At 42.1% G+C, this 71598-nt stretch overlaps 2 protein-coding genes across 5 annotated transcripts; one reads left to right on the forward strand and one right to left on the reverse strand.

The window, feature by feature from the left end:
* Positions 1-11383: 11383 nt before the first annotated feature.
* On the reverse strand, positions 11384-57183 carry POLR3A (RNA polymerase III subunit A). Of its 2 annotated transcripts, XM_090278278.1 has the most exons (32): positions 57008-57183; positions 54147-54282; positions 53738-53875; positions 53123-53294; positions 52706-52860; positions 48884-49123; positions 48599-48761; positions 48277-48413; positions 45094-45197; positions 44543-44684; positions 41518-41658; positions 38122-38191; positions 37579-37706; positions 37297-37435; positions 35762-35926; positions 33255-33427; positions 31824-31935; positions 30435-30553; positions 28625-28762; positions 26678-26848; positions 25566-25679; positions 24654-24689; positions 19954-20040; positions 19777-19859; positions 19077-19247; positions 17936-18029; positions 17651-17743; positions 16419-16583; positions 15744-15908; positions 15370-15501; positions 13912-14044; positions 11384-11908 (listed from the first exon to the last, which is right to left on the reverse strand). In XM_090278278.1, exons 1-32 carry the CDS (start codon positions 57049-57051, stop codon positions 11760-11762), a joined length of 4209 nt encoding a protein of 1402 aa, XP_090134404.1. In that variant the 5' UTR covers positions 57052-57183; the 3' UTR covers positions 11384-11759. The 2 variants fall into 2 exon arrangements, with proteins under 2 accessions (XP_090134404.1, XP_090134405.1); XM_090278279.1 differs by lacking the exon at positions 24654-24689.
* Positions 57184-61350: 4167 nt separating this feature from the next.
* On the forward strand, positions 61351-67631 carry RPS24 (ribosomal protein S24). 3 transcript variants are annotated; one of them, XM_090278282.1, is made up of 7 exons: positions 61351-61417; positions 62927-62992; positions 63288-63497; positions 64608-64718; positions 65347-65364; positions 67157-67178; positions 67548-67631. In XM_090278282.1, exons 1-5 carry the CDS (start codon positions 61415-61417, stop codon positions 65350-65352), a joined length of 396 nt encoding a protein of 131 aa, XP_090134408.1. In that variant the 5' UTR covers positions 61351-61414; the 3' UTR covers positions 65353-65364; positions 67157-67178; positions 67548-67631. The 3 variants fall into 3 exon arrangements, with proteins under 3 accessions (XP_090134408.1, XP_090134406.1, XP_090134407.1); XM_090278280.1 differs by lacking the exon at positions 61351-61417 and having other exon boundaries at positions 62911-62992; XM_090278281.1 differs by lacking the exons at positions 61351-61417; positions 65347-65364 and having other exon boundaries at positions 62911-62992.
* Positions 67632-71598: the final 3967 nt, after the last annotated feature.

Genomic DNA, 71598 nt, shown 5'->3' on the forward strand with positions numbered 1-71598 from the left:
GGAGGCAGTTGTCAGGGCGCGTTGCCCTTGGTTCTAGCGCTGAGAGGGGCCCTCTCTGGGCAAAGGTGGAATTAAGCCTTTGGGGAAGTGGTGTCAGGACAAGCAGTCAGGCTTGTGCAGCATTTGAATAGCTCCTGCAGCAAGTTGGACACCCTTCATACAATTGTGAGCTCAGGAGGAAGGGCAGCTGCGAGGAAGCTGCTGCAAAGTGACTGCAGGTATTCAAACCAGAAGTGCTGGGATCCAAGGCCTTCACTGCCTGACGCCAAATGCTGAAAGGAAATTTAAGATTTAATTCAGCCCTGGCTCGTGTGGTTCAGTGGATTGAGCGCCAGCCTGCAAATGAAAGGGTTGCCGGTTTGATTCCCAATCAGGGCACGTGCCTGGGTTATGAGCCAGGCAACCACATATTGACATCTCTCTCCCTCTCTTTCTCTCTCTCTAAAAATAAATATATAAAATCATTAAAAAAAAGACTTAATCCAGTCCTTCATTTATTTTACACACACACACATATATCTCCTCACTCAAGAACATTTTTTCATTGCTTTACAGAAAGAGGGAGAGAGAGGAACCTTTATGTGAGAGAGAAGCATCAATCAGTTGCTTTCCTCATGGACCCAGACGGGGGATTGAACCTGCAACCTTTTGGTTATGGGTTGATGCTCCAACCAACTAAGAAACATCAGCCAGGACTCAACCAATATTTTCATTTTTAAAAAATATTTTACTTATTTTTAGAGAGAAGGGAAGGAAGGGAGAGAAGAAACATTCATGTACATTGATTGGTTGCCTCTTGTACACCGACTGGGTACCTGGCCTGCAACCCAGGCATGTGCCCTGACTGGGAATTGAACCTGTTACCCTGGTTCACAGGCCAGCACTCAATCCACTGAGCCACACCAGCCGGGGTCAACCAATATTTTTAAAGCACTACTACCTGTCAGGTACTGAGCTAAGCAATGAGGATACAGCAGTGAATGAAACAAAAATACCTCTCCTCATAGAGCTTCATTACTACTGGGGAGATATAAGGTTGGTGCAAAAATGATGTCTGATTTTGAGGTCTATTTTAAAAATGAAAAAGCCCATGATTATGAAAATATTCATTAACATAACCTCCTCTGCTTTCTAGAACCTCACTCCATCTGTCAACTAGCTTATAAATGCCACGCTTGTAGAAATCTTTAGGTTTTGAAGCAAAATATGAATCCAACTCATTTTCAACCTCTTCTCTTGATATCAACCTAAGACCATCAAAATGGTTCTGTAGCCCCCGAAACAAGTGATAATCAGAAGGAGCAAGGTCAGGAGAATATGGAGGATGAAGCAATATTTCCCAACCAAGCTCTTTCAGTAAGTTTTTGGTGAATCGAGCTGTGTAAGGACAAGCATTATCGTGATAGAAGATGACACCCTTTCTGTTGACTAAGGAGGGTCACTTTTGGTTCAAAGCTGCTTTCAAACGACGAAGTTGTTCACAGTAAAGATTAGCAGTAATTGTCTGATTGTTGTCTAATGGACAATTCCTTCCATATCCCACCATACACTCAACATGATCTTCTTTGGATGAAGTCCTCCTCTTGGTTGCTGAACTCTTCTTACTCCTTGGCTGATCCACAATCGGCAGCGTTTAACGTTATAGTAAAGGATCCACTTCTCATCACCTGTAAGAAGCCTACCTAAAAACGGGGCCTGAAGGTGTCGTGAAAGCAATGATTCACAACAAGCAACACGCTGTTGCATTCTCTGGAGACAGTTCGTGTGGGACCCATTTTCCAACTACTGAAATCTTTCCGATCCTTTTCATTTGGCGTAGCACGGTTGGATGGACTATGTTAAATTGTTCTGCAAGTTCCCTAGAGGTAATGGTGACAACAGCTTCCAACACTTCTGAATCAAGTTATTTTGGACAAGACCCTCTTTTGGCTCATTTTTCAAACTGAAATCCCCACTTTGGAAATGGGGAAACGACCTCCTGCCAACTTCTTTCAGTCACTGCATCGTCCCCATAAGCGCTCTGAATAGACTTTGCTGCTGTACTTGCATTGGCACCTTTATGTAACTCAGAGTAAAATATTTCTAATGTGGTCTTTAGATGGGACGAACATGGGTGCAAATATTGTGGACGATTATGAACAATACTTCGATAATCTGAAAAAATAAGGTATAAATTAGTCACTGTGACATCAAAAAATATGAGGCACAAATTTAATAAATACTATCTAAAACTTTCTCTTAAAAAGTCAGACATTACTTTTGCACCAACCTTAGCACAATAAATAATAAAATGTATAGGCCAGATGGTGGTTTAAGTGTTAGGGAAGGAGCTAGGGACTACAGGGATAAGCTATTGTACACAGTGTCACAGGCGCTCCCTGAAAGGGAGGCACGTGAGCCTTGAGAGGGGAGAACTCTGTCAGTATGCTGCTTCTTCATGAGTTCTGGCAACAGCTAAGCAATTTTCAGGCTTCCAGCTTCCTGGATGCCTCACAAGACACACTGAAAGCAGACAGGCATGGCTGAGTTTAGTCTCTCTTTTACAGACTGGAAAACTGACAGCAGAGGAAGGGAGGCAGCATGCTGGTGGCAACATGGCTAATGGCAGAGCTTCAGGATAATGACCAGAATTTGCATCTTGGATAGCTTAGCCCAGGACCACTTCTGCCAGATCAAAGGAGTAATCACCAAGTCTGCAAATTCATACCTACCTTGAGCACTGTGTTATAGAAGGATGAATAAATCACTTGCGTTGTACAACTAGAAGACTGGTGTGGTGTCTGGGTGGGTGGGGGGTCGGGGAATCTGGTTTGTTTTATTTCTAATGTCAACCTCAGATGGTTATGATACGCTCCCCTGACTTAGATATGAGGAATTGGTCATGCTCATTCTTTGGTGGTGGTACAGATCTAATGGTATGACTCCTCTAACCCCTGGCTTCTCTGGGAGACAATACAACTTCCAGGAAACGGAGACTGGAAGAACAGGTTCAAGGCACACAGTGTATACAGTGGACACTGCCAAAAAGCTTCCTAAGAAGGCAGTGAGACTCAAGGCTCGCTCTGCCTTTTCTGAGTGTGGATCACCTACCTTCAAATAGGTGTTGGACTTAGGACCAGGTTAATAGGCAATAGGAAATGATTTCTGGACAGTTTAAGCCGCAAGAGGTTTATACTGGAAAGTTCCTTGGACATTGAGTGGATGAACTGAATGTCCAGCTTCAGGAAGCACAGGCGGCCATGGACACCCTGGGGCCTGGGCTCAGCTCAGACATCAGTTTAGTTTCTGGAGGGGATGTGACTGGTCTCCTGTTAGTGGCCCTTGGCCTTTGAAGGGTCCAGGCTCTCTCCTCTTCCACTGGGGCTTCCTGTGCACCAGTCCCCCTGCCTGGAACACATCCTTCCCCTTGCCCTTCTCATCCTTCAGGTATAAGTGTCAATATCACCTCCTCACAGAAGCCTTTTTCAGACTATCCAATCAAAGTAGGTCCCCGCATTCCTCTTTCACTGTAGCTGTCTCTTCCTTAGCTGTTAGCAGTTTGTAACTACATATCTGTTTGCTCTCTCTTGCACTAACCTGTGCTTTCCAGTCTGAATACAATACCACTAGTCACATGTGGCTATTGAGCACTTGAATCTTGACATGTGCTGTTAATGTACAACATATAATGGATTATGAAAATTTAGTATGTAGAGTGTGAAATAGCTCATTCATAATTTTTTAAAAAGATTTTATTTTTAGAGAGGGGGAAAGTGAGGGAGAGAGGGAGAGAAACATCAATGTGTGGTTGCCTCTTGCATGCCCCCAACTGGGGACCCAAGCCCACAACCTAGGCATGTGCCCTAACTGGGAATCAAACGAGCAACCCTTTGGTTTGAAGGCCGGCACTCAATCCACTGAGCCAGGGCCATGATTTCTGTATAACTCACATGTTGAAATATTTTGGATACGTTGAGTTAAATAGCCGCCGGCAGCCGTCCGTCTCAAGAGACGATGCTGTAGCTTCTTAAGAGTCTATCTGCACCGCCGAGAATGGTTGTGCAGTCCGACTCGGGAGTGACACGGTATCTGTCTCCTCCCGTGTTGAATCGACATCTTGCGATGACGCTGGAGTGTCCTCTCCAGTGGAGCTGAAGCTACAGAGCCTGGGCAGGGTGATATGGAGGGTCTGCTGTTGCCCATGCAGCAGACCCCCCCTCTCTTCACAGCTGAAGGGTCCAAGGGAAAGACGGAGTCAATACAGCTTGGCTTCAGGTGCGCCGCAGGAGTTGCCGGTGTTGACTACAACGTCAAACCGCCTTAGGGACTCCGGCTCCGGATTTTCTGTCGGGGTTTACTCCCTTAGCCTTTCCCCTGAAGAGGTATGCCGCAAGGCAGCGGAGGTTTTTTGGAATCAGTTTTCCTTCTCTGATGTGCCCTGACTGGAAGATCGAACCAGCGACACTTAGCTCGCAGGCCGACGCTCAATCCACTGAGCCAAACCAGACAGGGTGTGAGTTAAATAAAACATGTGAAAATTAAGTTCACCAGTTTTTTTTCTTTTTTAATCCTCAACTGAGGACATTTTTCCATTACTTTGAGAGACAGAGGGAGAGAAAGAGAGAGAGAGGCAGAGACGTTGAAGTGAGAAACATGGATTGGCTGCTTTCCCACATGAAACCTGATGCGGAATTGAACTCACACCCTTTGGTCTACAGGCCGATGCTCCAACCAACTGAGCCACACCAGCCATGGCTCACCAGTTTTTTTAATGAGGGCACTAGAAAATCCAAATTACATATGTGGCTTGTATTGTATTTATGTTTGACAGTGTTGTGACTAGATTAATTCTACAAGGAAAGGGTCATAGAAACTGTTTATCACTTTACACCTAGCAACTGGTATTGAGGCCAGAACACAGTAGGTGGGCAATAAATAGTGTAATTTATTGAATAAGTTTGACAGTTATATTTTCCATCAGCCCAAATATGTTTTGAACAGTCTACTAAGGGAATATGATCTAATTTAAAAGTCAGTTTACTAAAAACCCAATGCAGGCATAAAATCTGCAAGAAACAGAAACAAAGGGAGAGTGAATGGGGTCAGGGTCTCAGTCTCTTTCTTCTGAAGAGGAAGGTTTCTTTGTCCTAAAAAGTGCTGATACACCTGAGGCTGAGACACAATTGTTTCCCACTTCTTATTCTTCTTTTTCTTTGATAACAGAAGCCCCTACTATTAGTTAAGCACATGGCTGCCCAGAACGCAGATATTTTTTAGCTTCCCTTGGAGCTAGGTTTGGTTAGTTTTGGCTGAGGGAATGTAAACAGGAATGTTAAGTAACTTTTGGAAAAGATATCAAAACTTATGGCTTTCTTTCCCTCTTTCTTTCGGTTGGAATGCCTGTGGCTCCATCAGCCACCTTGGACCATGAGGACTGAGGACTGGGCCATATCTTAGGGATAAGGAACGGTGAGGCTGAGAGGGACCTGGTACCTGACAGCTTTGTAAAACTGCTGCATTGGCCCTGGAATGCCCCATATTGGCTTTATGCCAGAAAGAAAAATCTTAGGTATTTAAGACTGTGTTAAGGTAATTTTTTTGTCATTTTATTGTAACAATATTCTTCCCCCTGAATATCCGGTGTCTACTTACTTTATAGTTATATAACTGGAAGGGATCACTCAACTACTTTCCGAACAGAACACTCAAGGACTTGCCAGAACAAAGTCAGCTCTGAAATAACTTGATGTCTTTATCAAGATTGATTAAAAAAAAAAAAAAAAATTGTTGCTCTGACCAGTGTGGCTCAGTTAGTGGAATGTCATCCCATAACTGAAAGGATGTGGGTTTGATTCCAGGTCAGGACACATGCCTAGGTTGAGGATTCCATCTCTGGTTGGGGCATGTATGGAAAGCAACCAATCAATGTTTCCCTGTCTCTGTCCTTTCTTTTCTCTCTAAAATCAATAAACATTTAAAAAAAAATTTTTTTAAAAAGGCATTATCCTCACAAGATACAAAATTAAAGGTATAATGGAACACAGTAAAAAAATAAGTCACCTCCACCTGTATCCTTTAGTTATCTGGCTTCTATCCCCAGAGGCAACCATTATTACCAATTTTTAAATATATTCTTTGCTGATGACTTTTAAATGGCAACTTTCCTTTATTTTTTAAAAATTTATTTTATTTTTGATTTTAGAGGGAAGGAAGGAAGACAGAAAGGGGAAGAAACATCAATGTGAGTGAGAAACATCGACTGGCTGCCTTCTAAACCGTCACCTCAGGCATGCCCCCACGAGGAATCAAACCAGTAACCTTTCGGTTTGTAGGACAATGCCCAACCAGCCGAGCCACCAGAGTGGCCACTTTTCCTTCTAAGAGAAAAAACATGTTAAGTCCCACTTCATATGAGAGCCTGCTATGTAATAAACCTATGTAAATAAATATATCAAGATCTGTATCTCTCAGTAAAAAAATTGGAGTCGTTTTGATCATACTATCCATAATTCTTAATTTGAGATCACATCCAAGCTCTTGGTTACATGACTGTCAGGTGTCAGTCCCCTTCCCTAGTGTTCTTCCTATGTGGTATTGAAACACTCAATCTACTGATGGAGCAGAAGCGGGCCAGCAGTTAGGTCTAGGGAGACCATAAAGGGCAGCTCCACCTGGGTGAATTAAAAACGGTTACACGACTGGGTTTTAGTTGTGAATCACCAGACCATGTTTTTCAGTAAAACCAGTGATAGTCATACTTAATGAGTAGATACTCTGTGCCGGGCATTGCACTAAGACCTTATATGCACCTTATATGTTGAAACTTCACAATGACTCTGAGTTAAGTACCACTAAAAAGCATTCTTACCTTATCAATGAGACAAAGAGAAGTTAAGTTCAAGGTCATCGGATAGAAAGTAGAAATCGGGATTTGAGTTCTAATAGTCTGATCATAGAACCTTCATAAAACCCAGGATTTAAAAAATTTTTTATTGATTGATTTGAGAGGCTGTGGGGGGGGTGGTGCAGGGTGGGGAGGAAGAGAGAGAGTGTGAATTTATTGTTCCACTCATTGATGCTATCATTGGTTGATTTTCTTGTGCCCTGACTGGGAATGGGAACTGCAGCCTTGGTGTACTGGGACAATGCTTTAACCAACAGAGCTACCCGGCCAGGCAGAACCCAGGCTTTTAGCTACAAGATGACTGAAGCCAGATGAGTAAGTCCCATATGTGCAAGGACCTTCCCTAAGGGCCTAGCACACTGATGGGTACAGAGCAGTTTAACAAATATTCATGGGCTTAAATATCCACTTACTAACACTGCAAATATGTCAGGGTTGGGGAGAGGATGGTAGCTTGCTTTTCCAGTGACTGCAGGCTGTCCCCTGATCAGGACACACCATCTAGCACCCAGACCCAAGAGCAGGAGGCCAAACTGGGGGCTTGACGGGTGCTGAAGGGAAAGTTGGAACCTGGTAGGCAGTATCTTTCTTTGTCCCAGTGAGGGCTGATGTGCTGGGTCTGTCCGCAGGAATGGGCCCTAGATTGTGACGGACACATTTTTTACCAAGTTTGATGCAGAACCTTTTTCCTTCACCTCTCTTGCTGAACTATTTTAAAATGCGTTATTATCAAATTTACCTGTTTTACTGCTGTACTTCTAAAACCTAGAACAGTGCCTTGGACATAATAGGCCCTTATTATTATTATTTTTTAATTTACTATTTTAGCCATTTTAAAAAAGATTTTATTTATTTATAGAGAGAGGGAAAGGGAGGAAGAGGGAGAGAAACATCAATGTTTGAGAGAAACATCAAATGGTTGCCTCTCACATGCACGCCCCCAACCGGGGACCTGGCCCACAACCCATGCATGTGCCCTGACTGGCACTGAACCAGAGACCTTTTGGTTTTTGGGACGACACCCAACCCACTGACCCACACCAGCTAGGGCAGCAGGCCTTTATCTGTTGAATGAACAGTTAAGCTAGACACCTGATCCCAGCCAGGTGGCACCTCCAGTACATAGACTTGGGAGACATTGCCTCGTCTCACACTGGGTTTGAATCAGTTACACCACAGGGGTGGGGCTGGGTACTTACTGTTGACCTTTAGCACCTGAGAGTGGACTTGCTGCAGGGAACATTATTATAGGAGTTAGAACCCACATGAATCCCAATCATTTTGTTTCACAACCTACAGCAGAGATTTTCAAACTCTGTCATCTCATCGCACACACAAGCTAATTACTAAAATTCTGTCACACCAAAAATATATTTTGCCTATCTAACAAAAAAAAGTATATTTTTGATTCACTCACACCAGATGGCTATTGTTATGTTGGACAATCTAAGGGAAAAGAAGTCAATGCCCCTGACTAAAGAGTCAGGTATTACATGTTTTAAAAATTATTGCAGGACACACATTGAAAATCGCTGACCTACAGGGATGAATTGCTACAATTTTATGTATAGCCAGTTTTTCCTCTTCAGTTTTGGTAGAAAAAACAGAATTCTGCCAAGACAGCAAAAATTTAAGAAAACTCATCATACAGTGTCAGTTCCATCAGACATGAATCAGTGTGAATACACATGGATTAAACTCTGAAATAGAAACACACCATAATTTAACTGACAGACACTGAGACTCCAGAATGTTTCTCCTACTTTAAAAGTGCTGAACAAAGCAGGGGGTTGTAACTGAGTCAATAGCTATTTTAATCCTTTTATACAAAAGATACAAAAAAGGAAAAGGACTAGACAGATTACTAGTCAGAAATATGTATGTTAATGGATGAGACAGAATTTAAATGTTTTTCTTACTTCTTCCAAACAGGCCCAGAGTAAAATCCTAACCTACTGAGCTCACTCTTGAGACTATATTGCTATTTGGTCTTAAAGCTCTGTGCTGGCTTCCTATAAGCCCGAATGCCAAGGTCAGAGCAAATGATCACAGTAGGGAAAATTTTACCACCCACTGATGGCAGCATAGTGGGGAGTCAACACTGCAGATGCTAGTGGTCCCAGCAAGAACCAGCACATACAGAACACATCACTTCTCACTGGGTGGTGAGCTCCCTCACATAACCCTTCTGTTGTGAGACACATGCTGACCTAAACCCAGGCCCCGGTTTGTACCTTTTGCAATCATGCCTCACAGGGACTCATCAGCACGCAGAGAGTACTCCCTCGGGCAGGACGAGGCTCCTGGTGATTCGCCTTTATTACTCACAGAAGCACATGACTGCCACAATCTTCCTCCCCCATTTCAAGGTGTCACCCAGAGGAAAGTGGGCGCTGGTGTTCCCTCCCACTACCCAAGTCCATCCTCCCTGGCTCTAGCATGTATTGCCAGTAGTTCTGGATCCAATCAGGCCCAAGGACTCCTTCCCAGGCAAGTTTTCAGGAATGCAGCTTTGCAGCTCTGTGGTTCTTTGCAGGTTGTGAGAAGCTCTGTCTACGGTGAGGTCCCCAGTGGCAACCCTGAGCAAGTGTGTTAACACACTTATTCCTTTGTCTTGAACCACGCTAGCTCAATTCAAAGATACAGGGGACTGAACATGAAAAAAATGACATTTTTTTCACATCACTGATACCCTATGGGAAGTTCATAGGTCAATCTCCTGGGTGTAGGCGGACCACAGGGCCAAACTACAAATTATAACAGAATTTTAAACCTGAATCTTGGCCAAAAATAACTCAGGTCAATAATTCCTAATTCAGAACAACATCAGTATGGGGGAGACGGCATCCATTCTAACACAGACCCAAGAACCAACGGTTGTACTAAGTACTTTAGCAGCATTAACTCAGAACATTGGAAATCAACTAGGGAATGCCCAAAGAATACAAGTAAAAACTCATAAAATATCACTTCAATTCTTTGAGCAGCCCCTACTTTTTCTTTGACTACATCCATCTCTTTAATTACCCAAACCATCTTCTGGCTCAAAAACAAACTCCCATCTCTTTGGTTTGGATTATTTCTTCCAGCGGCCTTATACCATGAGATAAATTGGCGGGGTTGTTTTAGGAGTAGACTGGCTCCACAAGTGTATGGGGCCAGAATTAGTGTCAAAACCTTACTTTTTCTGCATTATCACCTCACTCCCAATGGGGTCCTGCAAGGCCCACTGGGGCGGAAGAAGAGTCAGGACAGTGGGACCAAGCTCCACAGGATGATCTCCAGAGGGACAGGAGGTGCAGCCAACACCATTTCTTCTCTGTGGTCCTGGGCCAGTCTTAAGGGGCCAATTCAGCACAAAGAAAGAGCTGTCTCCAGGGGCAACCCCCTTCTGCTCTTTAGAAGACAAGCTATGTATATTTCTTTACTATGTTGCAGAAATTCCCCTCAGAAGCCTTGAAGAACCCACCAGCGAAGGTGCAGTCACTGGCAGAAGCCTGAGCAGACTAAATGAGGGTCTCTTTTTATTTTTTTTAAATAATTTTATTTATTTTTAGAGACAGGGGAAGAGAGGGAGAAAGAGAGAGAAACATTGATCGGTCGCCTCTCACATGCCCCCAGTGGGGGACCTGGCCTGCAATCCAGGCGTGTGCCCTGACCGGGAATCAAACTGGTGGGTGACCTTTTGGTTTGCGGGATGAACCCCAAGCTACTGAGCTGTAACAGTCAGGACTAAACGCAGGTCTTTCTGGGATACCCTTCTGGTTTTCTCCTCACAGCTGGACACATGCTTTCTATTGTCACCATAGATCTCCTCTTCAAGGAGCCCGCTGTTGCCAACTGGGGCATGTCCCCAGCTCCAGCTGACATCCACCCACGTGGGCCTTCTCCATTCCTGTATGGGTGAACTGTTCACCCCTTACAGCTGGCAGCTGCTGCCACTCCCCCTCGGGCACTTTTTAGGCCACCAGCTGTGCACCTCCCTGGTGTGCAAACAGGCAGTTACTTCAGGAGGGGTGTGCTTGGCACCCAGGTAGTGAAGGCAGCCAGTACCCGACCCCACTCATCATCTCTATGTATACTGACAGTCCCCACCTCAGCAGGCCCCAAAGGCCGCAAAGGCTTCTACAGGCCATGAACAATGAGCTTGACACCGTCATAACATAGTGACAGGTAATGGCACAACCTCTGGGACTGGAGGCAGACGAAAACGAAAGGGTGGCCAGGGCACCTGTGAAAGGCATTTCGGAGCAGCGTGGGCCTCACGATAGTCTCAGCTCAATTACAATACCAGACCGTCTCATTTGCTTAACCAGTTTTTCCAGTGACGCTTTAATGCTGGCTTTCTTCGTTTCATAAGTAAAACCAAATAACAAAAAACTCTAAAATTTTCAAACTGAGCAAATAAATAAGAGTAACAATATTTACACGGGCACCTCACATTGAGATTCCAGTGTGACTGCTGAACAGAAAACCTAGGATTGTGCTCTGGCCCTGGGCTGAGCCTTCGTCCCTGGGCAGGTGTGAGACGGCCCTGGGAGCCGAAAGGCAGACAAGTGAGGTGGGAATGAGTGAAGACACCTGGTGGGTCCTCCTTATAAGTCAGGGAGGAGGATGGGCAGGAGGCATGGAGCTGTTTATCGGTTAGGTTTCAAACAAATGACAGAGAAAACTCAGCTGTCCTTACCAAGCAATGTGGTCAGGTTACTGGGTGAGCTGCTCCTGGGGGCTCAGGTGACCTTCTCTGACTGCTGGCATGGTGCGGATATCAGGGCCTCTGTCCCAGGGAGCACAAAGCTGAGGCAGCTGTTGGTCTCAAGCCCCCTTCCAGATAGGACAAAGAGCCAAGGTCAGGAATGGGCCCTTCTTCCCTGGACTATGTGACAAGGGGGATGTGGAATTCGTTTGTGTCGAAGATCAGGGGCCTCCTGGGAGGGCTTGGGTCTCTGTCAGCCTTGTGAAGCAGCTTGAAGAGCCCGGTTCCAATGTTCATGGGGATCCCCATGATGATGCATTCAGACACCCCTGAAACCAACCAGAAAAAAGATTAGAGCTTCTCAGCACATGCATGTGTTGTCAGGGTAGAAAGACTACAGACTTAGGAGCCAGAAAGTGGGATTTGAGTCCCAGCTTCATACTACACATAACTGGTTGAACTTAGGATGGTTGCTTTACTCCTCATCCATGACGGGGAGATGACTGCGAGGCACAGGTCGGGCACTGTGCTTCTAGATGGTGGAGAGAACTCTTTACACTTGGGGAAAGGGTAGTGCCCTCTCACAGCCCTGCTGCTACCTGGAGGCCTACGGATCAGCGGTTCTCTCCGTCTGAGCCAAAGACCCTTTGCATTAAATGCAGCCAGCAAGGCTAGTGAATGATGATCAGGGAATCCCAAGTTTGCCACCCGGTGTCTCCTAACTTAGGGCCTAGAAGAAAAGCAAACAGGATATGATCAGGTGACGATCCCCTCGGAAACAGCATCAGGTACGTGTTCGCTATGCTCAGGAGCCAGGGCTGGGCCAGGTTTAATGGCATCCTGAGCCTTGGGAGATCCAGAGTCCTAACTGGAAACATTTAGAAGACAGGACTCCTTGCAGAGCGACAGAAATAAGGAGGTGGTGCAGATTCTTTCCCAAGCTTCATTTCAGCTTTCTAAGATCCAAATGCTGGGCCCTGCATCAGGCTTCTGGCTCTAAAATAAGCAAATGTGTGCCTACTACATTCTGGGCTTTGTGCTATTGGGAAACCAGAGAGGCAAACAACCAAACTAAAACCAACAGATAGTGAGGACTGGCAGAATGTTACAATGTGTAAAGGACCAGGAGGAGGGGGGCGATTTCAAAGTGGGGGGTGGGGGGTGGCCACACCAGGCACCTAAAGGGATTGGCAGTGGAGGGGCAGTGGGCAGGGCCACAGGAGGGCAGCAGGGCTGCAGCACAGGCCCAGGGCCCTATGTCCTGGTGGCAAGGCTGGGGTGCTGGGTCTTAGCGCCCTTGTGAAGCAGACTTGCTCTTACTTTCATCTTGGCTTTGGCCTTCTCCTGCCCCAAGCTCTGCTCCCTTTTCTTTCCTTCCATCCTTTATTATCTTAAAGAATTATTTCTCTTTCCCTTCACCTGCAACTTATACCCCTTTTGAAAGGCATTTATCTTAAGACATATACTGACTGGGGCCCCAGTAAACCATCAACCTGCTTGGCAAATCCACACAGGAGTAGGAGGCGAGATGGGAAATGGGCACTAGGAAGCAGAGGTCTGGAGGGAGGGGCAGCAGCCAGGCTTGGACACCCTGCATGGGCTAACAGGTTTGTGACTTTGGGAGGCTACTAATCCTCCTATGCCCCAGCCCCTCATGAGCCCCCACTCAAGTCTGCAGGGACTTGGCACGAGAAAGGCTGGAGTAAAGCAGGTTCCTGTGAAGGACTCAAGGAAGAGCCAGGTGAGCAGCAGGCAGCTTTGTGACAGTTCCTGCTTACACTCCCTCTCTCCCAGGCCCCCGGTGAGATGCACTATGTTGTTGGGGGATAAGGGCAGCCCAGAGCGAGGTTCTGCAGTCAGGCATGATGGGAAGCAAGTTGGTTTCTTTGTTCTTCTCAGGTGTGAGAGGGTTTAATATCTATACCTCACAGAGGTGCTAAGATATGGGCATTTAAGGTATCTGGCACTGGGGCTGCCCTTCCCAGCCATTAGGACAACAGACACATGGTACTGCCCCTCTCCTGCCAGCTCTGGTGTCATACAGACTGCAAAAGTTCCTACATGTCCAAGGTCAATCTTTTTCTTCTTGGACCAAAAACTGATTGTACTAACAGAGAAGCCTTCTAATAATAGATGAGGGGATGCAGGATGCTCCTGTCAAGCTTTGGAAATAAAAGATTGACTGGTTCTAATTCCATGATCAGTAACTTTATTTTTGAAAAAAGGAAAGCCCTGCCTATTCAGTTTGTTCACTTCCCAAAAAGGCCCAGCCAATGTCTAAGTTACAAACAACCAAGGTGCCTGGTTATGCTCTTAGAAACACCAAACCTACCACACACGGAGTCCTTCTGCCCAAAGTAGGCAGCGTCAAAGAGGTGGTCAGCTGTCTTCTCAAAGGAGGCCAGCATCAGTACACTCTCCTTCATCTTGGCCAGGCCAAACCTAGTAATGCCCAGGACTTCACCCTGTGTTAAGGGATAAACGTGTCTGAGTGGTAACTCATGCCACTTATGAAAGCTCAAAACCAAACCACATCCATGGTATCCCCTCAACAGAATAAGCAAAAATCAGGCAAATACAGTAGTTGTTCAAGTCACAACCTCAGGTTTGCACAGCATCCAAACAGCTGTCTGCCCCACCTGTGTCTCATTGAGGTCATCAGTCATGGACGGCATGGATCCTTACACTCACAAGCAGGTGCCGGTGGAACAAAGAATTAAGAACTGAGAATGAGAGTTAAGCGTCTAACTTTAGAAAAAAAAGAGAGTACTTCTGAAGATGTTTATTATGGCTTAAAGAGCTCAAAATTCAACTTAAAAATCTCAAAGCAGGGATGGAGTTAAGTAAATTTAGGTGTTTCTGCTCAAAGGAGTACGGGGGCCATTATTAAAAAAGTATACTTAAAAACTATGCAACAACATGCAAAATACAATGTTAAATAAAAAAGGATAAAAAACTGGTGTCCATGCCCTGGCTGATGTGGCTCAGTGGACTGAGCACCGGCCTATGAACCAAAGGGTCACCGGTTCAATTCCCAGTCAGGGCACATGCCTGGGTTGCGGGCCAGGTCCCCAGTTGGAGGTGCATGACAGGCAACCACGCATTGTTGTTTCTCTTGTCTCTCCCTCTCTTTTTCCCTCCTTCCTCTGTCTCTAAAAATAAATAAATAAATTCTTTAAAATAAAAATACTGGTGTCCACTATTCACTGCAACCACAGTAACATAATATATGCATGTAGAATAGGACTGAAAGGAAGACTTAAAAAATGACAGCCTTACTTAGGTGGTAGGAATGGGCCACTTCTCCCACCTAGTTTCTGAACATTCTGCAATACAGGACAGGTCTGAATGGGAAGCGTCATGGAAACCTGTCGTCATGTAGCATCGCTAGAGAAAAGACACTTTTTGGGAAAGAAAAAAATGTAACCAACCAACCTCAGTTCCCGCCCCAAGGTCATGTTAAACTTATTCTTTTCCTGGAAATGGCTACAGAAGTGGTGTGATGAATACCTTCAATAGGGAATAAACACCTCAGTCTGCCAGGAAATTCTTGTCCTTTCGTCAATGGCTAGCTTTGCTTTAGGACAAAACTTCTAATAAGAACAAAAACCATGCTCCACCTCAGATCATGAGGTAGCAATGTTTGTATTAGAATTTTACCAGAACAGCCAGCCTGACCACCATGCTTTGGTTTTGGAGGGATAATGCCATCTTATTTTCTCTCAATGTATTCTCCATGTCTTAGAAGCTCAATAACTTCCTTCTCCTGAGATTGGTCCCTTCCACAAACCTTGTAGGTCATCAGGTCAGAGAGCAGCATCACATGCCGCCTGTCGATGCTCATGCCGTGGTTGACCATCGTGTACTGGATCTCGTTGATGATAGTGGTCCGAGCAGCTTCAATGCCCAGAGTTTTCTCCACCTATGGAGAGCCAGTATGAGTGGAAGCAGCCACTCCTGGAGTGCTACCAACTTCTCTCTACGTCCTCCTCAGCCCTACAGGTTCACGGCAAGCCCCACACCCTTTCCCAGTAATAGATGTTTCGCTGCAGACCCAGAGCCAACAGCAAGGACTCAGGAGTGTGCCAGGAAACAGCTGAGGGTCTGGAGGGGGCACCAAGGGAGACAGGATGACTGTAAGGGACCCCTTGGTGTGAGTAGTACCTCATACGTGTTATTGGAGGTGGTTCGGGTGCCTTTCACACCGTGGGTGGCCATGACTGCCCGCAGGTTATCACCCTCCACCAGGAGCTTGTACTTCTCCTTCCCGCTCTGCTCATCGATGTGGATGACAGCTCTAGATACCTCTGGGATGCCCTGCACCACCACCTGGACTCAGAGACATGGAAGGCTTGAGACCCTGCAGTGCCTATGGCCCCCACCAACCTGGCAGCCTCAGAAACCCCAGCAGCAGTGAGAATGGGGAACATCGAGCCCTGGGTTTGTTAGCTGGATCATCCCTGTTTCTCAGTGGTGAGCATCAGTAACATGCCAAACCCAGAAGTGCCTATGTACCATTCTGGGAATTAGAGAGAAAAACAGAAGTTCAGGGAACAATGTCCTTTTGGACTATCAGTTTTATGAGAAAACAGAAAGAAATCTAACAGACAGTTGGCATGACAGTGCTAAGAAGGAAAAAAAAAAAAAAAAAACCAGACTGATTCCTTAGGAATGTGGCAAAGAAGATATAAAGAAATGGGGTGCCAGTCTCAGTCTCAGTAGTGGCAGAGTCCTTTGCTGGCACCTCAATATTCCCGTCAGAGGTAAATGTGGTCTCTCCCTTTACAAATCTCCTGGCATTCGGCTGGGTAGGGCCCTGGAAGGTGACTGTCGTCTCACCTTGGGGAGATCCTCTTTCAGGAACTGAAGCACATAGTACATGGAACTCTTGCTGTTCTCTCGGGGGGTGACACACACCACAGCCTCGCCATGAACAGCCACATCACCCGGCTTCACACGGAGCTTGGATGTGCAGATAGAATACCGCACCGTCTCGGCGTTCACCTGCAAGATGCCCAGGTGTGGGCCACATGCCCAGGACATTACTGACAAGGGTTTGGAGCCTTTGATTCTAGTGTTTCTCAGCCTTTTTCCATCATTGTACCTCTAAAAAGCCTTTTCGGGCATTTTTTCCCCATTCTCTCTCCCCAACATAAAATTTTAATACCAGATATATACTGTGTCTTTGTGTGCTGTATGTATATTTGTGCTTTATTCATAAAAAGAGGTTTTTATAGCCTCCACCCTCACCCCACTGAAAAGGCATGCTCAGGTCACGGCTGCATGCAGGCGCTCCAGGGGCGTTTCAGGGAGGCTGGAGGTTAGTGGCCAGGCTGATCTAAAAGCACCAGTGAAGCCTCCCCTTTCCCGGCTTCACTACGACTGTTACATTCCTTAGTGCTGCCCCACTCTTCTGGGAAAAGGGCCACAAGGAAGGTGGCCAGAGCCAGGCTAGAGAAATCCCCAACCTGGAGAACTGGCCACTCAATTTGGGCCATCTTTCCACTGGACAACACATGAACTTGTTACTTGAGAGAATGGCATAGGGAATGTGCGAAGACTAGTATAGATTTCAACTACTTGAAAGAGAAAAGTGCCAGGAAGTTACTCAGTTTGCACCCTGAGAAAGGCTAATAATCTTTCAACTGTTACCTCTATGAAACTGCCAATATAACCAAGGCTAACCCATCCAAAAACATGTACCAAGCTAGCCAGGCACTGTGCTGGTGCTGGGGGCCACAGATGTGTAAGACAGACAGTTCTATGGTCCCTAAACACTGGGAAGATGAACAAGGAGACCGATTATTGTAACACTTTGTCACAGTGAATTGGTATTGTGGTCTGCACAAAATTTCAACTAATTTCCTATGTGTCTTTAGAAGGCAATGTCTGTGTCAGAGGCAGGTTTAGAAAGACAGAATGTGAAGACACAGCAGACTCCCACAGAACGACCAAAGGAAAGCCTCTGTAATGCTTCTTGGGTCTTGCTTCGCTCCTGCCCTAGTTTAGTAGCATCTAGCTTGGGACTAAGAGAGGACGGCTTCCTCTACACATTTAATTATGTGACTCACTTCCAGTCTCAGAAGTCTAATCCGTTCCAGGGAGAGCTTGACGAGAATAAAGCAATCATCAGGAAGAAACACTTCTTCGATATACTCTGAAATCTGTAGTGTCAGAAGATCAGAATGTTAATCAGTCACCTTTCCCTTTCCTAAGAGCATTCACCATCCGCTCTTTTTTTAAGGACCTAGAGCAGGGTGAACAAACTAACTGGTTTATCCACTGCAACTGGTTTTCTACTTCGTTGCAACACTGCCGATCTAGTTTGCTGGGCAGTAAGAAGGATTTCTCCTTACCTCTCCCAAGAGGGTTTTCTCAATTCTCCCTTTCACAAGGCGAGCATAATCCGCATCGTCATCCTTGTCTAGCTGTGCTGTGATGATTGGAGTGCTATAAGAAATAAAGGAGAAATAATTACAGCACAAGGAGTAAGCCTGCTTGAAGACAGCTGCTTTGTTAAACCCGAGTACCACTGAGAATCCTGATGTTAAAAGCACCTGTAACTTACTGAGTATTCACTGTGTGTCACGCATGCTCCTTCAGACAGTCTCATTTACATTTACTATTTTTGGATCACAGGAGGCAAACCACTCTACCAGTGAATGCAATGACTTTCAGAAAATTCCTTCTGACCAAGTAAACCTACCTCTTCCTCTTTGGTCCTAATAGGTAGTTAATTTCGTTCCCTTCCCTGAATAAACTGGTCCTTTGTGTATTAACGGCTTCCTCCATCCCTTTCTCCCACTCACATTACCTGCTCTCCAGGACACCTCCAGCTTCCCCAACAACTACTTTTCAGCGTCCACCCTCACTGTCCTGGATGGGTCCCCTGAACACTCACTCCTGGAAGAGATCTGACCAGCCCAGAGGAGGCAGGCAGAGCTCCTGCCACCCTGGAGATTAGTTGCTGTTCTAGAGCCAAGTGCAGTTCTTTCATTTAATGCTGTTTGCTATTTCTGTAGATTCAGATCATAGGTGAATCATCATTTTGTCATCAAATGCACTGTAATATAATTCTATCTTTTCTAGTCTCAGATCACCTGCAGATCCTATCATGAAATCATGCAGGAGTCACAGAATATGGCCACAGTCCAATTGGTAGACATGGTAGTCAGGTGAGGTCAGGCTGGGAGTATGACATAATAAAAGTCTGAAATGTACAGTGATACACTGCAATCATTTTCCAGTAGCTTTTCTTTAAAATGTTTCTCTTTCATGTGACCTGTGGCCATTAAAAACCACTTTTTCAATTTTGAGTGTATCTAGTTTCAAGTTACTTTTTGAGTGGGTTTTTAAAAAACTAAAATATGATTAATACAAGCATGCCACTGGAGTTTGAGATACTGCCCATTTAAATAGCACATCGGACAAGAGGATCACCATTTCTCAGAAAACATGACAAGCAGTATGGGAACAGAGGGGACGAAGGCAGGGCACCTGATGGCCTTGGAAGCGTTGATGATCTCTTTGATCCGGGGCACACCCAGGGTGATGTTCATAGATGCCACGCCTGCAAAGTGAAAAGTCTTCAGGGTCATCTGGGTGCCTGGTTCACCAATGCTCTGGGCGCAGAGTGCGCCTACTGCAGAACCTGGCTCCATCTGTGCCCTGGAAGGAAAAGACATGAATGAAAAGTCTAGCAAAACTGCTAGGGAGAGGCTTCTGGTTATCTCCTTTCAATGGCAAAAATGTAGATGCCTTTAGGGTCAGGAAGGAATTGGGATTGAGCCAGGCTGTGCTTGTGATCAGGGAAAACCTGTCACAGATCACTAACAGGTGCAGACAGGGAGACATGATGCTCAGAGGGGTCCGATAATAAAAGTGAACACTGTGTGGCTACTTGTGGTCAATGTGCAATGCCTGGGTCCAAATACCTACTGTCCCAAGAAGATATAAGGTGGAGTCAGTAGGCAGCACCTGCCAAATATATAGGTAGTTTCTCTGGGGGGAGAAAACACTTGGAAATTTCTCTGCATTATTTCCACATCTTGGAGCATCCAGTCTATCTACCCACTGGAATCCCTCGGTAAGATGTGAGAGAAGCTGCTCAAATACTGGCAGTCAATAAATGGTGCTGGTGCAGAATTTATGGGATCCATGTGACTGCCTCGCAGTCTAAGACAATTAGCATCCATACCTCATGTACTTGTCCCTACAGGTCTCCAGGAACTTTTCTATTTGGGTCGGGGTGATCCGGTCCAACTGGTATAGCACGCGGGGCTAGAAGAACAAACCAAGTCCAGAGTTAGGGTTGGCAGCACCTGAAAACACCTTGGTGTCACGTCCCTCCCACCTGTCAGGGAAAGCCGCTCACCTCTGTTGTGCCATTGTCGTTGATGCCATACTTATCTCTGGTTTTCTTGATCTTCTCAGAAACCCCCTTAATGAATTTTTTTATTTCCTGAAAGATTACACAGCAAACATCAGTTGTGTATTTCTCAGTAATTCTGACGGCATGATGTGTTTTATAAATTTCTGTAATATGAGGAGCCCATCATATGTTAGTGATAGCTAAATATATACTATAAGGGATGTACTATGGATTAAGTTCCTATTACAAAATGTTTTTCTAAGGAATACACAAAATTGTCCACAGCCTGGACACACCACTCATGGGTTGAGGGGTGTCTAAGGCCTTTTTACTCCAATAAGGCTTCAACAATGGCACGTTCCAGCGACTCTCCTGGTCCTGCTATGTTGCCCTTTTGCAGCACCAGGATTAGCCTTTGTATTTGCCACCTTCTCTTCTGCTCTCCTAGCACACCACACTGCCTGCATTCACACAGCTCAAACAGGGAGAAGTGTACCATTTATACTTTTAGTCTCTATTAAGTTTTGAATCTCCTCTGAAGTCATTATGATCAGTTTAAATACTTACAAGCTAAAGCATAGCTTTGCAGACATTGCATACATTTTGAACACGTTTTGAGCTTGCCTTCGCTGCAAAGGAAATACTCCCAAATTCAGCTTCTCACTCTGTCTCTCACCTCTGCATCACTCCCTCAGTCTCACACTCCCTTCCCACACACAATAGAACTTTGGAAGGATTCCTGCAAACCACTCTAAAAGCCAGAAATGAAACATTAGTATATTTGTTATTCCTGCTGTATTTAAGAACAGTACTCTTAAAAAAAAAAAAAAGAGCTACAACAAAAATGGAAAGAACAGTACTCTAAGCCCCAGAATGGCAACTAAATGGAGCAAGGAAGGTGAGAAGCACATCCTGTGGAGGGTACACAGGGCAGGGCTAGAGACTATGGATTTAACTCAAAGTTTTATGGCAAGAGCTCCAAGGGAAAAAACCTGTCTGTTTACAAATGATAGTGTGTCTGTAAAATAAACCTAGCCTCATGGTCCTTCCTAGAACCAGAATCAGCCAGCACCTCTTCTTGGGGAGTGCTTCTGAAGGGGGTATGGTGTACTTTAATGAGCTACCCTCATCAAAGTCCTGCTCTCGGGGGGAGGCGGGAGAAGGTCTCACTTGAGGCACAACAGGACTGAATTTGTAAAAAATTTTTAATTACTGATTTGAGAGAAAGAAGAGAAACTGATTTGTTGTTCCACTTATTCATGCATTTATTGGTTCCTTCTTGTATGTGCCCTGACTGGTGACTGAACCTGCAACCTTGGCGTATCAGGATGATGCTCCAACTAACTGAGCTACCCATCCAGGGAAAGAATGACTTTTAGAGTACTTCTCATATGAGCTGATGGCACACACAGTGCAGTAGCAGCGGTCCTTTAGAAGTCACTGAAATGCAGTCCTGGGAACAGAAATTCTTTGCTGTTTTGATCCAGGGGCTTTTGAGAATATGGGGAGAATGGACAGACTGCATTTCTCTTCAGCAGCCCTCTGGGAAATACAGTTTCCCTCAATGACTGGATAAATGATGGTGAGTGAGCATGAATGGCACTCTGGCCAACAGTAGGCGTCCGGCTGCATGGACTGACCAATGAGTGAGCTGGCCCAAGGATGGACTGCATATTGTGGCTACAAAGCCTTGAGATCTTGTTCCTGGATTCTGAGGTTGGCTGAGAGGTCCCCGAGGAGATCAGCAACACCTGCCACAAGTCTCCTCACTTAATATCACATAGCTAAAAACACCTAGTGTTGTCTGAAACAAATGTTTTAAAATGCAGAGGAGGAAGAAGCGTGGCCAGGTGCACACTGCTGGTTCACCTCACTCACTAATTTGAGCCTAGGGTGGGATGGGGCCTTGGCTTTACCTCTGTAGAGGTGCTGGGGGTATCCAGGTAAGAGGGAGGGTGTAGAAACCTTTGGTGAATGGAGACCCTGATAAAGGCTGGCAGCAGCTGCCCTCACACCCTCCTCAGCCTACCTGGCCAGCTGTCCCCAAACTGTTCCTAATATCCAGTGTGCCGAGATAATCCTCGGGGTTGGAGTCTGTGAATTCGTCTAATCTTTGTGGGATGGCAGTGTGGGGGCAGGGGGCATCCTAGAGTCCAGGACACTTTTTGAAGAGCCATATGGGCTGGCAGTCAGTCTCAGTCTGGAAATGAAATAGCCCTTTGGAGTTACTTGCACATTCCCCAGGTCAAGGAGTAGCTGCCCCTGTCCCTGTGACCTGAAGGTATCAGTGTGAGGTGAACAGGTTTCCTAAAATCTACTTTGCAGCACCCATGAACAGTCTGGCTAAACGATCCCAAAGGGCATTAAATGACTACTCTGTCTCCAACCTCATTAAAATGAAGCTGCTGGGTATCTAATATGCAAAGCTTGCACAATATTGTTTCCTTTTTTTCCACTTATATAAAGTACCTTACTGACCACCACCACCAACAAAAAAAATACTGTAGAAGAATGTCTTGATGTGTGCTGTGCTCATTCCAAGGCAATGCATTAGGAATTTTACTCTTACTGTAGCTAGTGGAGCAACTTTAATGTTCTTAGTAACAGATGCTTTTCCAAAAAGAAGAAAAAATCACACTTTACTGGGAGCTGAAATTTATATCTATCTTATCCAGCCTGTTTGATTTTATTCTGGGTATTGGTATTGATGTTTATTTTCCCTTGGAAGCAGGTAAGGAGAAATGGGTATATAACAGAAAACAGCATATGATGCTTTGTTTGAGCCGGACTTTCTCTATGACGGTAAGATGGCTGGGAGGGGGCAGTTGGCAGAGGTTGAACTTTGCTACTGTCTTGCTTCCCTTGATTAAATGGAGCTTAGCAGAAAAGACTGAACCAGGAGACCATTTTCACAAAAATAAACCCTGTAAGGTACCTATAGTGAGCATAACACTTACTAACCCAGTTCTATCCTAACATTGCAAAAATAAATCTCTTTAGCCTCCCATAGACTACCTAGCAATTTGTTACCTCCCCTTCTGAAAGTAAAACCAGTCCATGGCTCATGGGCCCTTCTCTGTTAGCTACTGTACAGCTCCGCGAGCCCTCCCTCTGCGGTAGCATGGCATCACCCCCAGCCCTCCAGAGCAGAGGACACCGAGGGGCCAAAGGCAGTCAGGGGCGTGGCCAAGGCGACAGGCCTCTCCATGGAGTCAGATGCTTTCTCCAAAGTCTGCTCTTGGGGCAGAGGTTTCTGCAATGTCATCTTGGCTCACTGCAAATTTCAGTCTATATCCTGGGAGCCCAGGTGACCAAGAGGCTATCTGTGGAGTCCATCACACCTTGGTTATCCCTTGTTCACGAACACAGCCTTTTCATGGCCAAGTTGCTGTCTTCTCATTGAGAAAGTGTGGAGATACATTCAGCCATAGTTGTACATACAAAGGACTTTTATTAATTTGCAAGAACTTGAAAATTCTCAAGACTTTTCTAAAAGAGAAACTCCCTAGGCTTACTCACTAATTACAAGTTTGGGACTGCATTTTCAGATACAGCCAGTTATTGAAAACCAGAGAAGGAAATTAGAGCTGGAGAGGGCAGTGGAGCAATCTCTCCTGGAGTGACTCTGACTAACAGTGGGAATATTCAAAGGCAGTAATGCCCTCTGCCACTTTATTTTTTCTATATGTTACTCAGTGTAAAGAGACTCTTTCATATTGCTCATTTCCTCCCCCAGCCTACTTGTCTAGATGTCGTTGTATCCTTTTGGGCAAGCTCCTGAAAGCCCTCTTGGCTCAGATGATGCCATTTGATCGCCAGGTGTTAAAGGCTGCCCCACCTGTTGGCTCAGGGAAACCGGAATGGGAGCCTACAGCAGAGCAAACCCAGGGGATTTTCATCTGTGAGGAGCTTTGCACGTATAGGAGCAGAGAGGACACACCTAAAGCCATCCCCCAGCTAAGGCACTAGAAATGAGATCTTTCAGCTGCCGCCCACAGGGTCCCACTTCCAGTGGCTTTGCTGAAATGACTTTCCTTACACAAAAATTAAATATTCTTGAGATTAAAATAAAGAACAACTCATTTTGCAGAAATAAAAACTGAAATAGACTTCAAAGAATTCAACTGCATCAATCCATGCATACTACAGGGAACTAACAACATGGCAAACGGCAGGCAATTAATCACACGATTAACCAGCAGTTAAATTCTCACACTCACGCCACAGCAGTCTGTAAGCACAGGCATCCCCTCTGGCAGGACCAGGGCTCAACATGCCACTTAGGAGCTGCCTCCGCTGCCTCAGCTCTGGCATGGACTAGAGCCAGAGAACATTTCTGAGGCTCAGGCATATCAGTCTGGCCTGCGGATTTTGAACCCTCTTGGCAAAACTAAGTTCATCAGATTGTGAGCTTAGTGAAGGGCAAGGACATGTTTAGTCATCTTTGTGTCCCCAGGATCTGCACAGTGTGTAACATAGTGACGGCTGAACGAGTGCTTGCTGACTAAATAAACACTGCAGGTCAGAAGGTCACCCGTTAAACCTTGTCAAAGGCAAGAAAGGCACCAGTCCAAAGCGATGAACAGGGAAGCTGTCTGCCAGCACTGGGATGCAAATCTGTTGTCTCCGGTGCAGGCAAAGAGCTGGGACACTGCTAGAGTTCACTCCTTTATGCTCAGCAGTCAGCATGCTAAGTGCATTACCTCGTTATATTTCTCATAGCCTGTCTCAGTTAAGGTCTTCAAGGATAAACAGAGAAATAAATAAGTATATTAAGCAGAAAAACAAAATCACAATTCTAATTTCTTAAAAAAAAAAAATCTGTGGGGAAAAAAATCAAACAAAGGCAACTAGCCTAGCCACACTCTTGTTGATTTTAAACACAGTAAATTCTGTAAGATTCTCTTTTTCACCTTTCACCTCAACATATGAAAGGAAGTAAAGAGCTTCCTTAACTAAAAGCATTCTTAAAAGTTTCACTTTGTGGTTTTTATTTTTGATATACTAAAAGGGATTCAGTACTGCTGATTTTTTGCTGCATTTGAATCACAAGTCAGTACATAAAGAAAACCACATTTCTGTATCCCTTTGCTTTTGATAATAACCACAATTATAAGTAGGAAGGAGCTGTGTGAGCAGGTCAGTGGCATTAAAAAAACAAAACAAAACAAACAAAACCTTAAGGGGACATCAAGATAACAGCTCCCTGGAAGGAAAAGGAAGGCAGACTCCATGGATTTCTGATCCATACCATAGTAGGAGAAAGAGCAATTTAAAATAAAAGGTACTGAAACAATACCACTACTAATAAAAATTATTGGGATTCAGAATGACAAAGGGAAGAGCTGGTCTACAGGACAAGAAAGTGATTGTAGGGTGTTGATAGGGGTTGGGTTAAAAAAAAAAAAAAACCAATTCTCTAGCCAAAGCATTTTTCTTCTAATACAAAAGCACTTGTGTAAAAGCCATAAACTAAGAAAGACGTAAGATAAATTCTTCATGTTGGCTAGTTAATTTCCTACATAAACCCCCCAGCTCATAAAATTCACCTACTGGCACTTGGCAAACAATTTCGTGACAGCCAAGTCAGGTGTTACCAGCACTGTGAAGCTTACCTGCAGGAAGCTGTCCTGGCAGCAGAGGAACTCATTCTTCTTCATGATGGACTCAGTGGTTAGGATCAGTTCATTTTTACTGAGAGCAGGCTCGCTCTGACATGGGAAGACTGCCTCAAGTATTAAAAGGAAATGGTGGGATGTGTGAGGGCAATGGAGAAGGGGACAATATTAAATGTAAGAATTTATAAAAAACAGAACAACTATACTCAGAGGGATCTTCTAGCAACCTGCGGAGTTTTTTCACCCTCAAAACAAATTTTAGACTCTACCTTTAATATGAAGGTAAAACAGGGTAAACTGATACTACACCTTACACAAAAGACTTCTGGGCTAGTCAGTGGATACTGCTGCATTACTCCCTAAACTTTGCCCCAACCCAGATTTGCATTAAAAATACAAATTGTTGGTGGGAGGGGGATATAAGGGGACTAAACGGTAATGGGGTTGGGGGGAACCACAATAAAAGTTAAATTAAAAAAATACAAATTGTTGTTTTTAAAAAACCCCAATATTTTAAGAGTGAAACTATGCCTCCACCCTCAAGCTCACAGAATTTCCTCAGAGTTTTAATGGCGACATATCATCCTAATGCAGAGGCAGACCATTATGTATCTGAGCTCTCCTACACTGATGGTTTGCCTCTACTATAAACAATGCTGGGAAAACATTCTTGGTGCATTTAGATCATTTCTGTAGGAGTAGATTCCCATAGGTAGAACTATATATGGGGTCAAAAGGCACCCACATTTAAATTCAGATCAGTACTGTTGAACTACCTTCTAAAAAGGTTGTTCTCAATTATATCCCCAGTTAAAATATGTGAAATGTGCCTGCTTTTCAACACCCATGACTTCTAACACTGGCCACTATTACAACAGAAACCAAAGGCCTCTTCTGTTGGCATCTGAGTACTAGATTTTGAAACTGAGAAAACAGCTTTCATTTAATATTTGGGAAAATCATGCAGAGTAACACAAAAATAAAAATACCAAGCCAGTAGTTGGGTAGATATGACTGAGCATTAACTGTGTGTGATTTTCCGAAGAGTACCTCCATTCTAAAGAAATGTCCTCGAAAACACTCTAACCCGATATAATACTAAATCTTACTTTGATGTTGTCCAGAACTCTTTTAAACTCCAAGGGTTCATCTTTTCCTTCCATAGCAGCAGGATCTAAGCCATCTCCCCCGTAAATGAACTGTATAATATCACCCGTAGAGCTTCGGACTGTCAAATCATACTGTGAGCAAAGATCTTCAAGGGACTTGACAAGCCTTCTCTAAAGGGAAAGAAATAGAGGACACAAAGCTCACCTGCTTTGGGAAGACTAGTCACACGTGCAGAGTATGAGATCTGCAATTCTAAGTTTCAAGGTTACTGGCCATTAATCAGATAAAAACATTTTATAAGGAATTCCTTAAAAAAAAGATTCCCTTGACCCCAAGAACAAGGCCAAGAGTGCCTCACTAGCTTGTCCAGTGGGATTTAGAATATGCCCCAATCTTCAGCACTTTAGTGTTTTTTAGAATACATGCAATTTAAACCCCATCAACCCCAAAGGAATATGCAAACACTGTTTTCCTAGCCTGCTTTGCCTTCCCTCTCTTTCTCCCTAAGGTATAAATTAATGCAATAGCTTTGCACTTCTAAACACAACTTAATCTAGGACCCCTGTGGACTTCAATATGAATTACAGAGGATCAGGTGCAGACCCTCTTCTGGGACAGAGGGGAAAGAAGAGAGAACAGGGAAGGCATTGTGCTTGAACCAGCAGGCAGCAGCCATTTCTCAAATCTGCTTAGGGAAAACCTTCCACCAGCAGAACACACTCCAGCCATCAATGCGACAGTGGCTCAGTGAATTAAAAAGAAAGCTTCCAGGCAACTTCAAAACAAAAATCCCTCATGCCAGAACTAATTTGTTCTACGTTAACACATTGCTCTGGGAAAGTCACACTCTACTCTAAAAGATAAAGACAAAAATAAAGTCAAAAGGCATTCTGGCAACAGTGGTAAAAGCATTTCAGTCTGTTGGGCTTTTGACAAAAGCAGCACACTCCAAAACTGAAGGGCAATTTCCCATCAGAAGACGATTAAAAGGGAGGTATCAGTAATGACACATGAGGTGCAAAAGAGGTTAGAGAAATAGGTGTCTTTTGACCTGAGTCCATTTTCACCTTCATCAGCCTTGTTTGTTCTGGCCCACTTATTTTCATCTCTGAATTATCAATCCTGGTTTCCCAGTTTGCAAAGGATCATGCTTCTCAAACTGGGATCTACAATGGGGAGAATGGGGACACAAAACTACAGCAAGTTCATGGCCTAGCAAGTTACAGTGTTAACTTTCCTCAGTGTTGTAACTAGATAAAAACATTAACATTAAAAAAGAAACATATTATGGAGCACACAGAGTAGAACTAAAAACTAGACTGAAAAAGATATCCTTTGCTTGTGGTTTTATAGAAGAACAAAGCAGGAATGTGTTTCCACTCCTCTGCCTTTGGGGGTACCTTTGTGGCATTCTGAGAAGCACAGTCATAGGAAACCCTCTAGTTTAGCCCTGTCTGCCTGAGCCTATTATCCTAGAACTCTACACCCAGTGGAAAGCCTTCCCTCATGTGGGCGGCACCAGAATAGGTTCTTGGAGTCAATGAGTGATACTAATAATGAATTACATAAATAGTGGCAAAGTGAGAAGCAGAGTCCTCTCAATAAATAGGAGGTATATACTGTCACGCCCGTTATCATGCAATACAAAACAGGCTCAGCGGGGTTCAATGCTGTGTGCACCTCCAGTCCACGTGTTCCTCTAACAGAGCTTTGGTATGTGTGATTCTGGCCTGTTCTTGATCATTCGAGGTACTTAAGACTTGGAACATCAACACTATCCTTTTTTATTTCTTTCTAGGGCACCTATGTTTCTTTGTTTTTCCTTTTAAATACCAAGAGAGGATAAATTTTAGCTCATGCACAAAATATGTAAACACTAAGCAGTTAAAATCCACATGCGGCCCTGTCCTACTCTGTTGCTAATGGCCTACATTCCTTTAAATTACCTGCATGTATCCTGTTTCAGCTGTCTTTACAGCTGTGTCGACTAGACCTTCCCGGCCAGCCATTGTGTGGAAGAAAAACTCGGTTGGTGTCAAACCAGAATAAAAGCTATTAGCCACAAAACCTTTGGCAGCTGGAAGCTAGAGAGAGGCAGAAAAAAAAGAAAAGTCAAGCAACAAAAAGAAGTTCATGGTTCACCATTCTAAAACCCATTCATATCAGAAAATGCCACACTTTCAAGCTATAAATACCTGGCCAATGCACTTTCACGAAGTGGCAGGCTTTAGATACCCTCTCCTAAAAGAGAAATAATTTGTCCCAACCCAGCCTCACTAAAGACAAGGAGGGTGAGGCCCAGCCAGAGCTGGTGCTGGTGCCAGTTGCAGACAAGTGGCTCAGGAGAGGGAAACCAAAGCCCGGGTTGCGATCAATAGAGCAGGCAGGCAGTCAAGGCCCCCAGAGGGCATTCCCTGCCCGTGGCAGCCTGCCCAACTCCTGGGAAATGACTCCCCTACAAACAGCCTTCCTGTTGGCCAGGTCTGCCCACCTCCAAAAACACAGCCCTGTGCTGCTAATGTTTAGGGGGTTTTGTTGTAGGGTGCTAAAAATGTTCTAAAATTAGATTATGGCAATGATTATCCAACTATTCGAATACACTAAGTCACTGAATGGGTACACTTTGAACGGGTGACTATGACATATAAAATTTATTTTAATAACACTGTAAAAAAATACATATATATGTAAGACACCACGTGAAACAGTCAAATGGCCTTTGATCTGGATAGGTGTATGTTTCTTAGCTGACAATCTAGATGAACAGACCAGCATACTTTCTTATCTTGTTTAAGGGGCAGCTGCTATATTCATAGTCATTTCTAGGCAAGCACAGGTTTCCTTAAGTCTAATATGACACTGGTCCAGGGACTAAGAAGTCTGGATGCCCCTGACCTCTCCTCCAAATGAGTCAGGCTGCCTTACAACTGTGAGCCTGACAAGCACAGGCAGGTACCATTGCCATGATCACTTATCTGCCTGACCTCTAGTGAATTCTGATCTTGGGCAGAGGACCTGAATTGGTCCTGGGGGCTACCTGATACAGAGACTATCCGTATCTCAGTACCTACCTCTCTGGGAGGGGATGAACAGAAACACTGCACTTCCATGGAATAGGAGCAGCTGGGACATTTGTGCCTTAATGTGAACAACAGCTGACTCCAAAGCCAGAATTTACTGAGTGACCAAATCTACCTTTAAGTTCCTTAAATACAGATTTAATACTTGCCTGCCCCTGAATCCCATAACAACCTTGGCACAGGTCTGTCTCCTTCTTTTTACACTAGCTCCCAAACCACAAAAGTTAATAGAATTCAGTAGTCATTTATAAGCTGAGTTTGAGAATTCCAGAAAGAAGGGCCTGAAATTTCCTGGTCAGTTTACTGTGGTTTCCACATCACTATTTTCAAATCCTTATACTTTTATGTAAGTGCTTCCTGAAACAAGCATACTGATTGAACATATATATAAGGTAAGTACTTGCTTGATTACTTAAGTTGGATGGGAAACTGAAATCTTCCTCCTCAGAAAGAAAATATACAAGGGGGCATTGTCCAAGTTTTATAGCTGAGTTTAACAAGGCTCCTTATACACGACTCAGTTTGGACTGAAAAGGGAATAACGACCCTGAGCAGTACCCGCCCTTATACAGCATCTCCCGGAGTCACTTGGTTGGCAGCCACAGAGCTTCCATTACTCTCTTCTGCACTGCTGATGGTTGCTCTTCGAAGTTCTGCCTGATCCACGACCGCTTACCTTTGAGTGTTTTTCAAAGTGAGGCAAGGACCTGTTTTCAAAGCCGTCTGGCACTCGGGAGCCACTGATGGCTTGCTGTCCCACACAGGCAATCATCTGCGATATGTTAATGAAGGAACCTAGGGAAGGTCAGGAAGGTAACATTTATTTACTGAAATAACATTAATTGAAGTGCAGGCAGATCTGTGGGATAAAACAGGACCATAACAAGCAGAGCCCTTACCCTTGGTAAGTTCATAATCTAGGGTAGAGCTATCAGTAACAAAAGAAAGGCAGAGCAAGCCAGCACTTCAGGGCTGAAGGAAAGACTTCTAGGTGCACCTTCAAGAAGCAACCAGGTTAGATGACTGGAGGACCTTATGATTGAGAAATAAAAAGATGGGGTGGGGGTGGGGTGTGGAATTCCAAAATGGGTGGAAGCATGGGAAGTAAAGACATAGGAATGGGAAAGTGTGGGGTATGGACCAGGAACAAAAGTAGAATACTGGGGTGAAAGGCAGCAAAGGTAAGAGGTTGGACTTTGTCTGTAAAACATGTACAGAAATAGGAGAAGCATGGAGGTTTTGAATTTGAGCATGGTATCATGAAACCTAATGCTTTAAGGTAAATATGAAATTAAAGCATTTTGCCTTATCACTAAATACTGTATATTATTTTAAAAAGCCCTAGCTTTTAAAAAATGTTGTTTTGTATCTGCGATGATGTGGTAAAAACAATAAATGTGTCATTATAAAAAATAAAGTTGATTTAAAGTTGCTCAAAACACCCTGAAACTCAGAAATCCACACACATTACCAGTAAATTCCTCTAGAAGAGTTAAACTTCCCAAAATGCAAATAGTTCTTTTTCTATATATAGCTGATCCTTGAATAATGTGAGGGTGGGGCACTGGTTGCCTATACAGTCAAAAATCCACATGTAACTTAAGCCAGCTTCCACATACCTGGATTCCCAACTGTGGACCAAAACTACAGATGATTAAAAAAAAACACATTATATAAGTGAACCCATGCCAGTTTAAAACTGTGTTGGTCAAGGTCAATTGTAAATGATTTAAAAAGATACGCTTTAGCCTTGGATGGTGTGGCTCAGTGGATTGAGCACCGGCCTATAAACCAAGGGATCACTGGTTCGATTCCCAGTCAGGGCACATGCCTGGGATGCGGGCCAGGTCCCCGGTTGGGGGTGCGCGAGAGGCAACCACACAGTGATGTTTCTCTCCCTTCCCCTCTCTAAAAATAAATAAAGTTTAGAAAATAAATTTTAAAAAAGATACACTTTTATAAACAAAAGGTCTATTTGAATTCAGGATCGTTACATTTTCCAGAACAAAGCCAGCCAGCCCATATGGAGAAGACAATGCAGGCAGCAGTCAGAGAGCACGCTCACCTTTGGAACCACACAGAGCCATGGTCAGGGGGCTGTTGCTCTTGTCCAGCTCCCGGAGGCAGGCACTGCCGGCATGATCACGGATCACCGACAGCTCCTTCAGGATCAAAGCCTGGTGGGAGAAACGGAGGTGTGTAGTGGAATCACCCTCACTGGCTCTGCTGATCACAAATGTACAATCTGACATTTAAAGAAATTTGAAAAAATTTTAAAAAGATGTCAGATTTCCAAAAGGTAGAGGTTTTAGAGCCTTAGAAAATCAGGATGCCCTATGTATACAAACAAGGTTCCAAAATCAGTGTGTAAGGTAAAAATAATTAGTAACAAAACCTGGAGCAATCCTTTAGATAGCAATGAAGTAAATAGAATGCACATGGCTTTGTGTACAGCAACCTCACCCATACAACAAAATACCTGCATCTATATTACTATTTATACATACACACCTAAATAAATGTATAAAGTGTAAGATAATACTTGTACTATTTATAAAATTTGTTTAGTTTCTCTTGCCAAGAACACATCTGAATTCCCACACGATAATTGTGTGATGAGGAGACTACAGGAATATTTTAGTCCACAAGCTCATCCAGGTTGTCATTCCTCAACTCACAATTTAGGATGCTAAATCACTTAGGAGTTATGGTTCCATTAAAAATGAGTGCTGCTGAGGCCTCAAGTAATTTTCTAGGTGAGAAACATCCATTTCTTTCCCTCTCTCTAACACTTAAATGAGATTGAGACTGAGCTAATAAGGGTGAATACCTTGCACAACTCTTTTTAAAAAATTCACTTCATCAGAAAATTTCTTACTGCTTAAAGAGCCTTTCTTCCATACTTAGGCAAGTTCAAGCCCTGAGCCCAGGCAGAAGGGAGCCAGGCAAACCTGGTGTAGTTAAGACTGCTGACCTCGGCTGCTTCAGCGAAAATGTAGGGCTTTCAAAGGAGGGTGGTGACTCTGATCCTGACACGTGCCGGTCCTGTTGTCAGCTAACCTAGTTTCAAATATGAGGGGTGGGACAGCAATCTGGTATATGACCCTTGACACGAATTTTCCATCTTCTATATTCAAGGCTTTTTCAAAGACCATTTATTTAAACAGCTGCAGTGCTAACCTCTAATGGAAGGATGTCAGAAATAGAAAGGGCAGAAGCATGAAGTATCGGCTCCAGAAGGGGCCCAAGCGCATGTTGGAACTAGAGCAGCCCCATGTGGCCAAATGAACAGACAGGGCTGTGTTTTCACCACCTAAAATGTGGTGAAAGGAATGTAATAGGGATCTGATTGAAGACCTTCCCCTCATTAAACAAATGAGAACACAGACAAGCAGCACCAGGCCACTGCCTTTCTTTACCACTCCCCTCTGCTACCTTCTCTTCATCCTATGAGCATGAAGTAGTTGAACTGACCGAACCAAAGAGCCACACTCACCTCCAGAGTCTCCTCAGCAGTGCAACCAGGCTGCTGCTGCAGCTTGCCTGTGTTTAGGGCTTCAATGTACTCATCACATTTTTTGTAGCCAGCATTCAGCAACTCATACTTGGCCTTGAGTAGCCCTTGACCAGGTGTGACATCACCAATCCCAATTGAGAATCCACGGTTTGCTGTAGAATAGTTGGCAGGTAAAGCGGGAAGATAGAGTCATGGATGTCAGTCAACCTACTATGTGGGAACAACTTTATAACTTCAGAGAATCTGCCATAATTCAATTAAATTAAAATGTAGCCCTGGCCTGGTAGCTCAGCTGGATAGATGTCATCTCAATGCACCAAGGTTGTGGGTTCAATCCTGGTCTGGGCACATACAAGAATCAACAAATGATTACATGGATGGGTAGAACAACAAATCGATGTTTCTCTCTCAAAAACAAACAAACAAACAAAAATAAACTTACTTTATCAGTCCCTAAGGAGTTACACAATCATGACTAAGATGCACTAACTCCTCTCAGAGACCTTACAACTTAGTGTGGAGCATGTTGATATCTCAACTAACTATAATATAAAGCAGACTGCAATACCAGAGAGGAACTGAGAAAGCCAGCCATGGAAAGTGAGCCATCAAACTTCTGGTTCTAAGACAGCATCACAGGGGCCAAGATTCTGCCCTACACTCCCAAGTCCTGGTTTCTCTTTTCAGAAATCATTCCAAAACACAGAGAATAAGAAACAAATGTAAACTCCACCTTGATGGAAGTATGCAACATCAATAATATGAACTCAAATATATGTAGAAAGTGAGCAGATGAAAGGTGGGAAATATGATGCCTAAAAGTTGCTATGGAATTGAGGACCAATGGAAAGGCTCAGAAACTAGATCACCAGGTTCTGCAGATGCTAGAGATAGTGTATGTGCTGGAAACAGAGAAACCCAGTGTAAAGTCTGCATAAAATACAGGTCCAGGCCCTTACCCCTGTAGGAGATGAGAGCTTACTACCTCAAAAATGGAAGTAGAGAGACTATGGATTGGGGGAGTAGGTGAAGACAGATGGGGATGACTGAAAATCAGGCACTGAGGGAAAGCCTTCTTATTCCATGACTAAGATTCCTTAGCTTCTTTCCCCGTCCAGCTCCCAGAATCCTGGCAGCCAGATCTCTACCCTTGGGAAGGAGGTTGAGGCTGAAAGATGTCTGTGGAGGAGAACATTGCTAATAGGGGTATTAGGTAGGTCCTCACTCAAAAAGCTGGTTTCAAGCTCAATTAAGAAACCCAGAGGTCCATTAGCCAATCAGCTATTTCCAATCAGTGTTTTAGTGCCTTACTCATAATATATGAATAACAGTCAGGGAACAAGATTATTTGAGGAAAAGTCTTTACCATGAAAGACAGAAGACAACAAACACACAGAAAAAAAGAAACTAGAAGACTATTCAGGAAGCAAGTAAAATAAAACTGAGTAATATTCTCTCAGAGTGACAGAAAAGATGTATCTGGGGAGCAAGAACAAGAAGCCTTAAAAAAAAGGAAAAGGAAGAAATGAAGTACCCATGGACAAGAACGGTAGGTAGAAATTAAATATATAATATTAAAAAAAAAAAAAAAAAAAAAAAGCACAGGGAAAAGAAGATAATCAGAATCAATCCTGGAGCTCTAGTAGGCAATTAACGGAAATTCCAAAACAAAAGAACAAAGGAAATGAAGAAGAGAAAATTATCAGAAAAATTACAAAAGAAAATTTCCAGAACTGAAAGACACATAGTTGCAGATTAAGAGTTTACAGTGTGCTCAGCACAATGAATGATAAAACACTCATGTCAAAGACGTACCACTGTGAACTTTCAGAATGCCAAAAACAAAGAGGATTCTTAAAGCTTCCAGAATAAAAAGACAATTCAAATACAAAAACTTGGGAATTAGAATGGAAATACACTTTAATAACAACCCTGAAAGCTAGACTAGAGCAGAGCAATAACTTCAGAATTCTGAGGGAAAATAATTTTCAATTGAAAACTTTACTTCCAGCCAAATAATCAAGTGTAAGAGTAGACTAAAGATGTTTCTGAGCAGCAAAAATTGCTTGACCCATGGTATGCTCAAAACAAGAGCAAAAAGAAATAGAACAGTGCAGAATAATAGGAAATACTAAGCACCTGGTAGGGCTGAACCATGCAAGGCCTGAAGGGCTAGTTAGAGTGCATAAGAGCCTTGGAAGCAGTCCACTAAAGGCCCTTCATGGAACACAACCCTATCTGGTAGGCAACAGGGAGCCACTAGAGATTTTGAGAAGAGATTGAAAAGCATATTCAAATCTGCAGCCAAATCAATCAGTATCACATTAATTTCATGAAGAAAAGCATAAATGTTTAGCTTGGAATAGTACCCTTTTCTGTGTGTGTGTATGTGAGTGAGATGGGAGGAGGAGCATGAAATAACAGCAGAAGAAATCCCTAAAACCCCAACAAACAGAGCAATAAGACAGGGATGCTGAGGTACTCACAGAGGTAGACAGGAGCCAGCCTGGCGAGCCGTGACATGGCATCAGCAGCTTCATTTTGCCCCCAGTCTCGCAGCAAAATGTAGAAAATATTGTTCTTAGATCCTGATCCCAGTGTTCCTTTGTCCATGCTACCACTCATCAACTCACTGTTCTGGATAGTGACGTCTGGAAGGATAATAATGATTATACATTTAAGCAAACAATATGCTTTGCCTCATTCTAAAAAGAATTTGAGGTAGCTGAGAAAACTTGTTCCCATATTGAAAATTAAAGCAAAAAGAAGTTCTCCTTCAATTTTTCTTTGGCGGGGGGTGGCGGGCAGAGGGGGGAATCTAGCGGCTTTAGAAAAGCACGAAAGGCCCAGTTAGTTACCTTACAGTCCTAACTCCGAAATGGACTAGTTGACCCTCTTTCCCTTCATCTGTGAACTGTTACTAACAATATCAGGCACTTGCCATCTTTATGTCATGGGGATATTTTGGGCATCAGTGAAATCATGTACAGCGAAGTGCTTTGTAACCGAAGTGTAAAGCCCTATGTTATTCACCTAACATATTGAAAACTAACAGTGGCACCATCATGAAGGGACTATTCAACAAAAAAAATGAAATTCTTATCTAGAAAGAAACAAAACACAATTTAAAACCACAAACCAAAATATTGAAAACAACCAGGCAGTATATTTTCAAAGGAATGGTTATAAACTTGAGAAAAATCAATGCTCTTTAAACATTTCATCTTCATAGCAAGATAGCAGAAACCCTGGCCTTCAGAGAGACTCTATATTTTAGTTCTTTAGTACAGAGTCCTAGAGAGCCACTTCTTGTCACAACGCCTTGCTAGCAAAGCCCATTCTTGTTCGCAGTCTGGGATGAACTAAGGAGCTCAGGCCAGTAAGTCAATGCTGGCTCAATGGCCTTGGTCTGTGGAACATACTTTGGGTTGAATTAGCCTAGATGACTCAGTTGGCTTGCACCTAAATACTGTTACACCTGATCTTCATGTTGTCAGAAAATTCACTGACCAGGTGAGGTAGGTAAAAACAATTAAGTCTTTTTTGTTATACTTTTTAGTCATACTTTTAGTCAATGAACACATTTTTGGACATAAAATAATAAATTATATGGTTTAAGTAATGAGACCCTTGATAATGGGAAAAAAATAATCCAAAAAACAAAAAAGGCAGAATAAAGGAAATTGCATTAAGTGACAGAAATTAAACCAATGTCACCCCAATAAATTTAATTAAAAAAAAAACAAAACGAAAACCACACACACAATGAAAATAAAGACAGAAACTAGTCACTTAAGACACATGTGAAGTCTAATCATTAGATCACTTGTCTACAGGATCTCTACCCTTGAGAGAAATGGAAAATCACATTTGAGATTAGAAACACCAGCTACATTTCCCTGAAGAACGAACATCCTGCCTAAGGCCTTAGAGAAACACCAAATTTGCTCTCTAGGTGAATGTAAGTTATTGGTCACTTGCTTTTCTGACCCTCTTCCCTTTTCCTGTTGCTTTAACTCACAGGAATCATTGACACAGAGATCTTCTCCTTTGCCACAGTACTGCTTGCCCTTGGTTCGAAGGTTGGCCCTCACCGGGCTGTCATCACTAGGTCTGAGGATGACACTGAAGATCTGCTTTCCCGTCCACAGGGTGACAGGCTGAAAGAGGGAAGGAAGCCAGAACATTAACCGGCCAAGCCTGGTCTCAACCACTTTTCACACTAATAAGGCAAGACTACATCCATATGGGCATTTGGGGATGGATGGAAGGACGGACACACACACACAGTTCCTGCACAAACCTTTAATATCGTAGGAGGTGGGAGGCGAACTTTAATTTTCTCATCCTTACCAACCAATATTGAAGCAATGATTTGGCAAGCCTTGGCTCGGTCAAAGAAAGTGTCCTTAAGAGTGAGGAGATAGGCACCTAAAAGTGTTAAAAAAAACACACACACAAAAGGAACAAAACTGTGAGGAAATCATATTTCAATTTTAAAATAAATATGCACGGTTACTAAAAAAGTGACAAAACATATAACTGCTTATTGGCTCTCTTCTCCAACTAGAATCTAAGCTCCACAAGTAGAAGGACTTTAATTTACTGCTATATCCCCAGTGCTGAAAAAGAGGTCTGGTCTACTGTAGTTCAATAACGCTTGTTGATTCAGAGAATAATCAACCAATACAAAAACATCTCAAGTAGGTTCAGTTAAAACTTAGTAAACAAACAACAGAATTGAATACAGGCAATTAAATAGCTTTTCAAGTTTTCACATAAAACCACGGTGATTGAGAATCACTGTGTTCCACAGTCTCCTTTCAAGTGAATTTCACAAACCCACCTGTTAGAAAATCTTGAATAGCAGCAATTAGTGGTTCTCCATTCCTTGGCGTTACAAGATTTGCTTTAGTCTGAAGGAGAAATGAATACAGTAAGTCATTCTTGGAGGTATGATGCACTCCAAAGATCTGCACAGCAAGGCTGAGAAATGGAAACCAAAGGCCTTAATCTCAGCTTTAGACTAATTTCCAGTTCCTTTATTTGTCGAGGGGAGAGAAGAAATACCAGCAAGAAAAACCCCAGAGGTTCTTACCAGCATTAAATAAAATACTGAGTGAAGTTGTTTTGGATTCCTGTGAAGAACTCTACCACCCAAAACTTTACTGTTATTAATAAATGCACTTCTCAAAAAAAAAAATTCACTTCTATGAATGAACAGTGTTGTTATCTTTGAAGTTAAATCAATTCTACAATTCTCCACGATGATAGCAGAACCGTTCAATTTCTCTTAAGACATTAAGTTCTAACAACAAACAATTCAACAACAGAATTTAACTAAAATTTAGTAAGTGCCACACTGGGCAGAAAAGGATGCTCGCTGTTCAACGCAAGGTTGTGTGTGTTGCAGTGCATCTGCTCAGCTCTTGATGTGAAGGTGCTCACGTGCACCTGTGGGCATTCTGGGTCGCCTCATGCAGAGCAAAAGGCCTTCCAAGGACAGACCTGTTTCTGCCTTCTTCTGAACCACTACCCAGAGCAGTGACCCTTCTACTGGGCAGGAGACAGCTGTTCACTTCTGGGTCAGAGCATTTCTCTGGGGTGGGAACAGAGTGTGTGAGACTGAGATGTGCATATTTTTGAAAAGTTTTCTGGGCAATCTGGGCTACATTCAAGCTAGAGTCCACCCTGGTGCACTGAGACAGGACTGCTGAATTGGTGCAGTACATACTTTTCTCACATAAAATTGACGTTTGTCTAGACAATAACTATGGATTCTCCCAACCCATCATCCTCGAGGTCTATGTTTTATTGTTTTCATTTTTAACCAATGAAATATATTGTTATAACAAAATGGATGTATGATAGCAAATTCAATGGCAAAGTCTACCTGGCTGTAGGCTTATAGTTATCATCACTGGTAACACTCTAAACATTAATTTTTAATTACAGAAATAATATATATCCATTACAGAAGAAAATCTAAAAATATAGACCATAAAAAAACCAAAACCCTCAATGTGTTGAACTGCCAAGCAAAAAGTACTGTTTTAAGGTATTGCTATATAACCCTTCCAACTTTTTGCTGTAAACCTTTTTACAAACATATAAACATCTATTTACCAAACAACTATGTATACAACTATGTCATCATTTTTAAGAGCCACAAAGGATTTCATTGCATGGCTGTGACATAATTAACTATACTGATTTCTTATCGGTGGACACTGCCTATGTTCTATTATTGTAAATTTGCAACTCTGATTATTTCCACTGGAGAGCTTACTAGAAATGAGTGCATCCTTTGATTATAGGAGTGCAGAACAAGAACTCACTCATGGTCATCCATCCTCCATCAACCACCCACCCACCAACTATCCTATCCTGTCTTACCATCTGCCAGTTCCCAACACAGCACTCATCACCACTGCTATAGCTATGGAAGCTTCAGAGAAAGCAGGCGAGATCTCGTTTCTCCAAGTGTGATGTCCCACAGGACCTTTGCACCTCCTGTTCTTCTGCCTGAATTTTTTCTTTCGCTAACAATCCCACTACTCATTCTCTCACTTCTTTCAGAACTTGGCTCAAACGTTACCTTTCTAGTGGTCCTCCCAGACTATAAAACGTAAAAAAGAACCCCTTTCATTCTCTTTCTTCCTTATCCTGCTTGAATCTTTTCTGCCGAGCACTTATAACCACCTAACATGTATTTTATATTTGTTTATTCTCCATCTCTCCCCACTTGAATAGAAATAAAATCAAGAATCTGACTTTCTTATTCACTGCTATGTTCCTTGAAGAGTGCTTGGCACACAGTAGCACTCAATAAGCATCAACTAAGTTTAAAAGGCCAAGGAGTATAAAGGAATAATTCAAAAGAAGATTCTAAATGCACAAAGATGGCCCTTGAGGGATTAATTCTCTAAGTAAAACAAGAAAAACACCTTAAATTTTCAACAACAGAAGGTAGATGAATCTTAATGTGCTAACTTGGTGAAATACTACAAAGCTGTTATAATAAATCATGAAGACTCTACAGCAAATGGAGTATTTATAATATGTTAAGCAGAAGAAAAAGGAAAACGAAGGCTATTTAAACCATGACAACAGCCATCTAAATTTATGGATAAGGAACAAACTAATTAAAGAGGTGGAGATAAAGAAAGCTGTAATGTATGGAAACTTTACCTTATTTAAGTAACTTCCATTATTATGCTAGAATGTTTGAATAAATAAGAATCAATGTTTTAAAAAGTTGAAGATCTATTTTAGCACATAAATTTCTTAGAATTATTAAATTCTCCAAAATATAGTTTAAACGTGTATTTACAATACATGATATATTAAATACTTCATTAATCAGAAAAGATATGTCAACTCCTGCCATGAAGAACTCTGGCAAGAGCCATGAATACAGCCCCCTCCTTCCCATCCCCACTAAATCCCCATGGACTTTAACTGCCTTTACTTTAGAATTGACATTAACACCATAACCCAAAATAGATTTGAAACATCCTATCAGAAATGGTAGTGTTTTTGGAGGAAGGAACTCTTACAACCGGAAGACACATCAGTTTATAATTTAGAAAACTAGAATACTGTAAAAAGAAAGACCTAAGTTCTAAAAACTCAACAGGTTGGGGCCATTAAGTTTAGGAGAGAAGAGCCCTGCATAGCAGGTACTACACACCATTGTGCTATGGCTGGGTTCAGGAGCAGTACATACTGTACAACAGTTAGAGCCCAACCACAAGCTCCTCAAGAACAGACATCTGCCTCTCTCATCACTAAACAACTCTAGCATCTAATGGCACTCTTTACCAGTTAATAAAATAAAAGTCATTATAAAAATGACTATGTTTAGTGTGCTCTTTAGTAGACAAAAAAGCATGTAATACACTTGGGGAAGGTTTCCAGTCAGAATGTTCAATAAAATGTATTGGCGTTTTAAGAATCTTTTAACTACTGGAAAATCTATTTACACAGAACATCTTTTCCCATGATACCCCACAGTTAATTTATTGCTACATTCTTGCCTCATCTTTTTATAACTGGTACTCAATGTATACATTTTCTCTCAGGAATCCACATTATAGGTCAGAAAATATCAACTCCCCCAATAAGCACCTATTACAGACACTAAGTCACTTATATATACTATAGGGTGTTTTCCAACAGGGCATGATCCCCTTTCTCTCCTTTTATGGAGCTATAAACTGGGCTGTACCATCCTACATACCCCCATTAGAACAAGAGCCTCTGCTTTAGCTTCTTCTGTTTGAGGAAGATGAAGATTCATTTCATCACCATCAAAATCTGCATTGTAGGGTGTACACACACACTCATTAAATCTGAAGGTTCGGTGGGGCTTGACCCTGGCCTGTGGAACACAAAACAAGAGAAGGACTTAGTCATTTATCCAAAAGCCCCTTAATTTCAAAACATTAAAAAAATGGTTTTCTGGAAAACTGGGAAATTTAGACCAAGGAAATAAATTTCTAGTATGTTCTGTCAAGTGATGTACGTCATTTATAGTCATTCATCAATGCCAATGCAGTGAACTTGTTTTAATATTGTGAGGCAAACACCCAACACTGGAGACATGTGAAGGGGCTCCCCCTAGCCAATGACATCACAGTTTAATATTAAAAAGATTGATTGTAGAAGCTGATTAAAACCCACTGACTATTGGTGGTCAAAAAGTATGTTTGTTTTTTTCCACATGACTCTACTAACGCTTAGCTGTCTTTAAATTCATTCAAAACAATTTTGTTACACTGTATTGTGTACATTAAAAAAAAAAGGAACACTTATCAAAACTGGTACATTTTTGTGTAGCTATTTTAATATTAAAGATGGAAGAAGACACGCATTTTCACCATATGCTTTATTACTTCAGGAAAGGTAAAAATGCAACTGAAATGCAAAAAAGATTTGTGCAGTGTATGGAGAAGGTGCTATGACTGATCAAATGTGTCAAAAGTGGTTTGCAAAGTTTTGTGCTGTAAATTTCTTGCTGGACAATGCTCCATGGTCAGGTAGACCAGTTTAAGTTGATAGTGATCAAATGCAGACACTAACTGAACACAATCAATGTTATACCATGTGGGAAATAGCTGACATACTCAAAATATCCAAATCAATAAAGTATTGGTGAACATGAAAAACATGTCTTTTATTTTGTCAAAAAAACTAAATGGACTTTTTGGCTGACCCAATACATAAAAACCCATGAGTTTATAATGACATTAAAGAAAGAGAAAGCCAAAACAAATAAAGAACATAAAAAAATGGAGTTGGAAGTAACAGAACACCAACTTTCTTTTTCTTTTCATTTTTTATTTATCCATTTTTAGAGAGAGGAGAAGGGAGGGAGAAACAGAGGGAGAGAATCAGCAATGTGTGGTTGCCTCTCATGCACCCTCAACTGGGGACCTGACCCGCAACCCAGGCATGTGCCCTGACAGGGAATTGAACCAGCAAACCTTTGGTTCGCAGGCCTGCGCTCAATCCACTAAGCCACACCAGACAGGGCCAGAACACCAACTTTTTACTTCCCAAACTGACAATAAAGGAAAAAGAATTAGGTATTTAGGCTGCCTTTCCTTTATGAATTGTATTCGTAGGTAAGCAAATAGCCCTAGTTTTTCAGTACAAGAATCCTATGTACTAAATGTAGAAGAAATGATAAATTAGAGATTCATCATTTTGCAGTCCTAATGAAATAATGTAGGCAATGATCATAAATGGATGAAACTATTAGAAAAAAGGTCGATAAGGAAGGAACCTTTCAAAGAAAACATCAGGTGAATCCCTAACCTTTTTAGTATAGGAGTGGACATTCAAGAATAACACGTGCCTCTTCAAATAAGCCCTCTTGGAAGTAGCTGGCACCACCTAGTTATTCTTGTCAAAAAATTGAACCTGAATACGACTTGAGAGCTAATTTCCAGCTTACAGGAATAAAAGGAAGAATGAAGAAACACTTAACACGATACAAATACAAACTAAGAACACAGGATGTTCTTGAAGACAACCTGCTTTTTTCAACAATGAAATTAAAATTCTTAACAAGGAGGGAAGACTGTTCTAGATCAATAGAAATTTAAGATATGTATCAACTAAATTTAATGTGTAGATTTTGCATCCTGATTCAAACAAATTAGCTGCAAAAAGATTTTTGAGACTCTTGGGGAAATCTGACTGTGGACTGAGTACTAGAAACTACCAAAGAATGACTCTTCTTTTTGTGAGGTGTGATAATGGCACTGCGATTATTATATGTCTTACTGAAGTAAACTGAATGCACATGGAAAAAAGGACACGGCATCTGGGTTTATCAAAGAAAAGAGGAAGACATAATACAAGTGAGGCAAAATCAAGAAAATTATTGAATAAAGAGGATGGGAATATGTGAGTTCATCATAGTATACTTTCTATTTTTGTGTATATTTGAAAATACTCAAATAAATTAAAAAAATGCTCCAAAGCCACGCAGAAGCTTCTAGAAAAAGGCAGCTTCTATTTCCCCCCATAGATCCTATAATCATACCCTCTAATCATAAACTGCTGCTTTGGTATCCACCATTAGATAAAAAGACCGATGTAATGTGTTCACAAAACTATTGAAAAACTGAGTCTACTTTAAAAGCCTGCTTAAACATTGGTTACAAATGCTCATGGATTTAATGGTTCTAAAGATAAGAGAATTGATGAATATTTAACAAATACAAATTGCATCTCATTTCCATTTTAAATTTCCATAAAAAAGAACTGTTGCAAAGCTAAATAACCAAAAATAAAAGTAAAAATAAAATAAAATAAAGTTATATATACATATATATATATGGTTTAGGGTCTTAGTTGGAAGACTACTGCAGAGAAAAATCTTTTAAGCATTTTAGTTGCTTAGTTAATATGTTAAGTTAAATCAAAAGTCAATTTTCTGCCTATCTATTTTACGCAAGTTTGTGCACACATATACGCGTACGTTTTTGTTTGCAAGTGAAGTCATGCTCCTCACTTCCACATTAATATTCAATTAGTCCCTCTGTTTTACTGTGTACGAATATTACATTATAAATATTAAAAATGCTAAAGAGGAGCTTGAAATTTAAGTTTTACTCAAATTAAAAAGTGAAAGGAAAATCAAAAGTTATGAAAATCTGAGATTACTGGCAATTTTAACTTTAGAATTCTGGAATTTAGCAATGCACACATAATTTCCAGCCCACAGAAAACAAAACCAGAAATCTCATACTCACCAGATGTGCCATAATGCTCAATTTGTGCAGTGAGGGCTGCCGATTGAATAGCACCACATCCCCATCTATGAGGTGTCTCTCTACAATGTCACCATACTTGAGCTCCTGAGCCATCTTTTCCCTATTTCCGTATTTCAAAAACCTTAACATACAATAATAAACATGATGTGTGAAAATAAAGTTCCCCCATCAAGTTTCTCCCTCTTTATGTCAGGATTAAATCTCTAATGATTTCATTGACTCTAAGGTGCCTCCAGAGGCCATCAATTAAATTATGACAGACTGATTGGAAGATATAGCTTAATTTATCATTTATACCAATATGTTTTGTGCACTAGATGCTAAGGAACAAACTAACACTTCATGTATATACAGTCGTCAAACAGGGTAAATGGTATACTTACGCCCACTCCAATTTAAATACATATTTTCCACATGTTAAAACATGTCCCAAAAACTATACTCTGGAATGTATTCTATGCCTGAGTATGGCAACAGTGAACATGGTCATGAGAAGATAGTTACATCTAACTCGATTGGGAAAGCATTACCTTTTCATCTGCATATGTCTTTGCTGAATGAAATTGGCTCCTGGGTGAACTTCGGGTCCATTTTGAACCAGTTTCCTCAAAAAGTTGATGTTTGCTTTGTTTACCTGCAAGACCACAATGAGATACTATTAGATTATACTTCTTATACTTCTACCAGCGTGTAGTTCTAGGACCCTGTTGCCGAGGGTCTTGGGTGTAGACAGTGGATTGGCACAAGGAGCCTAGCTTCCAGTCTGCACTTGGTCACTCACTCACTGGATGACGTGGCCAAGTCCTTCAATAAATGGGCTGATCTACAGGGGCATTCAGCACATGTGTGATCCTAAAAACCTGTAGGAACTTTACCTGTAATAATTCACCATGGGCTTCTAAGGTTTAATTCTGTGACACAAGCACCAGATGTCCTGGTCTGCATTGTAGTGTCCTATAACTTCTTGGACAACAGTCTCCTGGAATACCATCTCAATGAAGGAAACTCTAGAACATTAGTAACTCAACTGAGGACACTTTATACAAGTTTTACCAGAACAATCTATGATCTGGGCTAATTATGAATTTCAAGGGCAAAGACAATTAGTAACCTCCAGTTATTAGGCCTTCTATAACTCAGTTAAAAAAGTACCGACTTCCAGTCAAGATAGAGGCATAAACATGCTTTGCCTTCTCGTGCAACCACAGAAAGAATTACAACTAGACCTCAAAACAAGTAACAGAACTGTCAGAAAATTGAGCTGTGTGGAAGTCTGACAACCAAGGATTTAAAGAAGCTACATTCATCCAGATGGGTAGGAGGGGAGGAGAGGCACAGAGAGGTGGCGGCAGCGGAATGAGCAGTCCCATGTTCATGTGGGACTAAATAAAAACAAAGATAAGCAATCTATCAGATGAAGAGTTCAAAACACTGGTAATCAGGATGCTCAAAGAACTCATTGAGTATAGCAACAAAATAAAAAAGACCCAGGAAGAAATGAAGGTTACACTAAGTGAAATAAAGAAAAATCTATAGGGAACCAAGAATGCAATGGATTAACTCAAGAATCAAATCAGTGACTTGGAACATGAGGAAGACAAAAACATTCAATCAGAAAATCTAGAAGAAAAAATAATCCAAAAATACAAGGATAGGCTAAGGAGCCTCTGGGACAACTTCAAACATACCAACATTCTAATTATAGCGGTACTGAGAGGAGACAAGAGCAAGAAATTGATAACTTATTTGAAAAAAAAAAGAAAGACAAATTCCCTAATTTGGTGAAGGAAATATACATGCCAAGTCCAGGAAGCACAGAGAATCTCAAACAAATTGGGCCCAACGAGGACCACATCAAGACACATCCTAATTAAAATGCCAAAGGTTAAAGATAAAGAGAGAATCTTAAAAGCAGCAAGGGAAAAGAAGAGTTAGCTATAAAGGGGTACCTATATGACTATCAACTGATTTCTCAAAAGAAACTTCGCAGACAAGAAGGGACTGGCAAGAAGTCTTCAAAGTGATGAAAAGCAAGGACCTACCACCAAGATTACTCTATCCAGCAAAGCAATCATTTGGAATGGAAGGGCAGAGAAAGTGCTTCCCAGACAAGGGAAAGCTAAAGGAGTTCATCATCACCAAGCCACTATTATATGAAATGTTAAAGGTACTTACTTAAGAAAAAGCTCAAAACTATGAACATTAAAATGGCAACAAATTCACAACTATCAACAACTGATCTAAAAACTAAGCAGAACATAGGTGGTGGCTGATCCTGACCTACACCACCTGGGAAACCCCAGAGCCTACTTACTCAGTGGACAGCTACAGACCACATCAGAGCACCACCAACCTGCTCTGGCACAGCTGATCCTCCGTGGAGGGTGGAGGGCAGTGATCAGTGGTCACATCCAGTCCTTGCAGCTGACTGGCCTGAGTAAATCCCTCCCATAGACCTGACAGCAGCAAACAAGAGGAGGGTGTACTCATCCCTACACTGAGGGCGCATCTTGAGTACCCAGACTGGGTGATAGGGAAGGCTGTGCCACTGGACCCTACTGGCCATGTTACCAAGGTAGGGAGTCATAGCGGCTCTACCTAACACACAGAAACAAACACAGGGAGGCTGCCAAATGAGACAAAGAAACATGGCATAAATGAAAGAAGAGATCAAAACTCCAGAAAAAGAACTTAAAATGTAAATGAGCAATCTATCAGATGCAGATTCAAAACACTGCGTTATAAGGATACTCAAGGAACTCAGTGAGTACTTCAACAGCATAAAAAACAACCAGGCAGAAATGAAGGATATACTAATGGAAATGAACAATATACAGAGATTCAACAATAGAGTGGATAAAGGTGAGAATCAAAACAATGATATGAAACACAAGGAAACAAAACACAGCCAAGCAAAACAACAAGTTGTTGTTCAAAAACTAAAGGAGTTTATCAAACCATTATTATTATATGAAATGTTAAAGGGACTTATTTAAGAAAAATATCAAAACTATGAATAATAAAATGCCAATAAACAGATACGTATCAACACTTGAATCTGAAAAACTAAACACAATTGAATCTGAAAAACTAAACAAACGAGGAAACAGAGTCAGAATCCTGGGTTAAGAAGGGGTTGTGATGGTTGCCAGATGGGAGAGGGATGTGGGGGAATGGGTGAAGAGGTGGGATTAAGAAGTAAAATTGGTAGTCACAGAATAGTCATGGGGATGTAAAGTACAGCAGAGGAAATGGAGAAGCCAAAGAACTTATACACATGACCCAAAGGCTGAACAAAGATTTGGGGATTGCCTGAGGGGAATGTGGGGTGCTGGGAGGGAGGCAAAGGGGGGAAAATTGGGAAAACTGTAATAGCACAATCAACAAAATATTTTAAAAAATAAAATATAAGGTATGAAGCAACATAGAAAGATGTCAAAGATGGTATTACTTGGGAAAAAAGTTGCAGAACAGTATATTTAATGTATCTATTGAGTACATACACTATTATGGTTGTATATGCTGTAGATATTACATATGGTGATATGTGTATAAAACATGAAACAAACTGGAAAGATAAGCTTACTAACATACACCACACTGTGGGTTGGTGAGTCACTGGGGATTTCCCACTGTTTGTTGTTTGGAATCTTAAAATATAATGTAAAAAACTGGATTCAAAACAAAGAATCTAGTAGCTGAATGGTACTTACTTTCTCAGGAAAAGTTAGAATTTTGGCCACGTGAACTGGCACAGCTACCTCATCAATTCGGAGGTTGGGGTCAGGTGAGATGACCGTTCTGCCAGAAAAATCCACTCTCTTTCCTGAGAGATTGCCTCTAAATCGACCTAAAAAATAAAAATGTGTCATACGTGTCCATGGCACAAGGTGTGCCATTTGGGGGTAATATGAGCAGTCAGAGGAAAGTCTGTGATCTCCAATTGGATAAGCTAGACATGCACTCAAAAACAAACAAACAAACAAACAAACACAGGCAGCAGACTGTCTCCTGCACAGTTTGTTGGCAACATACCTTGTTTTCCCTTCAGGCGCTGGACAAAGCCCCTGGTCCATTTCTTGGGTGCCATGTTAAGGGGAATGCCTGAGAGCTCACTGTTGATGTAGAGAGCACACTGGAGCTGCAAGAAGTCCCAGTCTTCCATGATCATCTGGGTCTTAGCTCCTGATATCCGATGCTAAAAATGAGCAAAGTATGAACAGAAACAAGCCTCGTCAATTTGACTTTCTTTATCGCAAGTGTCTGCATAGATATACTCTAAAACTTAGGGCTTGCAAATGCTAATGGGGAAGCACTGACCTTTTTAATGACATCATTTAGGAAAATGATTTCTGTCAATTTCATTGTCAGATCATCTTCATTGGTGCCAGACTTCAAATCGCTCACAACAGAGGGCCTGATACATAAGGGGGGCACTAAAAGTCTCGTGAGAATCAAATCGGAAGGCTTTCCAGCGTCTGGGTTCATCAGAAGAAGAGGGACATCTTCAGCTGGGATTTGCTTAAATAAATTCAGAACTACTAAGGGATTCAAGTTTTCCTGTGGGAAGGAAAGGGATATGTTAATTTCCCATAGCGTGGGCAAGGCTTACTCTCCATGCTCTCTACCTACTCACCACTTAGAAGTGGAGGTGACGACAAAGACATCTGTTAATATGCTACGTTGTGAGAGCTCTTAAAATATGCATGCCTTTTATTCCAATTATTTAAACCAATACCTCCACTTCTCAAAATGATTCCAAAGGGTATGATTTTATTTTATTTTTTTAAACTTATTTATTTTTAGAGAGAGAGAAAGAGAGAAACATTGATATGATTGAAAAAGGTTGCCTCTCGCATGCCCCCTGGGGACCTGGCCTGCAACCCAGGAATGTGCCCTGACTAGGAATTGAACCAGTGACCTTTCAGTTTGCAGGTCGGCACTCAATCCATTGAACCACACCAGCTAGGGCCCAAAGGGTATGATTTTAAAAATTAACGCAAAGTTTCAGCTACAAGGATGTTCACAAAACTGTTCTGAATAGTGAAGTTGGTAATAGCTTGACAGGTTACTAGACAGAATCACGAGATGCCCATATATCGAAAACTATGAAGCCATTAAAAAAAAAAAAAAGACACTGTGGAAATGTAGCTATTGCCATGAAAGGTGTTCACAAAATACTGGTAAATGAAATAAGTGTGTGTACAATATGATCTCATTTAAGGTGTACATCTATATAGAAAAGAGGAAATGAAAGTTTACCAAGATTTTAATACAGTGCTGTCTTTTGGCGAGTGGAATTGTATTTTTACATTTAAATTTTCTGAAGTAAATTTATATTGATCTGCATTAACTTCATTTAATAGAACTGCTATCCTGTAAGAACTTACTCATAAGAACTAGGCAAATTATCAAATATATTCAAAGATCAAAGTAAGAATGATCAGCTTGTGTCTTACTGATGCTTATTAGCTTTTCTTGGGATCAAAGATTGTGTGACTGAGAATATATGCCACAAGCAGAACTTCCTATGTATAACTTAAAAAAAAAAAAAGACATGATCAACTTCCTCTGCAATAGCTTCATTTTAACTACCTCAAAGACATCTCCACTTGAATAATCATTGCTGCCCCTCCCAGTTTTCAGAATTGTCTCCCTGATGGCCACACTCAGGTGCCCACTCGCCTCTGATCACTTCCTCTCACATGCGTCTCTCCAAGGGCTGGCCACCAATTCCTGTCCATTCTTACTGTGCACAGTGGCTCTGGCCTCTGATTCCACTATCACTACTCAGGTTCAGGGTTGGTTTTCTAATTTTTTTTTTCAATTCGAAGCATAATTTATACACAGTAAATTGCACAAGTCTTAAGTAGATTTTTAAACCTTTACATGTATACACTTGTATACATATATATCATCATTCAGATCAAGATATACAGTATTTCCACCTCTTCAAAAAGTACCCTGATGCTCCTTTTCGAGTCAGTACCAAGCCCTCATCCCAGGGGCAACGGATCTCCTGATATCTATTACCACAGTTCAGTCCAGCCTGTTCTTGAACTTGATCTAAATGGAATCCTACACTATGTACTCTTGTATATAACTTCTTTCTTTCAGGATTCTGAGATTCAGCCAAGTTGTGTGTCAGGAGCTCATTTCTTTCACTGCAGGATATTCAATTGCGTGGATCTGTGACAATTTGTTTATTCTCCTATTGACAGGCATCTGAGATGTTTCCAATTTTGGCTTCTACTAATAAAGCTGCAATAAACACTTTTGTACAAATATTTTTGTGGACATACACACTCATTTCTTTTCAGTATATCCCTAAAGGTAAAATTGCTAGAGCATATGGTATGTGTGGGTTTAACTGCCAAACTGATGTTCAGAGTGGCAGTAACATTTTACACTTCCACTATCAATATACTAGTGACAGTTGCTACAAATCCTTCCCTACACTTTTTTTTTTAACATTTTAATTTTTTAGGAGGGCAAGTGTGTAGTTTTAATTAGCTTTCCCTGATGACCAATAACATTGAGCAACTTTTCTTTATTTATTGGTCATTTGAATATATCCTTTTATGAAGTGCCAATTGAAGTCTTGCTCCTACCTTTTAACATCAGCGTAAAAACTGTTTCCTAAGTTCTGGCTGTGAGAGTGCTCCGTCAGATTTATGAATTATGTTTCACAGTGGTCTTTTGAAGAGCAGCCAGGTTCTTCTAAAACCCCACCACTTATTCATCATGTCCCTTCCATGTTCAAAACCTTTGAGGGCTCCACACTCTCCAGAGCAGGATGCCCTCTATCAAGCGGTCTCCTTGTTTGTTTTGGGCCTGCATGCCAATGACCTTGGCAAGAATTCTTGCTCTATCACTCAATGCCATCTCAGGCAATGCTGTCTTATAAAGTTGTTGTGAGGATTAAACACAGGGTGGGGCAAAAGGAGGATTATAGTTGTTTGTATGGAAAATAATACAACAATTAATAAATAATATGAGAATACAGTATTCTCTCACTTATCGCTGGTATTACGTTCCAGACGCCCCCCGCGTGTATTCTACATGCTTAAACCTACGTAACTTTAACAACATACATATATAGTACTGCAAAATCCCACGATATAGCAAAAAGTCCACGATAAATAATTAAATATAATATTTGAAAAAATCCTGCGATACAGTGAGGCCACTATAAGTGAACCATGATACAGCGAGTGACTACTATATAAACTTTTTTGCATATTCACAACTGTACACCTCCTTCTTCCCCACCCTGTATGAGGTAATCTAGCTAAAGAACTTGGAACAATGCCTGAGCATAACAGTAGTCATTAAATATGAGGTGCTTTTATTTATATCACTCTGGTCTTTCCAACAGAGCCTCAGCTTCACAATGAGCCAAGACACGGTCACCTGGACATTCGGAGCTCACTGCCCTGGACTTCCTAAACCCTACTGACATTGAAGAACCAACTCAAACAACCCCTTTCCTCACAGTCCTGCCTAACCAAGTCCAATGTGAAATTTCCCTCCTAAGTTCCCACTGAACCTACTGTCCTTGCCATTCCTGTGACAGTCTCCACTGCGGCTTATCATATTAGTTATCTTTTCACAGATTAGTGGCTACTGACAACCTAAAGTGTGGAATCTTTGAGAGCAGACGCAGTGCCTGATGCTCCCCCACAGATCTGATAAGAGTCTGATACTCAGTAGCCACTCAACTAATTTGTTAGTTTCATATAGTATTCTAGACAGTCCTATGTGAATTAATCAAACTCAGAGCAAGATAAAAACAAGACACTTCATAAAATTCTGTTGGTTAAGTTTGTGCGATTTAAAGTAATGAAAATTACCTATAATTACTTATGTCTCATTATTCAAGTAAGAAACAGGATCTTTCAGTTTACACAGCTATAGTTCTACAATCAAAATGTAACACGTTATCTGGACAGTTGAAAATTTGTTAGTTACAATACCAGTCCACATTAAACTGAGTGCTAAAATATTGTCACATGAAGTAGTCCTGGGCATCTAACTTAACTGAATTTCTTATTAGGGAATAAGTGTATATGTCAGAATGTGTGTGTAAGTCCTAGGGGAGTGCAGAGGCAGGAAGAGGGCAGGCACGCATAACAGGCTCACCTGTGCCCTCCCCAGCAGGGGCTCCACTTCTTTGTTATGTTCGATGGCGGTTTCGAAAGACTGAAGGAAATTTGATACCATAGGATCTACCACCTTTTTGTTGGTCTTGTATTTCTCATGAATTATCTTCAGTAATCCACATTTCTTTACAGTACCTATAAGAATTTATTTACCAAGGTTAAATAAGTTAGGTTCTTGGTTAGGCTGACCAGAGGTTGCAGCCTGGTTAATGAAGTTACTGAAATTACTATAGCAATGAAGATGAGAGATGAATTTCCCAACAATGCATCAGTCACTAGGGTCTAAAGCCTAATTTGTAAGAAAAAAGTTGACTTGGACACATAGTATAAAAACTAATAAGCAAAACAGAAGAGAATTAATGGAAGGGTATATTGCTAATCCTTTCATTCTGCTCACCATTAAAAGCGCCACAGTGATGGCAGATGTTTTTCTTTCGGCATTTATCAGAGATTTTCTTCTTCAGTCCTCGCTTCTGGAGGTAGGTCAGGCCGGGCCTCTTCAGATAATCCAGAAACTGCTTCTTCTCCTCCTGGGACAGCATGATGTGGCAGCAGGTTTTGCAGACCATCTTTTGAAAAGTAAACAAAACAGATAAAAGGATAAGAGGATAAAAAGTCTTATCTTTCTAAAATGGCTCCCTACCCCTTGCCCAAAACACTTAACTGAGTGACCACATGCACTTATCTACATGAAGATCTGCATGGAGAGGCAGCCTATGTTCATGAGAATGCTAGCCACAGTCATAGCGGGCTGGTAATTTTTTTTACTTTGTGCTGTTCTGTATTACTTGAATTATTTTATTATTAACTTTTACAATATATACCTACCACCTACTAAAGGAAATTCAAGGATTAAAAAATTCTTAAGAAATTTAACTTACTGAAAATAAAATATTATGAAAATTTTTCCCTAGATGTGTCTCCCACCACTCATAATTCCTAAGCTCACTCCTATGTCCCTAATTGATAATTCCCAAGTTCATACTCGGGATACGACTACATAAATGCTTACCTGTAAGATGCCTATAACTGCTCTGAAGTACCCCACATGAAAACATGGCAGTTCCAAGTCAATGTATCCGTAGTGGCCCAGACAGTCAGCCAAATTTTTACCACAAGTTTCACAAGGACGGTCCTTCTCACTTGTACCCTTTGGATAAAAGCACACCCAATAATCAATAGAGCCTACTGGACAGCAAAGTGGGTACTTACAGGTGGCCAAGTGACTCAGAATCAGAATCATCTGGGAAGCTAAAGTGCATTCCCATTCAACTAACTGAATACTGGAGTTGCAGTCCCTGAGATGTGCAGGGGAATAGGGTGGATGGGAAGAAGCCCTTGTTTCTACCAATCTGGTAAGTCATCAGTTTCATCAGCAAGTCAGAACAACACATGGGACCAGGAAGTGGCAGGGGTCTTACCATCCTGTGGTCAAGCACCCCATACAATAAGGGGGCATGGTTGTTGTCCTGGCTGTACAGGTTCTTACTCACAACCTGGATGTGCGCCTGCTGGCGCATCTCCTCCGGTGACTTCATTCCAAAACAGATGTGGCTTCTGAAATGGAAAGAAACAGGAGAGCAATTACATCAAAACCACTTACCCAAAATGGACATTACATATGAGACTCACCATAACCAACCATATCCTTCCAACTCTCTATAGGCTGTGCTCCCCCATTATTGTATATTCAAACCTCTCCCATTTTTCCTTGGGAAGCACCCCTTCATCCTGCTGGAATAGTTCCTAGTTTACCAAATGAAATGGTGCTCACCATGGTCACCAAGTCCACCTGTTTGTTGCTAAATCTAATTTTCATTTAACCTAGCTGTAGCATTAGCAGGCAATGCCTCCCTCTCCCCTTATATTGAAATACTGTTCTTATCATGGCTTTCGTGATACCATATACTCAGTTTTCTTCCGTTCTCTGGCTGCTGCTTTTGTGGTCTCTTTGTCTACTGCCATCCTTTAAATATTGGCATCTCTCCCTGCCTAAGGTTATAAACCCCATTCTCTTTTCTTTTCATTCTACGCATTTCTCCTGAGTAATCGTGTGACCTGAATACATGTTGATGTTTGTTTAATCTCAGATCTGTAGGCCAGCTACTGCTTCTATTCAGCTGGAGACCATGTAGAGACTTCTTCTGGGCAGCTACACTTGGATATCCCATAGGCACCTCAAATTTGATACATGTAAAACAGGACCCAATACTTTCTCACCCAAATCTGTTGCTTCATTCATTTTCCCCCCAAATTGGAGATGTGCCAAGCACCATCCTGAGGAGCCGAGAATACAGATTAGATAAGATAGACAAGGTCCCTGTCAACATAGAGCTCACAGTTCAGGGTGGGCAAGATGAATATTAAACTGATACACAAAACTGAATAAATACAGAGAATTAAAACGATGTGATGGGTTAGAGAGAGTCTGAGGAGCCTACTTTTAAGTTGTGTGGTCAGACAGCCTCTCTGTAAAATTGACATCTTTTAATTTAAAAGTATTCTTTTCTGGTTTTATTTATTTATTTTTAGAGAGAGGTTAAGGAAGGGAGATAGAGAGGGAGAGAAACATCACTGTGTGGTTGCCTCTCGCATGCCCCCAACTGGTGACCTGGTCTGTAACCCAGGCACGTGCCCTGACCTGGAATCAAACTGGTGACTTTCGGTTCGCAGGCCTGCACTCAATGCGCTGAGTCACAATGGCCACGCTAAAATGGACTTTTAAGTTGAATTTTGAATAGGAAGGAACCAGCAACAAGATGATCCATTGGCTGAGAACTTGAAATAGGAGTATAAATATGGCAAGGGTCCTAGGACTGGAAAAGCTTGGCATTTTCAAGGAACCAAATGAAAGCTGTGCACAGAAAGCTAACCATAAAAGATAGTCAGTGAGGTGTGAGGGGCCAGGCCCTGTGGCTTGTGAGCTGAAGTAGGGAATTTAAATGTTAGTGCAATGGAAAGCTGCTAAAAGATTTTAAAGTGAAGTGTCAGGGATATAACTTGCATCTTAACAGAGTCTCTTGGGTTGCTTTGTGAGAAGAGATTACATCTGAATACAGGCAGGGGTTGGGGAGGGTGTTAAGAGGCCAGGGTAGATTTGGAGAGACAGCCTGGGAGGATTCATCGGGGTAAGGTACAGGTTCCCCGTTCTACTGAGTGGCAATCACCATGCAGCTGCCCAAGCAAGAAATTCTGTGTGTCAATCTCATTTCTTCCTTACTTCCTTACCAATTTTATACCCTAAATCCCTTTAGAATGACTTTTTCTCCAAAGACTACTACTTCAGTGCAGGCCATCATCATCCCCTGCCTGGATCCCTGCAGTGGCTTCCAAGGTCTGTCTCCCTCTTACTCTGTCCCTCTTGAATCAAGAGATCTTTCAGAACTCTTATCAAGCCACTTCCTTGCTTAATTAAAACACTACAAAGGTTCACTGACTGCTTGCCAGCTAATTCCGCAACACAGCTTAAACTCTACTTCCTTCTCATCACCCACCCCGTCTCCCTCCAGTATGCTTCGTGAAGAAGGCTGTTTAGTCTGTTTCCTTCTGCCTGAAACCGTTTCCCCTTCGGTGCTCTCAGAAGCCCCTATGCCTACCCGTTTTTGCACTTGCCACAGCCAACCTTGAGTTGTCGACCTCCTTTAACTAGACTAGGCTGTAAGGTCTTAATTCATGTCGCAGTCTAAGGCCTATGACTGGCCCTAGCACACAGGACCTTCCTCAGTAAGTACGTGCTGCCAGAGTGAGAGATTTTCATTTTTCTACAGGGCTCTAAGGAGAGGCCATGGCCTAATGAATAAGCTCTGCAGGAGAAGGCCCAGAATAGTAGCCTCACTTCTGAGACTGCTATCCACCGCCGGCGGTACAGTCTTCTACCCGACAAGTCTATCCTTTTGATTAGCAATACTGCCTCCCTGTCATGTGCTCTACAGCAAAACCAGGTTTAGACAGTCCCTGCCTCAGAATGCTCCTCACGCTGCAGTGGAGAAATATTTGTGTCAAGAAAGGGATTCTAGTTCGACTTCGGGGAAACTCGAGATTCGGCCCATGGTGTACGCATCACCAAGGCTCACATCCTGCCCAAGCCCAGGGACCACCACGGCCTGCAATCCCCTGGGCGCTGAAATATATTCTCTCTGATCTCTGCCCACACCTTTGCTGATTCCCGGCCCGCCCCTTCCAATTGGCCCTAACCTCAAACCCTTAGAAAACCGGGACCCCTGACCTCGGACCCCTCTGCCCCTCATTTCTCCGCTCTCTGGACGGTCTTGCTCCACCTTACATTTTCTTGGCCACATCCGTCTCCCGGAACTGCTCCTTCACCATGGTGACGGCTGCCGGGGTACCTCCTCGAGACTTGAAGAGTTGGATTAGAAAAACGACGCTCCGCACACCTCCGCGGAGGGCTTCTAGACTTATTACTGATACAGTCACGGCATCCTCTCGGCCACCGTTAAGCGCCCCACGTGGCCACTTCCGCTTCCGCTACTCGCCGGCGCACTGTCAAGAGAGGCATCAGGAAGGCCGATTTTTTAGTTCTATCTACGCTGCCATCTTGCGGAACTTCCTTGAAACTGCAGCGGGGCCAGCCCTGTATTTTCAAAATCCTATTTCTGCTTCATTTCTCCAGGTCATCTGACACCTGCAGAGAAACTACAACCCAATTACCTCAGGACTTTTAGGCAACCAGAGCCAAAAATTGATAAACATGGAAAATAGTCATTATCAACATTAATCCCGTCTCAATTAAAGCCTCTAATTGTTTAAGGGCAATTGGAGGCTAAAATGAATCCTTCCAAGGAACAGAGGGCACCATCTGGACGACCAACAAAAGAAATAAACAGGGCAGAAAACATGGCCATGCATGCTCCTTTAGTTCACAAAGTTATTTTGAAAAAGAAAATAAACTCATATTCTTGATTACAAAAGCATGTGCTGAAAATGTCAGTTTAGAGTGAAAAGTGAGCCATGATGAGTTAGGGAAACAAGATGAGGGGAAAACAGGAAGGCAATATCATGCATGTATCGAAATAAATTGCTTGTTTACAGTCTGTGACAACCTGTGGAAGGTGATCCTAATTTGACATCTTTGTGCATGAGACGAGCAAGGAAACCACACCACCATAGGGACTCACTGCTACAGAACCTGAAATATCTTTACTAATTGTGAGAAACTAAACAGAACCCAACAAAGTGGATCGACAACCTTAGAATTTTATAAAGAGATGCTATCTAATTTTCAGACTCCATGAATTCCCGCTAGTAAAATGTCACAGACAAAAAGCAAAGCGAACTGGATTTTCCTAACCTATTTCAGCAATTAATCATTTACTATATCTCTGGAGTAATGTTTACTATAACAAGATTTTATGAGTGACTGGAGGTTAAGAGCAAAGGTTCTTAAACTATAAGGGCTCCAAGTTCTGTGACTTTGGGAAAGTTATTTAACATTACGGTGTCTTAGTTATTTATCCATCTATAAAAGGGTTAAATAATAGGTTTCCTATTTCTTAGAGTTGGTGGGAAGGTTAAATGGCATAATGAAGGTAAAAGTAATTAGAATGTAACAGGTACATGCAATCACTCAATGAATATTAACTATTCTTATTGTTCTGAAGCATACAGAAAAGCTACCTCAAAGCCTGCATCCTGGTCTCCCAGTCCGCACTAACATTTGGGAAGTTCTTTCCTAATGTTCTCTTTGCACATGAACACATATTCTTTATCTTTACATGTTTCTTCCGCTTTTAAAAACTAAATTTCTGGATCAAGCAAGTACTCATTAAAAGTTCACCTTTTGTAACAACTAACATTTGCACAAAAAGGTAAAAAATTATTCAATTTTAGTCAAATCATCAGAGTCTCAGAAAAATACTAATTAGCAAAAGATCAAAACAGTTTCTGCATTTAAAATAGCAAAGGTTTTGAGTCAGGATTTCTGTAGTTTCCTTAGTTGTAAAATGAGGAGGCTGATCAGTAGGGACTCCTACCATGTTTTCCAGCTTTACCAATTTCTAACTCAGCTGGAGGTAATTTTTTCTTTTTATTTATTTCATTTTTTAATTTTATTTTGCAGTTACACTTGATATTCAATATTATTTTATATTTGTTTCAAGTGTACAGTATAGTGGTTAACAATGATTAATTATATAATTTGTAAAGTGATCCCCCTGCACTGGGAAACACAATTTTCGTTGAGTTAGATCTGACACTTGTTTTTGACTAACCTTTGGCATCTGAATCCAAAAATGACCCCAGTTTTTCTCTAGCACGTCAACTTTTCAAGGTACAGGATACCCTCCTTTTGTCCCAAAACTCACACAAAATGTACATACAAAGGAAAATAAAGAAAAAAATTACCTGAATATACGGTTTACTTAGAGTTATTTTACTCATATAAAGGCTATATATTGTTACTGTAAGTCAAATTGTGTACAAATAGTAAAGTTCTGCTACCAAACATACATATTAAGGTATTTTATCTTTTCAAACAACAGGCTAGGAAATGCCAAAATGAGATACTTGAAACAGTCTCCTTCAGTTGGCAAAGCTTTCACAAATTGCTTCATGAGACCCAGTTTTATGTGCAGAGGTGGGAATATAATGTTCTTTCTGTCAACAAGTGGCTCATGAGAATGTTTGGATCACCGGGTTTGAGGTCAGATCTTGGAGGCCAATTCGACTGCACCCAGTGTTTCTCACGAGCTCTGCTGTCCCCTACACACAGAAAACGAATACTTGGTGTATCCGTATTGCTGACCAAGAAGGAAGCAGACCATTTTAAGGTCAACACAGATGATCAAATTGTGCTCGTGATATTGCAACAGATCAATGACTCTTTGTCTTCATATTCTTCACAAAAACAAACCGAATGGCCAATTGGGACTGCACCAGATAAATTGCCATTGTGGAGGAGGACACACTTCAAGCTCCGCTTTGAGCTATTGATGAACAGTCACCATTCAGTTGCATTACAGATTGGAATTCCCAATTCCTCCATTAAACCATGTATGTTATGGCAATACACAAAGCCACCGTCACTTCTAAAGTACTGCAGAAATGCACTTTCTCTTGATCGGAAGTAGGATACCTTCGCTCCTTTTTCAAGCAAGTTTTCCTCGTGCAGTCTTGCTGCTAGGAGTTCTGAAGCCTTTTTGGATAGTCCCAAATCTCGTGCCAAATCATTCAACTCATGCTGATCAAATCCCTTATGAACTGAGTCATCTTCAATTTCAAAATCTTCATTGTTGCTGTCACTTAGTTCTTTACCATACTCCTGTTTTTCGAAAGAGGGTAGTTCAATGAAAACTGGCACTGGGATTTCAGCTGATTGAGGCACTGGGCGTATAGCTGATGGTAGACTAGGATACTCTATTTTACAATTATTTTTCTTGTTCTATCCTGACGTTTTCACTATACAAAAGTAACAGTCGCTTGAATGATCTCTGGGCTCTCGCCAAACCATAGGTTTGGCAATTTATTACATGTTCCCTTCGTCCATGTCCATAAGCTATCAATACACTGCTTGCACACCTTGTGAGGGGCCCAAGACTTATCTTGACCACCAAGTTTTACTTTGAAATATGCAAAATAGGCTTGCCTGACAAACGCACTGATGTTTGCCCTTTGACTGGGAATGGTGAAATTGCCACAGATATAACAAATCAGGGTTGTTTAGGCACTTAAAATGAGAAATAGCAGAGACAGACATGATCTGAAGGAAAGGAAATAAGTATGTATGTGAATAAAATTATAAATTCTGCTAACTCCTTGTATACAGACAAGAACTCGGACTACACTTTGGAATACGATTCACTACATAGAGCGGCACACAACCTCTCACCACACTATCTCATGTGTAATTGAATAGCCTAGATAAGTGTGAACCTGCCGCTGGTCTCCAAGGTTCTCCCCCAGCCCTCCCCACTCCAGGTAAGTTTGCTCTCAGCCAATAGGAGTGGTCACATTAAAATAAGCTGTACAGAAAAAACTTGGCGTGATAGAGGAAAACTAACAGTAGTTTTGAAATCAGCATGCCTATTTAAGTCTAAAACAATGAAAAATCGAATTCAACAGGAATTATGTTAAAAATTATTCCCCTGTGTAATTCAAGTATCTACCTGGCACCATACATACTTATTACACTCTTATTGACTATTTTCTACATGCTGAACTTTATCATCCCTGTGAATATTTTGTAACTAATTCCTTCACCTTTATTAGGAATCCTCCCAATCCCCTCCCTCTGGCAATCTCCAGTTTGCTCTCTATGAGCTTATTTCAAATTGGTTTGTTCGTTTATTTTATTCTTTAGACTCCATATATGTGACATCACTTGGTATTTATTTTTGGCTACAGTAAAATTAAATTAATTCGATTTCAGAAATTTTAAGTAGGGGATCTTTAGATTCGTAAAGAATAGAGCTGAAATTGAGCAAGCCCTTACGTAACCTAGTCAGCCCCCAACTGTTCCATCTCGGGATTGGCCAGTCCAGAATTTTGGGGCATGGTCTAAAGTGGATGAGGCGGGGCTTTAGGCACTTTCAATCCGGCATTGGCGTGGAACGCCTCACGGTCTGGCCACGCCCCGTGCCGGCACTGCCCGGGGTCCTTCGTATGCGTTGATATGATTGGCCGGCAACAGGTGACTCTCTTTTCCTCCCTTGCTGCTTGAAGATTAGCCACCATCATGGTGAGTCTCCCGTACCTGTACAGTCATCTGCTGCATATCCAAGCCATCTTTGGTTCCCCGCTTACCCCATCTGCGCTACTGCCCCCTGAAACCTGGTTGCTCTTTCCTGGCCGCATCTGACGGAAGCCGGTTGCCGATGGCCCCGTTGCCGCCGGCTTGGGTTTCCCAGGCTGCGCTGCAGACCCGACAGGCGGGCATCAGAGTTGAGGGCCTGGGGAGCGAGAAAACGGCTGCTGAATTTGTTGTCTCAGTAGAGCTTAGAGGATTGGGTGGGATAAGGTGAAAGACATCGCACCTGCAGTCGGAATTTGGGATAGATAGGCTGTTTACTGGTGATGGCAGCCCAGGAAGTGAAGAAGGTGCCGGCAGACCCCGGGCGAGTAAGGGCTAATGAAACCGTGGCCATGTGTAAGCCAGGATATTGTCAGCTGATCGGATCCTTTTGTTGAACCTTGGGCAAACTGATGCCCTGGAAAAAGAAGCCATCATCCTTCAGTTGCGACTACCAAGGCACGCCATCATTCTAAAGGTTCAGCACCAGTTTTTATGTGCTCTCCACTTGCGGACCCTTTTTTCCTGACCCTTTACTTTCGTAATTAAGTACTGTTGAAGTGAACAAATTATTTTGGTGTGGTTTTTCAAACAAATTGAAATCTAGAAGTCAGCCCTTACCATGTGAAAGCTTCTCCTCCATCGTTCTGGTTAAGTTTTTTTTTTTTTTTTTTTAGTGTAAACATGCTAAATCCCGACATCCCTTGGTAGTTATTGTGGAAAAGAGATGTTGGGCCATTCAGAAGGGAGTCCGGTTTTATGGGCTGCAGAGTTGGTCATTCAAGAAGGGTAGTTTACGTGCTGGTCAGTGCTACATTTATGTCAGATTAGTGCAGGATGCTAATCTGACATAATGTGACTCTTAACACTTGTATTACTCCAGAGAGGCTGTTCTTAACTGGGGGTGACTTTTTGCCCCAAAGGGGCAAAGTCTGGAAGCACTTGGTTACAATTGGAAAGTGGGTTTGCTACTGGCATCTAGTGATTTGAGGCCAAGGTTGCTGCTAAACATCTTAAAACGGTTAGGACAAGTGTCTGGACCAAAATACCAATAGTGCTGAGGTTGACATGCCATCTCCAGGGTGATTCCCAAGACAGTGAAGTAAGACAGGTTTGCACAAAGCTGTTGACTGCGTTTTGCTGGTACTTATAGTTGTGTGTGTGAGGTGTGCCCTGTGAGTTAGGCACTATGATGAGTGGGTGAGGGGGCGATGGGAATTTGTGCCCTTTTTCTTTGTATCGAAGCTTTCCTACTATTAGTCCATGTGGCTATTCAACATTTGAACTGTGGCTCCTGCAGCTGAGGAATTCCATTTTAAATGTTATATAATTTTTATTAATTATCCACCTGTGGTTAATGGCTACTGATTTGGACAGCACAGTTCTAGGACTTGGAAAATCACAGCAAGGCCAAGGAAAGGTTGAGTAATTTTATTAAGTAGTATGTTATGTTTTCAGAACGACACAGTGACTATCCGGACCAGGAAGTTCATGACCAACAGACTACTTCAGCGGAAACAAATGGTAAGAAGGGGGCCATCAGCGTTTGCTTACTTGTTCTTCACTTTGTGTGTTTTCATTGCCCCCTTTTTATTTTTATTTTTTTAGAAGATGGAGGGATTGGCTGCTTTTTCACACACCCCTCCAACGGCACTCAGCCCACACCCTGGGTATGTGCCCTGACTTAGAATTGAACCCGTGACCTTTTGGTCTATGGAACTGCTCCAGCCAGCTGAGGCACACTGGCCCAGGCAATTGTTCTTCACTTTTAAAGATGTGTTTCATTATAATAAATACCAAATTTGATATTTCTTTTTAGGTCATTGATGTCCTTCACCCTGGCAAGGCAACAGTACCCAAGACAGAAATTCGGGAAAAACTAGCCAAAATGTATAAAACCACACCAGATGTCATCTTTGTGTTTGGATTCAGAACCCATTTTGGTGGTGGCAAGACAACTGGCTTTGGCATGATTTATGATTCCTTGGATTATGCAAAGAAAAATGAACCCAAACATAGACTTGCAAGAGTAGGTATCATCATTTTGGTTAAGAGTTACTGAAGACATTTTCTCAAAAGCATTGTATTGTGGGTACAGTGCAATAAGCAAGGGCAAGCAGACTAGGGAGAGACAACATATAGACCTAAAGAACTCTTAAGGGATTAAGAGAAAAGATTATTTGATATAGGAACAGGGAGAGTGTGGGAGAGCGTTCAGAGGTAGGGTCTGCAGCATTTGAGCTGGTCTAGAAGGGCAGGTAAAGTGGTATTCCTGGAGATAAGACCTGAAACTAGGGATGAGTTTGGAAAGGTAGGTTGGCACCTAATAAAGTGAGATCCTTATTACCAGACATCTGAGTTTGGACCCAACTTGTGTAGGTAGCCAGGAACCATAAAAGTTTTTTGATAATTTCCTGAGTGCCAGGCACTAGAGTGAACTACAGTAGCCTGCAGTAGCGGGCTGGGCAAGCTTCTGAGCTTACATGCTAGATAGTAAACTAAATTAGCAAATGGATTGTTACTTATGTGTCTCTTTAGCCCTTTTCTTGAATGCTGTAAGATAAATTTTCCTGTAGAAGAGCTGTGAGGGATATCACTGGTGGTAGATAGATGCTGCACTCTTTAATAAGGTGGTCTGGGAGGCGGTGAGGATGTGGCATTGAAGTTGAGATCCTTATAGAGATGAGGAAACAGTCTTCTAGGCGGCAGGAGCAGCAAGTGCAAAAATGGGCAGAGAGAAGATGAGTAGATTATAGTGGTCTCTGAGGGGTGGGTAGAGCTCTTGGAAAAGGATCCTGTGTCAGCTGAGAGTAGTAAATCTGGAGATGAAATGGAAGAAACCCTAAAGAGAGGTCAAAATGTGGTGACCTTGTGAAGCTATAGGTTCAAGGCTGGCCAATAATAGCTAAGTTTTCTGAACTTAATCATGTGGAGGGTGTTGAGTGGACATTTGTTTCTTGTGCTATTATTGTACACATTGTTCCTTAATTTAATGACCCTTTCTGTTCAAGTGCTAAATATACTTGAAAAGTTTCAATTTGGGGAGTTGCATAACTTGAGCTCCAAGCTGGTCTGTTTCCCTACAAGATTAATAGGTAGTGTTTTGTAGGTCACCCATATATATTCCTTTTTCCTTCAGCATGGCCTGTATGAGAAGAAGAAGACCTCAAGAAAACAGAGAAAGGAACGCAAGAACAGAATGAAGAAAGTCAGGGGGACCGCAAAGGCCAATGTTGGTGCCGGCAAAAAGGTACAGTTCATTAGGGAAATTACAGAAATGTCCACTGCAGGTCTTTAGTTTCTAGAAAAGAGAGGTTTTATTTTTTAAATAACCTTTCTTAATGTTTCTTCCCTTCCACTTCTTCTGGATTACAGAAGGTAATGTATTTTGAGAAGCTGCGTAATGTAGTGTCTTAACATCACCTCAGTAGAGTAGCTTCTCCCACAGTAGCTTCGCTATAGCTCACAGATTAGCACAATACAAGGGCCACATTGGTTCAGGGATTGATCATCTTGGTGGGTGCCTTGCAAGCCCAATTAGAAGTTTTCATTTTACTGCTGATTGGCATAGACTTGCTGTGGGAGCAGATCTAGTTTCCTGAAACTAATTTTAAAATGGACAGCTGGTTTAAGGAGTTGAATCAATGTGGCCCATGTTTTCCTGGCATGCTGGAGGGGCAGTTGAAATATCAATTGTTTACCTCTCCAGTTAGCCAATACTTCAGTGATTTTAATGATAAGCAGCTTTTTACCAGCTTTGCCTAGCTAATTGTAAACAGTTAAGTTAAGGTGTTGGGTTGTTAAATTAACAAATAATCAAGTGTTCTGTGAACTTTTTTTTTTGCCTTTTCCCTCTACTTGGATTTCTTGTTCATCAGAAATGAAGTGTCTGGCAGGTACTGAGATTCTGAGCACGGTGTGGGGATGCATTACCTTCACTGAGTTTGCTTTGATGCTTTGCATGTTGGCTTTTGAACGACAGTTTTATAGTATAGTTTATTATAACACCACTGCTATGTTTTAAAATGACGTATTATAAACAAAGGAGAAAAACTTCTAGTCACACTTATTTTGGAAACTCAGAAATGCATGTTAGATTGTGAAGTGACCCAGAGGAGGATGGTGGATATCCTGCTAAGAAGGCCTTTTAACTTACACTTGGGAAGCTGTGTCCCAGAAGGTTCCATACTCAGGAAATGGCTTTAGTTAACACAGGGCTTGGGGAGGGTCCTTATCGTTATGAGCATTCTTTTCCTTGGGGACTGGAGACTGCTCCACACTCTGGTAGCTCTGGTTATAAACTGGTCCAGGAAATTTGGCAAAGCGTCTGTCCTGGGATCATCCACTAAAAGCTGCCTTTTACTCTCTCCTTTACCATTCCTTTGGTTTTTACTGATCTCCAACTTTTCATCTGATGTCATTTTTTAATTGAAAAATTTCTAATATAATTGTATATTCACGTTAAAGCCTTTGATAAACATGCTTTTCCCACAAATATGTAATGTGTGCTGAGCCTGGGTTGGGGATAGGAGGGTTTCGAAACTGGTGGTCGCTGACACTGTGTACTTCCTTTATGATTCCCTGCCAGGCCAGGCAGTAAACCTGTTCTGCCTGCCCAGAAGTCAAATCACATTGACCTGTCAGTGCCATGAAGTTATAGTAACAGAGTGCCAGAGGAACTACTTCCTGCTTAGAGCCATTCCCTGTTTGTGAGGCTTATACCTATTGATAGAAGTTCTGGAGGTTGCAGAAAAGAATCAGTCAATATTTGTTTTATGATCTATAGCTAAGTGATATGAACACATTATTTTCTTCATTCAGCCTGAGTCTCATGTTTGTGCTCAGTGGTGACAGGTACAGAGGGGCTACCCGAGGGGACCTGAGCCATCACTTTTCCCACTTCAGGTTGCACTGGTGCATTTTGCTAATATTGCTCTGAAAAGCCAACTGCAAAATGAATGCATAGATGAGCATATGTAGTTTTTGACTAAAAGTCAAGCATATTAGTGTTCCTTTTATTTTAGTTTTGTTCAGATGTTGGAATTGGCATTTGTTTTTACCTTTTGGCTGCAATAAGAGTTATTTAAAATTAAGGGATAAATAATCTCATGTTCGAAGAACAGTTGCAATATTTTTACTGTAGCTAAATTCTCCGTCTTTTAATACTAATTTGCACTACTTTTGTTGCCTGTGAATGGTGGCTTTTAAAGTACTGAACTGAGACAAGTTTTGACTCGATCATTTAGAGCTTTTCTATTGTGCTTAAATTAGACTTTAGTCTGGGATGACAACCAAGCCTGTCAATGGTGCTGGTGTGCCCAGCACAATGTTGCTGCGCGGAGCAGAGGGCCCAAAGCTTAGGCATATGCCTACTTCATTTAGAAGTAGGCAGGGGCAGCCTGGATTGGCATTACCATTATTCTGACCTCTTCAGTGTGAAATCATCACACCAGCCACCTTGTTTGCATAAGAACCATAGGAATCAGGCAAGGTAGTCTCAAAACTGGGAGTAATAAAATGAATGAGTGTGTATAAGCAGTGTTCTATATACAGTTGCAAAGAACAAAATGGTCATTAAGGTATATGATTGCATGCACTTAAGTGCAGATTATTTTGGAGTTTTAAAAGGGACTATTAACAAATGTTTTTTCCCTCTCTTCCCTTCTCCTTTCCATGCCACTAATTCAGTGAGCTGGATATTGGACGACAGGTATAATTCAAACTTCTCATTTAGATCATTAGAATTGGTTTACTGACACTGTAATTTAAAAGTAGAGCATGTGAAATACATTAAGTAGACTTACAAATACTCTCGAGGTGTAGCCTATTAAATACTAATAGTGACATGTTTTTTTTTAATTTAGTAATATTTTACTCATTTTTTTTGTTTTATTCCTAACTTGAATGCTTTATTTGTTGATACATTGTGTTATGAATTATCAACCTAACATAATTCTAGGTTACTAATATTTGTTCTGCATGGATGTCATTAATTTAGGAGTTTGTTAAAGAATTTGGATTTTTAATTGTTAAAGTTAAGTTTCGTGTTGCTAACTAAATTTTTTTCTTTAATTCACAGAAGGAGTAAAGATTCTTCAGTGACTTTATCTGTGCTGATGATGCAGATTTTTCATGAGGATTAATAAAAGACCTTTTATGTTTCTGGTTCTTTGAAATATATTTAAAGTTTACTGGGAGTGTTATTAGTCTGCTGTTTTAGCACTTATATTGCTATCTAAGTTCACATGTTCCATTAAGCATTTACTGAAAACTTGGTTTAATGGGGTGGTGGTTATCCTCCCCGTTTAATTGCACAAAGATGTCAGGTGTAGAGTACGGGCAACATGGGAGCATACAGAGCCAGTTCGGAGCGCTCATGTTAGTATCTGCCCATCAGTATAATTTGTCTTTGAAAGAGACACTTAAAATCAGAATTCCTTTTTTGGTCTTTCTAGAACCCCACTTAGTTCTTGTTACTGAAAGATTATTTGCTGGCCTCAAAAAAAATTAGGTAACATTTTCACTTTTCCTGAGTAGTATTTATCAAAATCGGTATTTGTGTATTGTAGGTTTGTGCTTGGGGTAACTGAGTAATTTATTATGAGTGGGGAATTTGAAAGAGGCCCCAGTGTAATGAAAATTTGGGTGTATTGTGTAATTGCTTGTTAAATTTGATACATGCTTTCTGTGAAGCATTGAGGGTTATCTAGTGCCTTTTTTTTTTTTTTTTTTTTTTCCTGGATGCTGATTCTCATGGCTTTTTCAGGCATCAGGGTTGTGGTCCTGAACTTTGGCTTATTGGTTAGTTGTGTGGGGTTGGGAGGTTTGGGGAAGGGGTTGTTTTAGGGTTACTATGTGGGCTGATGTGCCTTTTGAGAGGATAGAAAAATGGGAGGGTATGAGGGGAGAAGAGGTATTAATGGCTTACGGGAGTTTAGGGATGCCATTCTGTTTTTTCCTGAAGTTCTTGTATGATGGGCTTGCACTTTGGGTGGGTCCATTTGGAAGTCAGTTAACAAATGGTATTAAGAATAATGGCAGGGGATGAAAAGCTAGAGGACCCTCAGGAAGCAGTAGACTTGAAAAGACCTGTTTGGGTACAAAAGGGATCTAGGAGAAAGGAAGAAACATGACAGACGGCATATCAGGTTTGCAGGAGGAAATGGTGTATATTTTGGAGAAAATGGAGAGAGGCCTTCACTGAAGATGGAGCTAGACTGGAGGGTAGGGTGTGAATAGTTAAGAGGGATCTGGGGATCGGGTGGGTGTAGTTGCTCCATATGTGGTTATGCTGAGATTGCATATTTGGGTTTGTGGAGCCCATGGCCCGTTTGGTTTGCTTGCTAGGAAATTGCTTTATGTTCCCTTGCTAGGACCAGGAAATGGCAGATGTTCTTTTAGAGAGAGCGGAAAAGTGGGGGATTTAGGCCTGTACGCTTCAGTTTTCATCCAAATGACTAGTGGGTGAGGAGTAGGGGATTTGAGGTGAGTGGCATTTTTAAAGGAGCAATGCATGGAGGGCAGAGGTTATTCATGCCTGATGGCAAATGTTGCTTTGGGGGATGCAGTTTCCTGTGACTGAGCTAGGGTTTGGGAGCTGAGGATTGATTAACAGCATGCAGGAGCAAGACTGGGAAGATGGGAGAGGTTATATTTGGGTTGGCTGGGTGCAGGGCAGGAGGTGAAGCTGGAAGGGATGGAAGGCGTATAGTTCCAGGAGTAGGTGGTCACAAAGGAGGAGGTCTAATGGAAGCAATGGATCAAGAACAGGGTAGGAGGTGGTTTTTACAGTGCGGTACTAAGGACTAATGAAGATAAAAGGGCACAGCTGCAGGGAACCTGAGTGGAGGTGAGGGTTGGCATCAGTCATAAGACAACCGTGACTGGCTTGGGTTTGGGTATCATTCTGCAAAGCTGAAGGTCAGTGGTTCAATTTTTGGTTGGCACAGTCCTTGATTGTGGGCCAGATCTGTTGGGGGAAGTGTGAGACAACGGATGGATGTTTCTCTTCCTTCCCCTCTCTGAAAATAAACCTTAAAAAGAAGTCCTAAGAAATAGAGTGCTCCTGCCCCCACCCTGGAGGGCAGTTTGTAGCCTTGGTCTCTGGAGAAGAGAATTGTGATTAAGTTTGGCAGGGCCTGCTTTTCCAGGGGAGCTGCTGAGGCGAGGATGTTGTGAAGTCACAAACTGGCAGTCTTGGTCTGTAAACTTTGTTGGACAGGCAGAGCATTTTGAAACTGGACAAATATTACATAAAGGCTAAATACTAGCGGAAGCAACAACTAGCTCACATTCCTGCATGGTTAGAGTTAAAAGGTTTAGAGGTCTGGCTATGAGCCTCAGGATAGGTGTTCACAGCTAGCCTGCATCCTCATCTACCTGCTTGCTGGTCTTGTGTCCCTTCTGCATGCTCCTTTCCTTCCATCTAGCCTACCTGAGTGGGTAAGTCACTCGGTCCCCTGCTTGGGTTAACTTCTCTTTAAATTGGGTCTCCCATCTTGGCTCGTGTGGCTCAGTGGATTGAGCACTGGCCTTGTGAAACGGTCGCCAGTTTGATTCCCAGTCAGGGCACATGCTTGGGTTGTGGGCCAGGCCCCTGGTTGGGGATACACAAGAGGCAACCATACATTGATGTTTCCCTTTTTCCTTTCCCCTCTACAAATAAAATCTTTTAAAAATAATTGGGGCTCCCAAGGGTACTTGCTCTGCTGCCCTGACTCAAGGCTATTTTGAACTTCATGACGCATCTTTGAGAACAGTTTGGAAACGAGTGCTGGACAACTGACAGGAAGCAAGGGCTTGAAGAAATTATCTTTCAATTGTGGACAATTGTACTATTGAACTTCTGGGTTCTTGGAGATTGAGCACTTTGTTGGCCCTGACAGTAATCACACCATGCTTGCTGCTGTCAACAGGCTTTGAAAGAGCCTCCATAAAAATGCAAGGTTGACTTCACTAATGGGAGTCAACAGGCAGAGTACAGTACATCCATTCTCACACCTTGGTATTAGTTGGGGGGGCGGAGGCTGAGTCTGTGAGAGGTAGCAAGGGTCTTTGGAGAGTGGCAGGAAGAGAAATGAAGTGGTTCTGAAAAGGGCAGTTTTTTAAAGAGCCCAGTGAATGCTGGGGTGCCTTACAGCTTGCTTTAGAACTACACTGCTGAATTTTGTTTGTAGCTTTATGTGCCTGGGCAGCTTTTAATGATTTGCTCTCTTCCCTGGCAATTTGATTATTTCAGGCTCTCCTTAAAAGCAGCATCTTAAATACATAATACTCTAATCTGCACAATAACCTTAAAAGTCAGGTCTTAACTGGACCCATGTTGGGGAGGGTTTAGAGCAGTTAAATAACACCCAACGAAGTGATGGGGCTGATATTGGAACACAATTGTATGGCTTGTGTTTTCATTGTATATTTATTCATTCACTCAAATATTGAGTAGTTGTTTTCTGCAGGACATAAAATAGTGTATGATTTGTACACCTACTATGTTCTCAGCACGGTGTCTGTGGCCAGGGAATTGGACAAGTTATTAGATGGCCAAATGAATTTCCCATTTACCTAGCTGTGTGTTAGTTCCTGTTCTGGGAGCTGAATCAAGAAGCAGTCCCTCCCCTTAAAGCTCAGAGTGGGCCTTGCAACTTAAGCAGTCTCATGGCCTTGCTTCTGCTTACCATGAAGCAACAGATACTTGTAATTGTGTTGAAATATGTTATAGGGACCCAGAGGTGAGAGAATTTGTGCAGGGGAGCTGGGTGTCGGCTGGCTTTTAAGTGAACACCAACTGAGGCAAGACATAATCTGACCTGGACACAGGAGCAGGAGGCTCTCGTGGGACCATGAAAGATGGAGAGGAACATGGAGGTGGGAAGAGCAGGCAGGTGTGGTAAGGTGTGATACCAGTCATTCTGTTGGGGAAGGGATCAGATTGGAGAGGGTGGGAGCGGAGTCGGAAGGTAGGCATTGTCTTCACTATCAGTGAAGGGAGCTGAAAGGCCCCACGGTGACTGGTGGCTTCTGGCAGTTCTGCCCAGTGCATTTCTGGTAGGGATTCCATTTCAAAAATACTTTAAGTTGGTTGCAAGAGTACAGAGGTATCACACTTGTTTCATTTATGCTGACAAAGCACA

The sequence above is a fragment of the Furipterus horrens genome, unplaced genomic scaffold (assembly GCF_987537825.1).
Source record: "Furipterus horrens unplaced genomic scaffold, mFurHor1.1.pri manual_scaffold_5, whole genome shotgun sequence".
Lineage (NCBI taxonomy): Eukaryota > Metazoa > Chordata > Mammalia > Chiroptera > Furipteridae > Furipterus > Furipterus horrens.

What these genes read in the sequence shown, in the direction of transcription:
- RPS24 (XM_090278280.1), top strand. Translation starts at nt 62,912, where the DNA reads ATGTTATGTTTTCAGAACGACACAGTGACTATCCGGACCAGGAAGTTC. An exon ending in TACTTCAGCGGAAACAAATG is followed by an intron (nt 62,993 to 63,287) that starts GTAAGAAGGGGG and finishes ATTTCTTTTTAG; the next exon opens with GTCATTGATGTCCTTCACCC. An exon ending in CCAAACATAGACTTGCAAGA is followed by an intron (nt 63,498 to 64,607) that starts GTAGGTATCATC and finishes TTTTTCCTTCAG; the next exon opens with CATGGCCTGTATGAGAAGAA.
- POLR3A (XM_090278278.1), bottom strand. Translation starts at nt 57,051, where the DNA reads ATGGTGAAGGAGCAGTTCCGGGAGACGGATGTGGCCAAGAAAAT. An exon ending in ACGACAATGGCACAACAGAG is followed by an intron (nt 19,860 to 19,953) that starts GTGAGCGGCTTT and finishes TTGTTCTTCTAG; the next exon opens with CCCCGCGTGCTATACCAGTT. An exon ending in AACGCTTCCAAGGCCATCAG is followed by an intron (nt 18,030 to 19,076) that starts GTGCCCTGCCTT and finishes TATTTCTTATAG; the next exon opens with CACTCCAATCATCACAGCAC.